This window comes from Mustela lutreola, chromosome 7 (assembly GCF_030435805.1).
Source record: "Mustela lutreola isolate mMusLut2 chromosome 7, mMusLut2.pri, whole genome shotgun sequence".
NCBI classification, from domain to species: Eukaryota; Metazoa; Chordata; class Mammalia; order Carnivora; family Mustelidae; genus Mustela; species Mustela lutreola.
The window spans coordinates 91,896,519-91,968,607 of record NC_081296.1 but is presented as its reverse complement, the minus strand read 5'-3'; the positions used below and the strand labels follow the sequence as shown (position 1 = coordinate 91,968,607).

The following is a 72,089-nucleotide window of genomic DNA, read 5'->3' as shown; positions in this document are numbered from 1 at the left end:
TAGCATTATTTTACTCCAGTGGACAGTGCTCTGGTTATGTTATCTATAAAGTTTTGGTAAGATTCTAATTCCAACATATAAATTGGGCAATAACAAAGAATTTCTCCAGCTATATAAAAACAAAAATTAATTTATTAAATACTGGAATCAATAGCTTAATTAAACTACCAGTATTAGGTTATAATGGAAGGAGTATAAGAACATGATGGTTTAGTAAAGAGGGGACATCCTTTTGCATAGGTAAGGATAATAGAAATGGAACCAACAGGCCGTTAATTCCACTTTCCAGAACATAGACAATGCACATGAAACTGGCCTGACAAAAAAAGTGGCCTATTCAGCCTTAGTCATACAGAGAAAATATCATGATAGAAAAGAAGCCATTCGGAGCATCTGGGTGGCTCAGTGGGTTAAAGCCTCTGCCTTGGGCTCAGGTCATGATCCCTGGATCCTGGGATGGAACCCTGAATGGGGCTCTCTGCTTAGCAGGAGCTTGCTTCCCTTCCTCTCTCTCTGCCTGCCTCTCTGCCTACTTGTGATCCCTGTCTGTCAAATAAATAAATAAAATCATAAAAAAAAAAAAAAAGAAAGAAAGAAAAGAAAAGAAGCCATTCAGCAGTAACAGTTTTGAGCATCGTGTACAACAGTATTATTGGCAGGAGCTTTACCTTCAAGTTACCAGCCTTACTGGAACTTCAAAATTATACAATTCACATGCCTGGGAACATGCTGGCCATCAGCAGGGGGAGGGAGGTAGTGTCTTTTTGTAAGAAAGCTTGAAATTTTTTTAAAGTTACATTATGAAATGGCTTGGCAGAAGCTTGGCATGTAAATACTAAGGTTAGCATATTCTTTGTTGTAGCTCTACAGAAAGTTAAGCACTGTATTTTAAAAATCTTAACATTTTAGAGTGCTTAAAATGAGTACTCTTCCCATTTAATTGGAGCCTTTTTTCCCCTCTGATGGGCAGACTATGAGGTTTCCTAAGAGCTTTCCCTAAGTCTTAGAATCAAAGAAGTTTGATTGGTTCTTTACTTCACCAGCTTATTTTATTGTGTTGGATGATGACTTGGCTTTTCATGTAACCCTGAGAGAAAGGGATTTGTTTACACTCCCCTTGAGCTTTGGGAGGAGACTCAGGCCCCTGGGGTCTGGCTAATATTGAGAAGCTAGGATTTGGTAGTGCAGTTGCAGAATGAGACCGAATTCTACCCAGGACTGAACACAGCTGGCAAAGTTAACCAACTCCAAGCACTGGATATAGAAGTCAAAGTTGGTTTAGTCTTCTTTGTGAATGAAATTGTATTCTTTTCCCCATGGTTCTAGATGCCCAGCTAGAATAAACCATTCATAACGACATAATTGATAATGGCAACTATGGAAGTTATACATCACCAATTTTCTCCAGAGTGCAAAGAAGGCAAGAGAACTAGCACAACAGAAGGAAATATAGCCTCTAGCTTCTTCCATTCTTTGTAATTTATTAGAAAATGATTAAGTTTTCAATGTAAAATATATTGGTGAAACCGTAAGAGGATTATTCATACTGCAAAGAGGAGAAAACTGTCAAAATAACTTTGCATTCAGCATCGCCGGATTTCAAACGGTTTTACTGAGGCACTTGTTCTAACCTGTAAGAGCTTAACCTCTCAGCCACAAAGCTAATCAACCATGAAACTCATCCCACACACAGAGAGAATATGATATATCCCTTACCAATCACCTTAAAATTTATAGCTAGAAGATATGTATTGCCTGGCCTAAGCCAATTTGTCAGTCACTATAAAGTTCAGATGGCATTTTCCCTAATGACGGCTCAATCAGGAGAATTACAATTTTAACCTTCTTGCACAGGCAAAAATGTTTCACATTTTTGTCTATATTAACTCTACAGCTTTTCAGTAGGACAGAAATTTAGAATGAAAACCACTAGAAAACGGGCAGTCCCTCTACAGTTGCCTTACAACATTCACTACTAGTCAAGATGAATATTATAGTCTCTCTTTCTACCTATTACATAAACAGGACTTTTAAACCAATGATAAAAGTACATTCCCTAGTAACCACAGAGACTGCAATGATGAAGGAATTATCTCCTGGATGTATTAAGTGCAAAAAGCTAGATGCAGAAAAATACATACAATGACAATCGGTTGACATAAAAACCATGAAAATGTATATATTTCCATCTACAAGGATACACACCAAACACTTGGGCTGGGAAACAGCACTTTTGCGTTGTCAGGAATATCTAAATTTTTTACAAATAAATGGATTAGTACATTACTTGCACTAAAACAAAAATGATTTATAATATTTAGCCCTAAACTTCAGACACAGCCAAGACTCAGTAATTCACACATATTCTGCCCTGCTTTGGAAGGATTATGTTTAGTCATTATATTCTCTGTGGCATATTTTATTGAAAAGGCATCAATAACTTAGTCTAAAATCAAAGGAAATTTGTGAGCATGTTGTTGATCTATAGTACCCGGAATATTCTAGTACATCACCCAGCATTACATCATGCACGCCACAGATACTAGATGGATAAATGGACAACAGATGAAGGAACAGATGGATGGACAAAGCAATAATAGTAAGACTTTTTGAATTTACCACTCATCTTGGATGACTAATAGGAGAAACATAAACATTTTGGGATGGTAGTTCTTTTGAGCAATTTTGATTGTGCAGTAAGTTCAGAATTGCTAGTTTTTACAGTACCTCTGCGTTTGAAAGAGAATTTCTCATTCTGTTCACTGATAGCTTTTTAATGTTTGATATGCTCCAGGAGTCACAAAACCACTGAGCAAATTTTCAAGAGCTTTTAGAAGCAGTAAGCCCTGTAAAAATTGTATTTGTCTCACCAAATGTGAAACTTCCTCCTGTGGGTTCTTCTACTGTCCCAAATCACTAGTTTCATTATCTTCCTGTAGCAGATGTTCAAAACTTCTATCAATTTCTACAAAAACCAAAAAGGAAAAATAAATAGATCAAGGCATACTTGTCTAATTGTTTCATTATAGTTAAGGGAGAGGTAAACAGTAAAATACCTACAACATTTCAAGTTTTCTTTAAATAATTGTGGTAACTATCTTTCTTTTTGACTCATTCTTAAATTTAAATGCTTTTTGAGATTAGAAGCAAGGGATTTATTTATTTATAATTTTATTGTCATAGGAACACTTAAGACCTTATGCTCTTAATCAGATTTTTTATTTTTTTAAATTTTATTTATTTGACAGAGAGAGACACAACGACACAGGGGTGTGGGGCTTCTGCTGAGCAGGGAGCCAGATGCGGGGCTCAATCCCAGGACCCTGGGATCATGACCTGCACTGAAGGCAGACGTTTAATGACTGAGCCACCCAGGAGCCACCAAGGCACCCCCCTTTTAAACAGATTCTTAGGTGTATCATACAGTATTGTAAATTATAAGCACAGAACTGTAGAATTCATTCATCTTGCCTGACTAAAACAATACCTATTGATTAGCAGTTCCCCATTTTCCCCACAGCCCAGTTCCTGGAAACCACCATTCAACTTCCTACTTCTATGAATTTGACTAATTTAGATTCCCTACATAAGTAGAATCATGTTTACATGATCCAATCAAATCAAAGAATATTTGTCTTCTGTGATTGGCTTATTTCACTTAAGCATAAAGTCCTCATGGTACTTCCAAGTTGTCATATATTGCAGGACCCCTCCCTCTTTTTTTTTTTTTCTTCTTTCTCTCTTTCTTTCCTTCCTTCCTTCCTTCCTTTCCTCCTTCCTTCCCTCCCTCCCTCTCTTTTTTCCTTTCATTCTTTCTTTTTCTTTCTTGTTAACTCTTAATCTGTTGTCATTATGGAGGTAAAATAAATGAGGGTAATGGTCAAAATGTAAATAATCACACACACACACACACACACACACACACACACACAAACAGACCCTGAGTCACTAGAGAAGTAGTAGACAGAAAGACCTCAGGACTTCAGACAAACATGTAGGCAGATTCACTGGGGCAGAACGCTGTGCATGGTGTGGTGGGGGCATGTACACAAAAAAGACACCACCCTTTGAATACCTTCTCTAAGCATCACATATTCTTGCTTTTTCACTGCTTCCTCTAATGTCCTTTCATCATAGTCTAAACATAGTCTTATGAACTGTTCCATCTACTTCTCACTCCCTCCACTTCCAGCTATGCTGCTTCTGCCTTGGGATCCCAGAGAATATTCCTTCACTAGCTGTGATATCTTGGAGTAGTTAATAAACCACTGTGACTCCTTACCTGTGAAGTAAGAGTATCAGCCTGAACAGACCAAGTTTACTTCTAGGAATAACATTTGATATTTTCATGTCTTTTACAGAATTAATTCAGATGTAAACATCAAGGCTTATTACCATTTAATGTCCCATCTCTTACTGCAGATCTCTCTTATTAGTAACTACCGGCAGAGCTGAGACTGTCCTCACAAACCCTGTCTCAACAATTCAGATGTTCTGGAATGTCTAATGATGACTGAATCCAATCAGGAAAATATTCCAATGACTCATGGTCACAAGATTAAAAGACAACACATACAAGCATGTTATAACACAGATTGATGTTACCGGTAAATGTTTATGCCAGTAATATCACCTCTGAAATGATAATAGTGGCAAAGTGTTGGTCAATATTATGTAGACTCAGGACTGGGTGAATTTATCTTTAAGAGAGCTTTAATTAATAAGCCATTAAGCATCTGAATCTATGACTACCAACACATTGTTCTAGTAATGGAATGAGATAACTGGGACTGGCTTCCACATTCTGGTCAAGGAAAGATGTGATGTTACCTAAAGAAAGAATGTGTCCTATGACATTAACTTTATCAACAGCAAATTACTAAAACTATGAAAATATTATCCTTCCAGTTACTTATATTATGAAAATACTGCCTGATGACTACTGGCAGCAATGCAGAACTACTGAGCAATTTAGTTAAAGGCATGGGGACATAAGGTACAGCAGAGAAATTTATAGACAGAGGTAACCAGTGTTTTTTAATTATCTGTCTAGATCTGAAAACTGAGAATCAATAAATCTACAAGTACCTAAGTATGGATAGTTGTTTTAAAAAATACTACTAATTTTAATCCATTTAAAGCCTTTTACTGACATTTTCTAATTTAGCATGGGGAAAAGAATGACTGGCTTTTAAAGTGCACTTAAATAGAAAATTCCCTTTGTAAGAAAATAGCACATGATGCAAGCCTAGTTCAAGACTGCAACTTATAAATTGTCTAAAATCTTTTCTACCAATGAACACTGAAATTCATTCATAACTATTTATATTCCTCTTTACAAACAAATGCTTTAACCTTAGTATTTTTATAGCTCTTTCTTTTACATCCTCACAAATGAAATCCCTTACTTTCAGACAGACATTTAATAAAAATATAATTCATCTGGCCTATCTCATTCTATCTATATGGCCTCTAAGTTTTATAAGTACAGGTGGAAATTGTCCACAGAAAATTGCTTCCGTCTATAGTTTTCCGAATATTTCAGTGTTCAATTAACCACAGTTTAAATTAATCAGAACATCCAGGAAATGAACACTGGTGAGACTGAATGAGGCAGAAAATTTGATTGTGTTATACATGAAATTCAGCTATTCAGTGAAATTCTCCAATTGTGGTAATTCCACTGTCCTGATTACAATTATTTCATCTATGTGGTGCATATATATTTTAATCTTCTCCTGACACTGTCTGTTGTTATAAATGAATTTGTCTTCCCAGCTATTCACAAATACATTTGCATTATTGAGGTCATGTCTGACTATAGGGCTTGGTTCTATGATTTCAACAATACTTAATCTTAGCTCCTGGGATTATTTTTGCATTAAATAATAATTGATTGGAATCCACTGACAAATAATAAAGATATCATTTTCTGTTAATGATTTTGACAAAGGAGGATTCACATCGTTGTATTTTTAAAAGAAACATTTCTTGACCTTGAATACATTAGTAAAACTCCCTTATAACATTAAACGCTCATAACAGAATGTTAAATTTCACAGTTTTTAGTCAAAGGTCCTTCTACACATGGGCAGAGTTCCTTTAAAATCACAGCCCAAATATGTTTTCAGCCTATGTGATCTTAACCTGTGGAAGTTAGTCCATTCTTGTGTTTAGATTTTCCTTTCTTCCTTCATTCCTTTCTTCTTGCTGCCCTCCCTCCCTTTTTTCCTTCCTTCTTTCTGTCCTCTTTTTTTTTTCTTTTTAAAGATTTTATTTATTTATTTCACACACACACACACACACACACACACAGAGCACAAGCTGGGGGTGCAGCAGGCAGAAGGAAGGGGAGAAGCAGGTTCCCCGCTGACCAGGGAGCCTGATGCAACCCTCGATCCCAGGACCCTGAGATCATGACCTGAGCCAAAGGCAGAGGCTTAACTGACTCAGTCACCCAGCCACCCCACTTCCTTTCTTAACACCTTTTTTTCTTTGTTCTTCCTTCCTTTCTTTCTCCACTGGGTGTCAAAATTGCTTTTTCCACTTTCCAATGTTGAGGCTGGCTTTCATAGGTAATGGTTTTTAAAAAGCAGAAAATTGCAACCTGATCAGAAAAGAAAAAAAAAAAAAAATATATATATATATATATATATATGTATGGGGGCAAGTGACACATCCTTTAGTGTCCCCTTTTAACTCCTCCTCACTTATGCTTTTATTTTATATTTCACTCAATTTATACAACAAAACCCAAGACAAGCATTCTTGCATTAGGTTTTAATCATTTCATTTTTCAATTCTTAAGCAGCTATTTATGTAAAGATAGTCAAATTTCTCTTCAAAAAGGAAAAAACTGCCATCATTCATATTTTACTGAAAATCTGGTAAGTTTAAAAACATTTTTGTTGGAGAACTGGCATGGTCTTGAATCAATATCCAGATGTTCCCAGTATCAGTCCAAACTCCATTACTGATTGACAGAAGTAGTGGTTTTAGAATCATGTAACTTCCTTATTACATTTTTTGCCCAAAGCAGGAACAGTGATAATATCCTAACAAAAAAAGTATAAAGTGATTTGTTATTAAATTGTCTACAAATACAAATTATTTTCCTTGATAATTTGGTCATACAACTTAATAACCAAGCCCTAAATGATACTGCCATCACCCCAGGCATCCAAGTATATGGATTACTTTGTGAAGTTGCATAGGGCACAGAGACAGAAAGAGATTTTCAATCAAACAAATCTAACAATAAGATACGGCAGACTCAACTGCAAGTTGGGTTGAAATTTGGACATCTTCCTTTTTTTTTTTTTTTTTTAAGATTTTATTCATTTATTTGACAGAGAGAGATCACAAGTAGGCAGAGAGGCAGGCAGAGAGAGGAGGAAGCAGGCTCCCTGTTGAGCAAAGAGCCCAAATCGGGGCTTGATCCCAGGACCCTGAGATCGTGACCTGAGCTGAAGGTAGAGGCCTAACCCACTGAGCCACCCAGGTGCCCCAACTTCTTCTATTATTAATATAGTCTTTATTCTTGTATCATCTAAGGACGATGGTCTATTCAGATTGTCTCTTATGCAGCAAATAATTATAATTTAAAGACTAATGATAGAGATGTTTAAGTGTATATAAAAAATAACGTGTAAGAGCCATTCATGAACTCCTGGGGAGTTGAGGTAGCAACCAGCTACTTTATATCTAAAGTAGTTTGTGTATCATCATCTGATCAGGTTTTCTTGATAAGGAAAGTTTTTACAGTGTAATCTCAAATTGTTATTAAGGCTTCCTTCTATCTCAATATATTTTCCTTTGATTCATGCTAGGTATGTAGATGAATAAGAAAGAAAAATATTTCTTAGTCATATAATTACTTTGGAACTCCAATAGTATAATTTTTAAACTCCAAAATCTTTAATAATATGTAATTACAGCCCTTGGCCATTTAATCTTCATCTCTATAGTTTTATAGTTCTTGTAAGAATTTGTGCCTTTTTTCTGAGGGGGAAATTTGTGCTATGAAAATTCACCTTAAGTGGGATAAAGCACTAGTGAAGAACATGATATTCATGAAGGCACTTGTTTCTTATTTATATAAATGAGATAAGAAACTCTTGTGTAAAGAAGGTGTTACAGGTGAAATGATTTCATTTGCTGACTCACTTTATTGAGTTAGATTGAGGAAACTACCAAATGACAACCATAAATATTGAAATTAGACATCTGAACTGTTTATGGACATCTCTACCAGGATATCCCAAAAGGCACTGAATCCCAACATGTTTCATCAACACCTTTTTGTTGCTGCTGTTATTGTTTTGGTTAGGGAGAGAGGATGAAAGAGAAACAGAGAGTGAGGCAGAGAGAATCTTAAGCAGGCTCCATGCCCAGCACAGAGTCTGATAAAGAGCTTGATGTCACAACCCTGAGATTATGACCTGAGCAGAAATCAAGAGTCTGATTCAGTGACTGGTTCAGAAGTGAATGAACCAGTGAATGAACCACCCAGGTGCCCTATGGACATGTTTCAGACTGAGCCCTGCCCCCAGCCCTCAGTCAAAATTGCTACTCCTCGTGCACTCCTGATTTCAGCTGACTGTGCCAACTTCTATAGCCACATTACCTGAGTTCAGGCCCTCTTCACTCCTCGCATGGCTATTGTTAATAACTCCTGATCCTTCATTCATACCTCTTCTCAACCCATCCTGCACACTGCCCCCATGGTAATCTTTATTGTGAGTAATATTTAATAATATTTCCCTTTCTTTTTCTTTCTTTCTTTAAATTTTTCCTTTTCTTTTTCTACTTCTTCTTCTTCTCCTTTTTTTTTTTTTTTTTTGGAAGTAACTGGTCAAGACTTCAGTCCATTTTAAAAATTGGGCTGTCTTTTTCTTTTTGACTTGTAGAAGTTCTCATATTCTGACTATAAGTTTTTGGTGTAGGAGTTCTTTATACTGGCTTTTAATTCTCATTTGTACTATAAACATCTTTTCCTACTCTGAAGTTGTATTTTCACCATCTCAATGATGTCTACTGATGAACAGAAGTTTTAAATTTTAATGAAGTCCAATTTATCCATCTTTTCCTTTATAATTAGTGCTTTTTTGGACCTGTTTAAGAATGCCTGTGTGTTTCAAGTCATGAAGATATAATTATATGTAATTACTACAGACGGTCTATTATTTTACTCTTCATATTTAGGTCTAAATTCCAACACAAGTCTTTTGGTCTTCACTCCAACATGTAAAGAGCTTAGAAGTCATCACTCCTGTCCTCACAACAAGAAATCTGAACAAATTAAAAATCAGTAACTCTTCTTAGATCCACAAGAATCTGGTTTGGTCTCAGAGCAAACCACTTCCTCAAAAACTGGAGACAGGCAAATACAGAGACTCATCACTTATCAGGAGCAGAATCTACTATCTGGAACCAGCACCCACAGGGATGCTTAAATTTTAATTGACAAATTGCTGGACACTCAGTGTGAACTGGCTTGAAAGTTAAAAACATCAGGGGGCTCAGCCTTAGGGAGATCTCAATACTTTCATGAGTTTTACCTTCAAGAGACCCATCAAGTTGTCATGGTGAACATCTGAGAAAAATCCCCTCTTGCTTCCAGCTCCAGAAGGAGGAAAAGTAATCATTTTGAAATATACACAAGGGGAAATTATATATTTTGAAATATGCCTAAAGCTTTCTATTTTTCTTTCTGTTCTCTTTAACAAAGACCAGCTCCCAAGGGAAATTACTTTGCAAAAGCTTTGTTTGACCAGGGCAAGGACAATGAACCAGTGCCAGCCTCTGTTAGTCTTTCAGTCTCACACAGGGTGGGGGGCGGGGCACAAAGCCCAAGAAACTCTTTTTAAGTCATAGTCCAGGGACTCTTGCCATAATACAAACACACACACACATACGTGTGTCCATGTGTGTATTATATATTTATGTAAGTTATATATCTGTATCTCTCTCTCTCTCTCTATATATATATACACATAATTATAACAGAACAATTTCCCTTCCCAATATCTTACCACCGTATCAACAGAGCTCCAGGATAATAAAGGATTAAAACTGAGACAACTGCAAGACACAGACTATTTAAAAAGTTCCTTGGAAAACCCAAATACACAGAGGGAGCAAAAACAAAGGTACAGAAGAACTGACACCTGAAGCCACAGCAAACAAAAACAGTCTAACTTCTAGCTAAACAAAATCTCATACCAAAGACCTATTTACCACAGTTCCTCTTACTCAATGCTTTGTCTGGCTTTCAACAAAAATTAAAAGACATATTAATGAGTGGAAAAAACAAAAACACAAACACAGCTCAAACAGACAAGGCAAGCTTTGCAACAGACTCAGATTTGATATGATTTTAGAATTACCAGGCCAGGATTTAAAATAACTATAAGTAGTTATGTTAAAAGCTCTAATAGGAAAAATGAACAACATGCAAGAACTTACAGATAATGTAAGCAGAGATATAAACTCCAATAAAAAAAATCAAAAGGAAATTCTAGAAACCAAAAACATTATAAAATACTTCATCTAATGGCACAGTAACATTCTTCTCAAGATCACAGTCATATTCATCAAGATGGACCACGTTCTGGGCTATAAATCACAGCTGTAAAAATGTAAAAGAACAGAAATTATACAAAGTATGCTCTCATACCACAGCTTCATTAAAATAAACTATTATTAAAAAGGTACCTGAAGAAAACCATATATTCAGATATATGGCAACATACTTCTAAGTAACATATGAGTCAAAGAAAAAGTTTAAAGAACATTTTTTTTAAAGATTTTATTTATTTATTGGACAGACAGAGATCACAAGTAGGCAGAGAGAGAGGAGGAAGCAAGCTCCCTGCTGACCAGAGAGCCTGATATGCAGGGCTCGATCCCAGGGCCCTGGGATCATGACCTGAGCTGAAGGCAGAGGCTTTAACCCACTGAGCCACCCAGGCTTCCCCCTCAAGAACATTTAAAAAATATTTTTAACTAGGGGTATCTGGGAGACTCAGTCAGTTAAGCATCTGTCTTCCACTCATGTCATGATCCCAGGGTCCTGGGATGGAACCCCACATTGGGCTTCCTGCTCAGTGGGAAGTCTGCTTCTCCCTTTGCCCCTCCCCTGTTCATGCCTGCATGTGTACTCTCTCTCTCTCTCAAATAAATAAAATCTTTCAAAATATATTTTAACTAAATGAAAATATATTTATATAAAATATGTCAAATGCAGTCAGAGCAGTACTTAAAAGGAAATTTATAGCATTGAATGCAATATTAGAGGAGAAATTCTAAAATTGGTTATCTAAGCTTCTATCTTAGAAAAGTAGAGAAAGAGAGCCATATAACCCTAAAACAGGCAGCAGAAAAGAACTACTAAATATCAGAGCAGAAATCAATGCAATGGAAAGTAGAGAAATAATAGAAAACATAAAAAAAAAAAACCCAAAGTAGTTTCTATGAAAAGATCAACAAAATTGATAAATTTTCATCCAGGCTAACTGAAAGAAAAAGAGAAAAGACACCAGTTACTTATATCACAAATGAAAGAGGAGATAGCACTACTGCTCTCATGGCTATTGAAAGCATAATAAGTAACTTATGAACAACTCTATGACTACAAATTTGATTACTTGGGTAAAATGGACTAATTCCTTGAAAGGTATAATCTATCAAAACTCATACAAGAAGTAATAGACCATCTGAATAGGCCTATATCTATTAGAGAAATTGAATCAATAATTTATTGCCTTCCAAAACAGAAAACATCTGGCCCAGATGGTTTCACTGGAATTCTTCCAAACATTTAAGGAAGAAATGATAGTAATTCTTTACTGTCTCTTCCAGAAAATGGAACCAGAGGGAATATCTTCCAACTCATTCTACTAGGCCAGCAGTACCCTAATACCAAAACCAGATAAAGACATTACAAGAAAGGAAAATTACAGGAGCAAAAGCAACCCAACGGAGAAAGGAGAATCTTTTCAACAAATGGTTCTGGACCAACTGGATGTCCAGAAGCATAAATGAATGAATGAATGAATGAATACATAAAAACTAATGATGTACTGTATGGTGCCTAACATAATAATAAATAAATAAAATCTAGATACTCCTTACCTTTCATACAGACCATATATACCTTTCACAAAAGTTAACTGAAAGTGAATCACAGACCGTACTGTAAAATGCAAAACTATAAAACTTCTAGAAGATAACATAGGAGAAAATCTAGGTGGCCTTGGGCTTGACAATGAGCTTTTAGATAAAATCCCAAAAGAATAATTTGTGAAAGAAAGAACTGGTAAGTTGGACTTAATTAAAATTAGAATTTTCTGCAGAGAGACACGGTTAAGAGAATGAAAAGACAAGCCACAAACTCAAAGAATATCTTTAAAAAACATATATCTGATAAAGGATTTGTACCCAAGATACACTAAGAACTCTTAGAAGTCAACAATAAGAAAACAAACAACCCAGTTAAAAAAATAAACTAACAGACACTTCACAAAAAAAGACATAAATATGGCAAGTAAGCATATGAGAAGATATTCAATGTCATGTCATTAAGGAATTACAAATTAAAACAACAGTAAGTATCATCATTCACCAATTACAACGGCCAAAATCCAAAACACTGACAAGACCAAATGTTGGTAAGGATGTAAAAAGAGGAGCTCTGGGGGCACCTGGGTGGCTCAGTCCTTAATCAGCTGCCTTCAGCTCAGGTCATGATCCCAACGTCCTGAAATTGAGCCCTGCATCCGACTCCCTGCTCAGCGGGAAACCTGCTTCTCCCTCTCCCACTTCCCTTGTTTGTGTTGTCTCTGGCTGTCCTTTTCTGTCAAATAAACAAATAGAATCTTTAAAAAAAAAAAAAAAAAGAGCTCTCATCATTACTGGTAGGAATGCAAAACCGTTCAGCCACTTTGGAAGATAATTTGACAGGTTTTTATAAAGCTAAAGATAGATTTACCATTCAAATACTAATGGGCTCCTAGTATTTACTCTAATGAGTTAAGAACTTAAGTCCACAAAACCATTTACAGTAGTTTTATTCGTAATTGCCCCAAACTGGAAGCAACCAAGATGTCCCTCAACAGATACATGGATAACCAACTATGGTACATTCAGACAGTGGAAGGTTATTCAACATTAAAAAGAAATGAGTTATCAAGTTATTAAAAAAAGAAAGAAATTTAAGTACATATTGCTAAGTAAAAAAGCCAGTCCTTTTTTAAAAGGTTACATACTATATATCATTCCAACTACAGAGCATACTAGAAAAGGTAAAACTACAGAGGCCATAAAAGGATCAGTGGTAGTTTTACTTCTTCCTTTCCAATTTGGGTGCCTTCTATCTTTTTCTTATCTGACTGCTGCAGCTAGGACTTCAGTACTGTGATAAATAAAGTGGTAACAGTGGACATGCTTGTCTTGTTTTTGATTGCAGAAGAAAAATTCCACTTTTCACTGAGTATGAAGTTAGTGATTTTCATATATGGCATTTATTATGTTGAGGTATATTCCCCTTAAACCTACATTGCTGAGGGTTTTTATCATGAATGGATGTCATATGTTGTCAAATGCTTCTTCCGTGTCTACTGAAATAATTATATGGTTCTTATCTTTTCTCTTGTTGATGTGATGTATCACATTGATTAATTTTTTTAATATTGAACCACCACTGCATCCCAGGAATAAACCTTACTTGATCATGGTGAATTTTTTTTTAGTATATTGTTGGATTTGGTTTGCTAATTTGTTGAGAATTTCTACATCTATGTTCATCAGAGGTAGTGACTTGTAGTTTTCTTTTTTTATAGAGTCATCATGTTTGTTTGTTTTTTTTAAATCAGGGTGATACTGGCCTCATAGAATGAATTTGGAAGATTTCCTTCCTCTTCTATTTTTTGGAATAGTTGAAAAGAATAGGTATTAATTCTTAATATTTCGTAGCATCTTCCTGTGAAGCCATCTGGTCCTGTACTTCTGTTTAAGTTTTTTGATTACTGATTCAATTTCATTGCTGATAATAGGTATATTCAAATTTTCTATTTCTTCCTGTTTCAGTTTTGGGAGGTATAGCTTCTAGGAATTTATCCGTTTCTTCTAGGTTGTCCAATTTGTTGGAATATACTTTTTCATAACATTATCTCATAATCCTTTGTATATCTGTGGTATTGGTTATTTCTCCTCTATTTCTGATCTTATTTGAGCCCCCCCCCCTGCTTTTTTTCTGAGTCTGGCTAAAGGTTTATCAATTTTGTTGATCTATTCAAAGAAACTGCTCCTGATTTCATTCATCTGTTCTACTGCAGTTTTTAAAAATTTACTTCATTTATTTCTGCTTTAATCCTTATTATCTCCTTCCTTCTACTGGCTTGGATTTCATTAGTTCTTCTTTTTCTAGCTCTTTTAGGTATAATGGTTAGGTTGTTTATTTGAGATTCTTCTTGCTTTTTTTTTTTTTTTAAGGTTTTATTCATTTATTTGACAGAGAGAGACAGCGACAGAAGGAACACAAGCAGGGGAAGTGTGAGAGGGAAAAGAGGCTCCCCGCTGAGCAGGGAGCCCAATGAGGGGCTCCATCCCAGGACCCTGGGATCATGACCTGAGCCAATGGCAGGCACTTAATGACTGAGTTTCCCAAGCACCCTGAGATTCTTCTTGCTTCTTGAGGTAGGTCTGTATTGTTCTTGATCTTCCATCATAGAGTAGCTCCTGCTTCCTCCCAAAAGATTTTGAACTCTTGTATTTTCATTTTCATTTGTCTCTATGTATTTTTTGATTTCCTCTTTGATTACTTGATCTATTCATTGTTCAGTAGCATGTAATTTAACCTCCATGTATTTGTGGTCTTTCCAGGTTTTTTCTTGTGATTGACTTCTTATAGTGCTGTAGTCAGAAAAGACGTGTGATATGATTTCAATCTTTTTTAATTGGCTGAGACTTGTAACCTAACATGTGATCTATTCTGGAGAATGTTACATGTATATTCTGTTTTTTGACAGCATGTTCAGAATATATCCATTAGGTTCATCTGGTCCAAAGAGTTATTCAAAACCAGTTTCCTTATTGATATTCTGTCTGGATGATATCCACTGAGGTAAATGGGGTGTTAAAGTCCCCAACTATTATTTTATCACTATCAATTTCTTCCTTTTTGCTTGCCAATAGTTGCTTTATGTATTTGGGTGCTCTCATGTTGTGTGCATAAATTTTTACAATTGTTATATCTTCTTGTTGGACTGTTCTGTTTATGATTTTATAGTGTCCTTCTGTCTCCTGTTACAGTCTTTAAGTCTATTTTGTTTTATATAAGTATTGCTACCCCAGTCTTCTTTTTGCTTCCATTTAACATGATAGATGTAATCTGCAGGTGTCTTTAGGTCTAAAATGCGTCTCTTCTAAGCACCATATAGTTGGGTTTGCTTTTTTATCCAATCACACTATGTCTTTTGATTAGAGTGTTTAGTCCATTTACATTCAAAATAATTATTGACGGGTATATACTTAATGACATTTTGGTCAATAATGTCAATAAGTTATTGACATTAACTTGTCAATAACAAATTATTATTAACTTGTTATAGCAACTTATTGTTAACTTGTTTTACAGTTGATTTTTTAGTTCTTCTTTGTTCCTTTCTGCTTCTCTTCTCTTACAGTTTGATGGCTTTCTTTAGTGATGTGACTGGATTTCTTTCTCTTTACATTTTTCATATCTATTATAGGTTTTTGAATTGTGGTTACCAATAGGTTTCTATATAATAGCCTAAGCATATAATAGCCTATGAAAACAACCCCATTTACAACTGCCCCAAAAAGAAAAAAATAAATAAATAAAAATAAACTTAACCAAGGAGGTCAAAGTCTGAACTCTGAAAACTATAAAACACTGATGAAAGAAATTGAAGATGACACAAACAAATGGAAAGACATTCCATGCTCATGGATTGGAAAAACCAATATAGTTATATCTATACTACACAAAGCAATCTATATATTTAATGCAATCCCTATTGAAACACCAACAGCACTTTTCACAGAACTAGAACAATCTTTTGTATAGAACCACAAAAGACCCCAGATAGCAAAGCAATCTTGAAAAAAAAAAAACTGACAGTATCACAATCCCAGATTTCAAGACATACTACAAAGCTATAGTAATCAAAACAACATAGTACTAATTCTACCTCTGAAACGAATAATACAGGATATGTGAATTAAATGGAATTCAAGGAAAATTTTTTTTAAAAAGGCACAATATGGTACTGGCACAAAAAGAGACACATAAATCAATAGAAGAGAATAGAGAGCCCAGAAATAAACCCAGAATGTATGGTCAGTTAATCTATGACAAAGGAGGAAAGAGTACAATGGGAAAGAGAGTCTTTTCAACAAATGGTGTTGGAAAAACTGTCAGCTACATGCAAAAGAATGAAACTGGACCACCTTCATAAACTATACACAAAAATAAACCTAAAATGGATTAAGGACCTAAATGAGAGACCTTAAACCATAAAATCTGTAGAAGAAAACATTGACAGTAATCTTTTTGACATCAGTCATAGAAGCATTTTTCGAGGTATGTCTCCTTTTGCAAAACAACAGCAAGATTAAACTATTGAGACTACATTAAAATAAAAAGCTTTTGCACAATAAAGGAAACCATCAACAGAAGAAAAAGACAACCCCAGAATGGAGAAGATATCCACATACGATATATCTGATAGGGAGTTAATATCCAAAATGTAGAAAGAACTCATACAATTCAGTACCAAAAATTGAAATAATCCACCTTAAAAATGGACAGAAGATATGGACAGACCTTTTTCCAAAGACATTCAGATAATCAACAGACACATAAAAAAGATGTTCACCATCACTCAACATCTGGGAAATGCAAATCAAAACCACAATGAGATATCACCTCATACCTCTCAAAATGGCTGAAATAAAAACATGAGAAATAAAAAGTGTTGGTGAGGATGTGGAGAAGAGGGAACCCTCATGTACTGCTGGTGGGAATGCTAACTGGTACAGTCGCTGTGGAGAATAGTATGGAGGTTCCTCAAAAAATTACAACTAGAGGGCGCCTGGGTAGTTTAGTGGGTTGAGCCTCTGCCTTAAGCTCAGGTCATGATCTCAGGGTCCTGAGATCAAGGCTCGCATTGGGCTCTCTGCTCAACGGGGAGTCTGCTTCCCCCTCTCTCTCTGCCTGCTTGTGATATCTCTCTCTCTCTCTCTCTGTCAAATAAATAAATAAATAAATAAAATATTTAAGAAAAAATTACAACTAGAATTACCATATGATCCAGTAATTCCACTAGTGGGTATTTATTCAAAGAAAATGAAAACACTGATTCAAAAAGACATATGCACTTCTATGTTTATTGTAGCACTACTCACAATAAATATGGAAGCAACCCAAATGTCTATTGGTAGATGAATGGATAAAGAAGATGTGGTGTGTATACACACACACACACACCATGGAATATTATTCAGTCACAAAAAGAGTGAAATCTTGCCATTTGCAACAACATGGATGGATCTAGAGGGTATAATGCTAAGTGAAATACTGTCAGAGAAAGACAAATATCATATGATTTTACTCATTATGTGGAAATTAAGAAAAAGAACAAATGAACAAAGAAAAAACAGACCAAAAAAACACCCACAAGATTCTTTTATATGGAGAACAATCTAGCGGTTGCCAGAGGAGAGGTGGAGAGAGGAATGCCTAAAATACATGAAGGGGACTAAGAGTACATTTATTGTGATGAACACTGAGTAATGTGCGGAATTGCTGAATCACTATATTGTATACCTGAAATGAACATAACACTGTTAATTATATTAAACTTTAAAAAATAAATAAAAATTTAAAAATCATTGGTTGCTATAGGTTCATGGAGTGGGATGGAAGAGATGAACAGGTAAAGCATGGGGTACTTTAGGGCAGTGAAACCAGTCTGTATGATATTGTAATGATAGATATACGACATTATGCACAAAACCCACAGAACTGTACAACATCAAAAGAACCCTAATGTAAATTGTGGACTTCAGTTTAAAATAATGTATCCATATTGGTTATCCAATTGTTAAAACTAAAAGAAGCTGTGAACAGAGAAGAGGAAGTATATGAGAATTCACTACACTATCTGTTCAATTTTTCTGTAAAATGTAAGAAACTAATCTAAAATATGAAAAACTACTCTAATGTTTTTCTAATGTTCTATTAATTTTTTTAAAAGATGTCATGGCCAGCACGACAAATTGACCAGGAACGTGAGGGTAAGAGGATGAAGAAAAGAACTCGAGAAGCAAAGAGATGGGGGCATGAGGAGCACTGAGGAGGATATCCTACAGTGCTAAGTTTATTCAAAGCACTAAGGCCATATATATACTGATAATAGGAGAAGCAATACACCTGTGTCTAGTTAAACAACCACGAGTTCCTCGTGACGCCAAATGGCTGATGCCAGTACAAATACTGCAATTCTGAAAGTAATTTATGGGCTACACAGAAAACTTGAAAGTAAATTATGGCAGCAAGGACCAGCAACGAACTTTTGACCCCAACCGAATTGTTCTCATTTGTTTAGCAAGCGTGTGGGAAGTCACCTAGGCAAGCGCACAACACATAGCACAGACCCTTTCTCAGTGCTACTCAACTTTTCCCGTCCTAACCTTTTGTTAAGTTATTCTGACTTTAAAGGAGGTACAAGGCAGGGCCTGGTTTGGTCCTCGTCTCAAGCTTTATTGCGGCCTCCCACAAAAAGATCCACATAGAATTGATTTGTGCGTGTATTCTGAACTAGGGACCATGATTCCATATATAATACAGGGAATATGATTCTATGTTGTTTCATGTATCACTAGTTTGATTTTTAAAATTGTTCCATAGTATTACATTACACTAATATTCCACATTTAATTTGTTCTGGGCTATTTCCAGGTTTTGGCTGTTATAATAAAGCTATAATCATTCATGTACATGTCTTTATATGAACATATACTCATTCCTTTTGGGCAAATACCTGTAAATTCATTTGCTGGGTTGTAAAGTAAAAGAATGTCTATATTAAACCATCAAACTATTTTTCACAGTGGTTATACAGTTTTACATTCCCAAGACCAACATATGAGAGTTTCATATTTGCGCCAAGACTTGCTCATGCCAGTCTTTTAAATTTTAGCCATTCCAGTAGGTGTGTGGTTATAGCTCATAATGATTTTAATTTGCATACTCTTAAGGACTAATGGTTCTGACCATCTTTTCATGTGTTTATTGGTGATCCACATGTCTAAAACTGTCTAAAATTTCACCTAATTTTTATTGCGTTATCTTCTAGTGAGTGATACAGTTTTTATACATTTTGAATAAAAGACCTCTGTTAGTTACATGCACAGCCAATAGCCTGACACTCTGTGGTTTGTCTTTTCTTTTCCTTAACATTATTGGTAAAAAATTTTGAAAATTTATTGAAGATTGAATTATCAATTTCTTCTTCTTATATATATTTTGTAATTTAAGAAATCTTTGGTTATCCCAAAACATGTTTTGTTCTAGAAGGTCTATTGTTTCAGATCTAATGCTTAGCTCCATTTTTAGTTAGTTTTGTATATGGAGTGAGTTAAAGGTCAAGATCTATTTTTTCTCCACCTGTATATTCTGTTTCCAGCCCCATTCACTGAGAAAACTGACCTATACCAAATTGAATTACCTTGCCACCTCTGTCAAACAGCAACAGACCAATTTCTAACTCTCTACTCTGTCCTTAATCTATATTCTATCTTTATACAAATTCCTCTTTGTCTTGATTACCGGTAGTAGCTTCAAGAAAGTATTTTTCTTTCTCTTTAATTTAACTTTTAGTTAACATACAGTGCAATATTTGTTTCTGGAGTAGAATTCAGTGATTCATCAAGAAAGTCTTGAAATCAGATATTGTAAGTCCTTCAACTTTGATCTTAATTTTCAAAATCCTTTAGCTATTCTAGAACCTTTACATTTCCATATAAATTGTAGAATCAGTCTACCAATTTGCACAGAAAAAAACTGCTGGAATTTTTGTTAAAATTGCATTGGAAATATAAATCTATCTGAGAAAGACTGACATCTTAAAAATGCTGATTTTTCCAAAAGAAGAAAATGGTATCTTTATTTACGTCTTAATCACTGTGTCTTTTCTGTGTACAGATCTTTCACATATTTTGTTAAATTTATTTCCAAGTCTTTCATATTGTTTGATGCTCTTGTAAATGATATATTTTTTAAAGATTTTATTTATTTATTTGACAGAGAGATATCACAAGTAGGCAGAGAGGCAGGCAGAGAGAGAGAAGGAGAACCAGGCTTCCTGCTGAGTAGAGAGCCTGATGCGGGTCTTGATCCCAGGACCCTGAGATCATGACCTGAGCTGAAGACAGAGGCTTAACGCACCGAGCCACTCAGGTGTCCCTGTAAATGATATTTTTTAAAATTTTATTTTTAATAAAATTATTAATAAGTTTTAATTAAAAGTTTAATAAATTTTTATTAAATAAATAAAATTAAGTAAAAATTTTTTACAAAATAAAACATTTTAATAAAATATAATATTTATAATATAATACTATATATAAAAATATAAAATATGAAATAAAAGATTATAAAATATTTTTATAAAATAAAAATTTAAAAATTTTAATAAGAAAACTGCAGGGTGTGCAGGGTGCATGCACACACATATGCACACATATATATGTATGTATTACATATGCCAATATATATATTTACAGACATATACAATTTTTATAGAATGACTTTGTATTCTGTACTTTGCTAAAGACAATCATTAGCTCTAGTAGCTTTTTTGTAATTCCTTAGAATTTGATCTGTACATCATCATGTCTATTGAGAATGCTTATCTCTAAGTTCATGAAAGTTATTGGTCTGTAGTTTTGTTTCCTTATAAGGTCTTTGTCTGGTTTTGGTATTAAGGTAATGCTAGCCTCATAAAATGAGTTAGGAAGTGTTCCCTCCTCTTCTATTTTCTAGAAGATATTGTCTAGATCAACATAACTTAATGTTTAAATTATTAATTAATGTTTAGTGTTTAGAATTCTCCAAAGAGCTATCTGAGTCAGTCAGAATTTGAACATGTACCAACCCCATGTGAGCAATGAAAACTGTTCAGTTTCAGTGGTCCATGCCACCTTCTTGAGGGTGCTAGCCAAACTTAACTCTTAAAAATTAAAGCCCCTGCCAGCTTGCAGTTTGGCACCTCACTAAAGGCTGGATGGGTCCAGACACAAGGATCAGAGCAATGTGGCACGCCTTGGCTTGCTGAGCCTTGTGTTTTCAGATCTTCTGTGCCATTTGGTTGAACCACATGGGTGCTACCAGCCTTATGTAAGTGGGGCTCACGATCAGGCCATTCCAGTTAGGCACCATGCCTCTGGCTACAGGCCTCTGAGTAAGAACAGTTAGCAAGAAAGGTATAAATAGTATATATTTCTAATTGCTTAACACTTTCATCAATGTATCTCTCCTTCTTTTATCAAATGGCAGGTAAGCTCCTAGCTGGATTTTCAAGGATGGCTTCAGTAACACAACTAACTGGTGGTTATTGGGCTGTTGGCCAGATCCTGATGGATTATTGGCTGAGGCATCTTGGGTCTCCTCAACACAGCCTCTCATCCTTCAGCATATGGGTGATCTAAGAGCTTCAAGTATAACAAGAGTGCAAACACCCTTGAAGTGTAGCAGGAGGGTAAACACATTTGTCAGAGTCCAACAGGCCAAATAAAGTTATGTGGACAACAAAACTTTAAGGTAGAGTAGATTCCAACTTTTGTTGAAGGATCTGAAAGATAACATTGCAAAGGGGCATATATACAGGAATGGGAAGAACCTGTGACCATTTCTGTAATGTATTACAATTCCTAACATTAAACATGATGAACATGTCTATACTATCTGACTCCATTCCTCTTCTCCTCTCCATTTCCTCTCCCTCTTCCTGTTTCTCTCTCTCTGTCAAACAGCAAATGAATTGGCTTTCTATTTTAGGAAGAGGTAGACTAGATAAATTATTGAATTCATATATTTTGTTTTATAAATACTACTGGATACAAACAAGGAAATTGTTCTTCTGTTAGAAAAATGTTTTGCATTCAGACATAACCTGAATATTCAAGTCATATCTATCATAGGAAACAAACTGAGAATTGCTGGAGGAGGGGGTAGATGGAGAAAAATGGGCGATGGGCATGTGATGTAATGAGCACTGGGTGTTACATACAATCAATGAATCACTGAACTCTATCTCTGAAATTAATAATATACTATATGTTAATTAAATGAATTGGAATAAAATTAAAAAGGAAAAAAAAAGAAAGAAGTCTTATTTGTCAAAAGCCAGAATATTTTCCACTTCATACTTTGTGTTTAGTTTTTTTTATTAATTAATTTATTTATTTTCAGCATAACAGTATTCATTATTTTTTCACCACACCCAGTGCTCCATGCAATCCGTGCCCTCTATAATACCCACCACCTGGTACCCCAACCTCCCACGCCCCCCCACCAACCACTTCAAACCCCTCAGATTATTTTTCAGAGTCCATAGTCTCTCATGATTCACCTCCCCTTCCAATTTACCCCAAAGTTTTTTTAAAGAAAGAAATAAACTAGCATATATATTTAAGAGTGGGAAAAGTGAGTGGCTATTTTTAATCATATCTTTCTTTGTAACAATAAAATCTGTATGTAACAAATGCTAATGCTTAAAAAATATTCCCAGCATTATGACATAGTTACCATTTTACAGAAGATATAAAGCATCCACTTACTAATGGAAACATTTTTATGACATTCTTACTTTATACCATGAATCCCCCTACCTATTTGGTCAGGGCAGATGAGCCCTGGAAGTAGAATACTCATATGTGGATTAACAAAACAAAATATAACACCCTCTTAGGTACTAAACAGATCTAAAGGAAAAATTTTTAATAATAATTCTGGAAGTCTTAAAATATAAAGCTTTACCCTAACTATCCTGTCAAATACTTGAAAGTCATTTGGGAAGAAGTACCAGTATTAGGTAATATTTCATAATAGAGCAGAACTAGACATCAAGCTCCTTGTGGGTAAGCAGATATTGTAGCACAATTTACTGTCACATACAATCCCTTAATCAGAGCCTAATTCTCTCCTTTCATTAAAAAAAAAGGTTTCTAATTTTTCATCTATTAGATTTCTAAGTCTGTTTTTCTAATGGTTCTTTTGCCATTAACCACCTCTTCATTCTGTATGCCAAATATCCTTTTGATATATTTCTGCATAAAGCATTTCAAAAATTTTGCTCAAGGAAACATTTAATAAATTTTTCTTTAAGGAAGACAATAGTAGAGTAGGAGGACCCTAGTCTCACCTTGTCCCACAAATACACTAGGTAACTATCAAATCATCCTAAATATCCCAGAAATTGACCTTAAGACTGGCAGAATAAACTCCACAACTAAAAGCAGAAAAGAGGCCATACTGAAGAAGACAGGAAGTATTGAGACACAATTTGGTAGAGAAACAGATAGTGCCACCGTGGTAGAAAGGAAACTTCAGTGATGGATAACAGTAAAACATAGACTAGAACACACAGGTGGAAATGAATCCCCATAGTAATTGACTAGGAAAGCTAGAGAGATCAAATTTCATGAGTTCTTGTAAACAGCAGGATTTAAAGCCTGGAGTTCTAAAAGTCAGCAGACTGGGCTTAAGAAGAGCCCGAAAATACTGGGGATCCTTTTGAAGAGAAGGCAGAGCAAAGAGCCCATGGACATAACATGAAAATAGTGATCTGGAGAAAATCTAAGGGACAAAGTGGGGAGGTTATTTGCTCATCTTGAAGTGTGTGCCAGAGAGGCAGCATTCCTGGAGGGATCTCCCTCCAGGAACAAAGGAACCAGCAGGCCCCATTTTCTCACCTTTTCCCTCCCTGCACCATCAGCACAAGCACAGGGCTACCTACAATTACTAACTTGCCTGCACTGAACCTCAAACTCCCATGCTCCAGTGGAACCTCCCAGTTCACAGACACGTTTGCCTTGGTCCCAACATGGTAGGCCCCTCCCCAAGAAGACAAGCCCAAATCCCTGACAACACTGTGTCTCCCTTCCCGGGAGTTTTGCGGAGCCTCAGTTCCCAAGCACGGCAACAGGTCTCATTTCAAAAGGAGACCAGAGCACGGCTGGTTAAAACACGCCACATTCAAACCAAGAACCAAACACCGCCCACAACAAGCAAGGAGAGACTCTGCAAATAACCAGCACGAAAGATAAGGCAGCCAGAAAACAAAAGGAGAGCACATGTGGCACATACTAGAGGCATTCCCGAAAGTGCCAGGCCCTGGGGAAGAGGAGACACTACACAGAAGGGCTCTACAGGACCTCTTATTCGTAAGGCCATTAGCCTCAAAAACAGGTAATGGGGCGCGTGGGTGACTCAGTGAGTTAAGCTCCAACTCTTGGTTTTGGCTCAGGTCATGATCTCAGGTTTGTGAGACTGAGTCCCCCGTCAGGCTCCAAGCTCAGAGCAGAGTCCACTTAAGGGTCTTTCTCCCTCTCCCTTTACCCCTCCCACACACAGTCTCTCTAAAATAAATAAGTATTTTTTAAAAAATAACAGGAGATACTGATGACTTTCCTAATGCAGAAAAACAGGCACAGAGACTTAGACAAAATGAGAATACAGAGAAATTTGTCCCAAATGAAAGAACAGGAGAAGGCCACAGCTGGAGAGCTAAGTGAAACAGATATAAGTAAAACATCTGACAGAGTATTTAAAGCAAAGATCATAAGGATATTCACTAGACTTGAGAGAACAGTGGAAGACATCAGTGAGACCTTTAACACAGAGGTAGACAAGAACCAATCAAATATGAACTGATGCAATGAACAGCATGCTGGAAGAAGGAGACCTTCCAAACTAATGACCTAGAAAACACAGTAATGAAAAGTACTCAAGCTATACAAAAGAAAGAAAAAATAATTATGCAAAATGAGAACAAACTTAGGGAACTCAGTGACCTCATCAAATGTAATAACATTCATATTATACGAGCCCCAGAAAAAGAGAAAGAAAAGGGGGAAGAAAATTTATTTGAAGAAATAATAGCAGACAACTTCCTTAATATGGGGAAGGAAACAGATATCCAGATCCAGGAGGCATGGAGAACCTCCAACAAAATCAACAAAAGCAGATCCACACCAAGACATATTGTAATTAAAAAGGTAAAATACAGTGATAAAGAAAAAAATGTTAGAGCAGCAAGACAAAAGAAGACAATAATATATAAGGAAAACCCCATAAGGCTTTCAGGGGATTTTTCAGCAGAAACTTTTCAAGTCAGAAGAAAGTAGCATGATGCATTCAAAACACTGAACAACAACAACAAAGCTGTAGACAAGAATACTCGATCCAGGAAAATTATCATTTAGAATAGAAGAAGATATAAAGAGTTTCCCAGATGAAAACTAAAGGACTTTATAACTGCTAAATCAGCCATGCAAGAAATTTTAAAGAGGACACCTTACATGGAAAGGAAAGTCCAAAAGTGACAGTATGAAGATAGGTAACAAAAAAACAGTAATAATGAATAATGAATATTTCTGTAAAAAAAATCAGTCAAGGAACTCACAAAATAAAAGGATGTAAAATATGACACCATATACCTAAAATGTGGGAAGGAGAAGAGTAAAGAACAGGTTCAAACTTAAATTACCATCAACTTAATATCTACTGCTATATACTGTTATATAAACCTACTGGTAGGGCGCCTGGGTGGCTCAGTCGGTTGAGCAGCTGCTTTCAGCTCAGGTCATGATCCCAGGTTCTGGCAACTGAGTCCCACATTGGGCTCCCTGCTCAGTGGGGAGCCTGCTTCTCCCTCTCGCTCTACCTGCTGCTCTGCCTACTTGTGCTCTCTCTCCAGGTCAAATAAATAAAAAACCTTAAAAAAAAAAAAAACTAATGGTAACCACAAATCAAAAACCACTACTAAATATGCAAAGAATAAAGAGAAAGAAATCCAAATATACCACTAAAGAAAACCATCAAACCATGAAAAAGAGAAAGATAAGACAGGATCTGGGAAAATCTCCAGAAACAACAATAAAATGGCAACAAATACATATCTATCAATAATTACTGTGAATGTTAAGTGGACTAGATGCTCCAAGCAAAATACACAGAGTGATAGAGTGGATAAAAGACAAGACCCATCTATATGCTACCTACAAGAGACTCATTTTAGACCTAAATACACCTGCAGATTCAAAGTGAAGGTACAGAGATACATCTATCATGCATGCAGATGTCAAAAAAAAGCTGGAGTAGCAGTAGTCATACTAGACACACTAGATTTTAAAACAATGATGTAACAAGAGACAAAGAAGGACACTATATAATAATAAAGGGGACATCCAACAAGAAAAAATAACAATTACAAATATTTATATTTATGCACCCAACATAGGAGCACCCAAATACATAAAGCAACTATTAACAAACATAAACTAGTCAATAATAATACAATAACAGTAGGAGATTTTAACACCCCATTTACCTCAATGGACAGATCACCTAACGTAAAAATCAACAAGGAACAATGGCTTTGAATGACACATTGGACCAGATGGATCAAACAGATACATTCAGAACATTGTACCCTAAAAAAGAAGAATACACATTATTTCAAGTGTATGTGAAACATTCTCCAGAACAGATCCCATATTAAGCCACCTGGTGATTCACAGACCTGTACCCCTGGGGATAAAAATATATGTTTATAAAAAATAAAAAATTAAAGTCTAAAAAAAAAAAAAAAAAGCCTCAGCAAATTAAAGAAGATCAAAGTCATACCATGCATCTTTCTGACCACAATGCTATGAAACTAGAACTCAACCACAAGAAAAAAATCTGGAAAAATCACAAATACATTGAGGTTAAATAACATGCTACTAAACAATGAATGGGTCAAAAAAGAAATAAAAGAATAAATTTTAAAAAGTACATGAAAACAAATGAAAATAAAAACATAACAGTGTAAAATCTCTGGGACGCAGGAAAAGCAGTTCCAAAGGGGAAGTTTATAGCAATACAGGCCTACCTCAAGAAATAAGAATAATCTCAAATGACTTAACCTTTCACCTAAAGGAGCAAGAAAAAGAACAATAAACAAAACCTAAAACCAGAAGAAGGAGGAAAATAATAAATATTAGAGCAGAAATAAATGATATAGTAACTAAAAAACCAATATAGAAAAGATCAGTAAAATCAGGAAATGGTTCTTTGAAAAAAAAAAATCACTAAAATTGATAAACCTCTAGGCAGACTCATCAAGAGAAAAAGAGAAAGAACCCAAAATCACAAAGGAGAGAGAAGTAACAACCAACACCACAGAAATACAAACAACTGTAAGAGAATATAGGAAAAATTATATGCCAACAAATTGGACAACCTAGAAGACATAGATAAATTCCTGGAAACATATAACCTCCCAAAACTGAAACAGGAAGAAATAGAGAACATGAACACTGGTTACCAACAAAGAAATTGAATCAGTAAATCAAAATTAACTTCCAATAGACAAAAGTCTAGGACCAGATGGTTTTCCAAGCAAACTCTCCCAAATTTAAAGAAGAGTTAATACCTATTCTTCTCAAACTATTCCAAAAAATAGAAGAGGAAGGAAATCTTCCAAATTCATTCTATGGGGCCAGCATCACCATGAGACCAAAACCAGATAAAGACACCACAAAATAAGAGGACTACAGGCCAATATCTCTGATGAATATAGACGCAAAAATCCTTAACAAAATACTAGCAAACTGAATCCAAAAATATGTTAAAAAGAACACACCACAATCAAGTGGGATTTATCCCCGGTTGCAAGGGTGGTTCACAAATCAATTAATATCATACATCCTATCAATAAAAGGTAAGAACATGGATCATTTCAATAAGAAAAACACTTGACAAAGTACAACATCCATTCATGATAAAAACCCTCAACAAAGTAGGTTTAGAGGGAACATACCTCTACGTAATAAATGTCATATATGAAAAACCCACAGCTAACATCATTCTAATGGGGGAAAAAACTAAGAGCCTTTCCCCGAAGATCAGGAAGAAGACAAGAATATTCATGCTCACCACTTTTATTCAACATAGTACTGAAAGTCCTAGCCACAGCAAACAGACAACAAAAAGAAATAAAAGGAATCCAAATCAATAAGGAAGAAGCACTATTTGCAGATGACATGATACTATTACAGAAAACGCAAAAGACTCTAACAAAAAAGTGCTAGAACTGATAAATGAATTCGATAAAGTTGTAGCATACAAAATCAATACAGAAATCTGTTGCATTTCTATACACCAATAATTAAACAGCAGAGAAAGAAATTAAGAAAACATTCCAACTTACAACTGCATGAAAAATAATAAAATACCTAGGAATAAACCTAACCAAAGAGATGGAAAGACCTGTACTCTGAAAATTATATAATGCTAATGAAAGAAACTGAAGATGACACAAAGAAATGGAAAGACATTCCATGTTCATGGATTGAAAGTACAAATATTGTTAAAATATCTATACTACCCAAAGCAATCCACACATTTAATGCAAACTCTATCAAAATACCAACAGCATTTTTCACGAGCTAGAACAAACAATCCTAAAATCTATATGGAACCACAAAAGAAGCAATCTTAGAAAAGCAAAGCAAAGCTGGAGACATCACAGTTTTTTATTTCATACTATAGTACATAGCTGTAGTAATCAAAACAGTATAGCACTGGCCCAAAAACAGACACATAGATCAATAGAGCAGAAGAGAAAACCCAGAAATGAACCCACAATTAACCTTCAACAAAGCAGAAAAGAATATCTAATGGGGAAAAGATGGTCTCTTCAACAAATGGTGTTGGGAAAACTAGACAGCTACATCCATAGGAATGAAACTGAACCACTTTCTTATAACATAAACAAAAATAAACTCAAAATGGATTAAAGACCTAAATGTGAGACCTAAAAGCAGAAAAATCCTAGAAGAGAGCAAAGGCAGTAACTTCTCAGACATCAGCTGTAGCAACTTTTTTCTAGATAAGTCTGAAACAAGGAAAACGAAGACAAAAATAAACTATTTGGACTTTGTTAACGTAAACAGCTTCTGCACAGCAATGGAAATAAACAAAAGTCCAATTAAAAATGGGCAGAAAACAAGAACAGATGTTTCTCCAAAGAAGACATCCACGTGGCCAAGAGACAAAGAAAAAGATACTCAATATCATGCATCATCAGGGAAATGCAATCAAAACTATAATGAGATATTACCTCAGACCTATCAGAATGGCTACAATCAAGAACACAAGTAACAACAGGTGTTGGTGAGGATGTGGAGAAAAGGAGCCCTTGTGCACTGTTGAAGGGAATGCAAACTGGTGCAGTAACTGTGGAAAACAGTATGGAGGTTCCTCAAAAAGTTAAAAATAGAACTACCCTATGATCCAGCAATTTCACTATTGGGAATTTACCCAAAGAATACAAAAACACTAATTCATAGCAATACAAGCTCTCATATACTTACAGCAACCAAATTATGGAAGAAGCTCAAGTGTCCACTGATTGGTAAGTGGATAAAGAAAATGTGGTGTGTGTATATATATAGTGGAATATTATTCAGTTGTAAAAAAGAATGAAGTCTTGCCATTTATACTGACATGGAGATACAGAGCATAATGCTAAGGGAAATAAGTCAGAGAAAGGCAAATACCACATATGATTTCACTCATATGTGGAATTTAAGAAACAAAACAAATAAGCAAAGAGAAAGAGAGAGAGAGAGAAATCAAGAAACAGACTCTTCCACCATACTAATGGTTACCAAAAGGGAGGTGGTGAGGGGATGGGTTACCAGAAGGGAGGTGGGTGAAGGGCTTTCCAGTCTCCAAAGTGATTCTACAGGAAACTACCTTTGTCCAAGAGCTGGAGTTGGAATTTATTGATCTCAAATTCATGGCCATTGACATGATGGCTACAAACATTTCCTACTCTCTCTTGAACCTATTCCAGATTGGCTTTTGTCCCCATAACTTCACTAAAACTACTCTCATAAAGGTCAACAATCCAATGGACAATCCTAAATGCTCATGTTGCTAGACCAATCTGCAGTATTTGACGTTGCAAATTCCCCTCCTCTTGTTTTTTTTTTTTTTTTTAAGATTTTATTTATTATTTGACAGATAGAGATCACAAGTAGGCAGAGAGGCAGGCAGAGAGAGAGGAGGAAGCAGGCTCCCTGCTGAGCAGAGAGCCTGATGTGGGGCTTGATCCCAGGACCCCGGGACTATGACCTGAGCCAAAGGCAGAGGCCTTAACCCACTGAGCCACCCAGGCGTCCCTCCCCTCTTCTTGAAATACTTTCTTCACCTGGCTTTTGGGACATCATTCATTCTTCGTATGTCTAAACCAACTGCTGCTCCTTCTTGGGCTACTATGTCTCCCTCATCATCCAGGGAGCTAGATGTCAGAGTAATCCAGGGTTCATACTAAAACTTCTCCTCTATCTTCACTTACTTCCTAGATCTCATCTAGTCCAGGACTTTAATGCCATTTCTGCATAAGCAACTCTCAAATTCATTTCCTTAGATCCAATTCGTCCCTTGAACTCCAGGCTCATATGGCCAACAAACTACTCAACATCTCCACCTGGATGTCTAATAAATAAACACTTAAAATTTAAAATATTAAGACATAATATTAATTTCCATATTCCCCCATTACACCTGTGCTTTTCTGCAGCTTTCACCATATCAGTTGCTCCATGTCATCTAAGATTAGTTGTCAACCTTGCAGTTACTCCATGTCAGAAACTTTGGAGTCATCCTTGACTACTCTCTTTTTCTTACTCTTATACCCAATTCAAGAGTGAATCCCCTGGGTTCTAATTTTAAAATATATCCAAAATCCAACTATTTCTCATTATGTTTGCTGTTACCACTCAGATCTGAACCACCACCACTCTTCAACTGGGTTGTCATGATAACCCACTAACAAGCCTCCCTGCTTCTACCATTACTTGCCCCCTCTCCAATTCACACAAGATCTGTTCTTTAGCCAACAGTGTAATCATCATATTGCTCAACTTAAAACTTTCCAGTGATTTCTCACCTTATTTAGAGTAAAATCCAAAGTTCTGAGATAGGCTACATGATCCTCCATAATATGGCCCCCTTGGTATTTCTATGATCTCATACTCTACTGCTCTCTCTCATGCTTGTTTTATTGTAGCCACACTGGCCTCCTTAATGTACTTAAAACATGTCTAGCATGCTTATCTCCCCAACTGCTATGCTCACCCCAGATATCCTCATCACTTGCACCCTCTTCCATCATGGTTCTGCTCAAGTCATCTTCTTAATGAATCCGTTCCTGCATATACCCTATATAAAATAGAACTACCCATTATTTTCAACTCTTGTTATTCTGCTTTATTTTTCTCTGTAACACTGAATACTAATCTTCTGTCTTTTCCTTCCAGAATGAAGGTTCCTCAAGAGCAAGGACTTCATGTTGTTTAATTCCATATCTCCAGCAGCAAGAAGAAATCCTGCCTCAATATAAACATTCATTAAATATTTGCCAGAGTGAAAAACTTCCACCATCCTTCAAGACCTCTTTTCTAGAGATCTCCCTGACCTGCTCAAGAATAACAAAGCACTTTCTTATCTCTCCAGACATCCAAAGAACTGTTTTGCATCTCTTCTGTAAACTATGATCTCTTCTCACTATTTGATGATATTCTATTTGTATTTGATTCCCACACCCCTTGCATAACATTATTTAACAACTATTCAACAAATTAATGAATGAATGACTTGTTATAAGGTATGTATTACCAACACAGCTTTTGGGTAAATAGAATAAATCCTCCCCTCTCTTCCACCCTCATACTTCCACTTTTATTTTTCTTCCGACCACCCTGACCTAAACTCTGAAACCCATTATTATCCTCTCCTTTACCCACGCCTTCCAGTACTCACATTTTCTTGCCTCTTATCACTCCTAGGTAAGTGATATCAGAAACTTAAAGCACAAATAGAAAATTTCTAAAGCACAAATAGAACATTTAAAGCAGTACCTAAGTTAAGAAGCTAAATACCTAATAGTTCATTTTCACCCTGTACTTTCTTTAGGGAGACATATCCCACAGGAAATAGATCATCAATAAAATATACCACCAATATATCACAATTTTTAAAAAAGTGAGTATAAGGGGTGGTTATGTTCCTATAGTGATATTTCTTAAGACATTCTTAGAAGGGTTCGTAATAAAAGAGATTAAAAGATTAAAAATACAACATTCAAATGTATGGACTTCCAACTTCATTATCAGCACTATCTTCATCGTGGAAAAATATTGTTAAGCCTATGATACATCATGAGCAGCAGACAGAAAATTTTGAGGTCAATGCCTCTGGGAAATCATACTTACAAAGGCAAATATCACAGTTGTCAAGTAGTTATCCACAAATGAGACACCTGTCAAATGGGTATTGATCACCCCTTCTTCATACAAAGAGAGATTATACAACTGTGGAATATTAGAGCAAGCAGCCCAGGAAACAAACTGATTTGCCTAAGGTCACTCACCAAATTGCCAGATCAGAACTTGACTCACACTTGAACTCAACTTCTGATTCCTCATAATGCATGCTCTCTCCTAATCAAGGTCTCTGTAGAGAGTATTACCCATGCAGGCACATGCACATAAATTCGATTCATATTAAGGTGTGTTTCCTTTTTTCCCTATCCATGATGGTAATAACAAGAATCAAAAGCTCTTTGATTATAAAGTAAACTTCCATTTTTCCTTCTTGATAGATTTTCAGATTTTCCTCTAAAAGTATTTAAAAGTACTACTCAAGTTGTTCTTAGTTGTCTAGAGTGGTTTATGCTGCCATTAGCTTCTATAGCACCATCATTAGAAAAATGGGCTGTACTTCATCTTAAACCTCCACATGCAGCCAAAATTGGGTTGCTTTAAAGGGCAAGATGTCAAAAGCAGATAAAGCCTTTGTACTATAATGAGCATAATGATGAATAATGGTACTTATGTGCAATAAATGATGCCCTGCCCATAAACAGCCTTTCCACCCAGATACTCTATTTAATTCAATAAAATATTCCAGGTAATTTGTGGAACTAGATGAGAAATTACCTTAGCCAAGAAGACTAACTGTGGAATTTACTAAAACATACCATGTTGAAAGTAATTAATGGAAGCAGAGTTTGCAGAAGTAAAATTATGGCATTAAAAAATCCCATTAATGAATTCTTCTTCCAAGTGCCCTGCCTCACAGCAGCTGAAGAAATAAGGGGAGGAATGATGCTGGTAAGAAAAGACATGCTAATAATACCCATGTGCCAGAGTATTCAGTGCTTTTGTTGATTTTGGGAACAGAGATGATAATCCATATAGTCATCATCATCTCCCACCTGGACTACTTCAAAAGCCAGCTGACCCCCTTACTATATTCCATAGAACAAAGAGAGTAACCTCTAAAAAACGTAATCATATCACATCATTCCTCTAATCAAACTATTTTATGGTTTCCCACCAAAATCTGAATAATCCAAGATTCTTAATATGCCCTACACAACTCCAACAGGATCTATTTTGGCCTTATTTCGTCTCTGACATTGTCTCCAATTATTCTCCCCCCTTGCTACATCATGCTAGTTACACTTGCTATACTGACAGTTCTTTCTTTCTTTCTTTTTCTTTTTTTTTTTTTTTCTTAAGTAGGCTCTAGAGGGTGTGGAGCCCAACATGGGGCTTGAACTCACCACCCTGAGATCAAGATCTGAGCTGAGATCAAGAGTCTGATGCTTAATGAATTAGTCACTCAGGCACCCTTGCACTGACAATTCTTGAACACTCTATAAACTATCCCTGTCCCAGAACTTTGTTTTCTCTCTGGAACTAATTTTTGCATAGATTGCTTCTTTATCACATTCAAGTATCTGCATATATACCGCCTCCAGCTTCTGTTTCTAGCAGACTAGATATCGTAAAATACCTACATATATAGCTAAAAATACCAGATAATACATTTTAAATTCTTTAATGCATGTTATTTCAAATTATTATTTTATAATTATTTATCATCTATTAATGTTTAACAATAAATATTATATTTATAATAGTTAACTGATAGTAAATTACTAGCTAGAATGCTAGATGATATATTTTAAATTATTTTTTTATGTATAGTTTTTTTTAAAGATTTTATTTATATATTTGACAGAGAGAGAGACCACAAGTAGGCAGAGGCAGGCAGAGGGGGAAGGGGAGAAGCAGGCTCCCTGCTGAGCAAAGAGCCCAATGACCTGAGGACTCCAGGACCCTGAGATCATGACCTGAGCCGAAAGCAGAGGCCTAACGCACTGAGCCACCCAAGCACCCTTTTTATGTATAGTTTAATGGAGAAGCTTTTTAAATCCCAGAAACCAGAACATTAAAGCAAAAACATTAATTACAAAATATTGTTTTCAGTGTTCTCTTACCTTTTGAAATAATGTTCTTGTTTTAACGTTTTGGTTTCTGGAATTGAAAACAACTTCTCCCATGGGGAGTTCTGTAGTATGAAAGCAACATGTGGATATCTTACATGAGGCAAAAGGCTCTGACTTTTTTAAAGATCAAACCCGTATTTATTAATTCTTTACATCAAGTATCTTCCTCATTAACAAATTTTTAACTAGTGTTTTAGAGCCATGTTAACACAAATAATTTAGGTATTGTTTAAAGATGTATGATTTTCATTGTTCATTTTAATTTTTTCTATATATTTTTAACGTGGTTTTTTTACATTGTTTTATTATATTTATGCCAAATAAAAAATTATAGGAAATGTATGAGATATTGATATACTTGTTACTAAGATTAAATCTCTATTAATATTTTGCTTTTATTTAACTATTCTCTTTAGATTATCTTTATTGTCAAAAAAACCCCCAAACCGCTGCAAATACAAGTATGATCCCACCTTCTATCCAGAAATAACCCCTGCCTAAAATAAATGTTAACAAACTCATACACACTTTGTTCTTCCTTTGAGTAAACGTCCTAAATGTTTGTACTATATCTATACTCAACCTTTTTTTAAACCTCCAATATTATGTTTTTAAGACTTTTTCATATTGAAATTTCACATTCAAATCTAGTTCATTCATTTTCATCCTTTTTTATTAATTATTTTTATTACCATATAATGTATTATTTGCCCCAGAGGTACAGGTCTGTGAATCCTCATGCTTAATATTTCACAGCACTCACCACAGCGCCCTCCCCAATGTCCATAACCCAACTTCACTGTGTCAAACTACCATGTATTTTTCCATTGCCCTATTGTCAGAAAGTTAGGTCGTCTTAGCCTTGTAAAATAAACAAATAATTCAGAAATAAAAGTCTTTGTACATGCTTCCTTGCATGAGTTTCTCCTGGATAAGCAGGCTCCAGAAATAGAATCATTGAGTTACAGAGTATACACACTGTCGGATTTTACTTGCTACTTCCAAATTGCCTTTCCAAAGTGATTAGATCCATTTTCTCTCCCTCCAGCTGTGTGTTAGAGTTCATATTTCTCCATGTCATCACTAACAGTTAATATTATCAAAATTAATAAATTTTAAAATATAAAATGTTGTACCTTTGTTTTAATTCACATTTCCTAATTACAAAGGAAGTTGGACATCTTCGCATATATTTACTGGACATCTGTTTTCCTCTACGAATTTATTATTATATCTTTTGACAATATTTCTTTTTGAGATTTTCAATTTCTCATAGCATTTTATATATTCTGGACAGATATTTCACTGGTAATATGAATTGTAGCTGTTTTCTCTATGACTTGTATTTTCATTTTTGTCACCTTTTATCACACAGAAGTTTTCTGTTTTAATGTAGGAAAGTTATCAAGATATTCCTTTTTACTTTTTGCATTTAAAAATACTAACAGCATAATTTAATAATTTAATAATAATAATATATTTAATAATATAATATTTAATTTAATATATTTAATAATATAATATTATTATTTGATAATAATAATAACTTAATAATACTAATAGCATAAAGAAATTCTCCCATGTTTTGGCTTTATAGTTTCGCTTTTGGAATTTAGAATTTTAACCTATCTGAAATGTATTTTTGTGAATGAGATGATATGGAAATCTTAATTTATCTTGTACTGTATCACAGCCAATATTCTCGGAATTATTTCTTAAATAGTTCAACCTTTTCCTACTGATTTTATCACCTCTCTCATATATAAAACTCCCAAATATACCCTGGTTTGATTTTAGTCTATTCTGTGTTATTCTATTTGTCTACCCAGGCAAGTACCTCAAGGTTTTAAATAATACAGATTCATATTACTGCCCAGTATCTGGTATGACTCATCACCTTCTGTTGTTTTTTTCTAGTCACCAAGGCTGAGTTTAGACTTTTGTATCCTGCCCCTTTACATCAGTCAGTCAGTCAAGGGCTGCAGGCTGCCCCCAGGATGGGAGAGCTGAACTTCTGGGGCATTTCTGAGTAAGGAGGCTCCCTGAGCCCAAGGGCAATTTTCTGAAGTGCACAGTTGTAAGCCATTAGCAGCAAACATTCACAGCAGCAGGAAGATGGGCAAACTGGCTTAGCAGAAAGGATATGGGTAGGTCTCAAAAGGAAATAGATGGCACACTACAATAATTTAAAGATTGTGTTATTTGCAAAGACTACTTATAAAGGTGTGCTTGGGGTTAGGTAAACTACAAGAGATGAAGCTTTACGTTGCTAGAGCTGGGGGTGGGGATGATGAGATAGAGCTATTACTTGAATCAAGAAAGGTTCAAGAAGAGAAAGTTGCCTTGACACAGGCAATGACCTTCATCAGGCTGGGATAACTACTGGGGGAAGAGGCAAGAGGTTTAGGGAAATAGATACCCTGATTTCTCCCCTTCCTCCCTCTGGCCTCTTGCTGGGTTCCCCATTTACTTTGGTCAAGGGGAAGCCAGGGGAAGTTTTTAATGTTGTTCATACAGAACAATCCGCTGAAGAGCTCAATGGGAAGGGTGAAGCTGAATCTGGACAATGTTTTGTACAAAAGCAAATAAAAGATGTTTCAGACAAACAAATGTCACCTTCTCTGAGTGGTCTTCAACCAAGCTATCTAAATTAATATGCCTCCAACCTCTGTCCTTTATCACAATTCTAACCACTTACTCAGTGACCTGCCTTCAAAGCACTTATATTTACACGAAATTATACTTAAAACTTCCAAAAATAATGACAAAAAAAGAAGGGAAAGTACAAATATAAGCAACTCACCAAAGTTTTAAATGTTTAACTATATTAATAATCAAATAAACTAGGTGTACTTTAAAACACATACATAATTTTTTACCTACTAAATTGACAAATATTTACTATAGCAATTTCCAATGACAGAGTTTAGGGAAAACACAATAAGGTGTTGTAAAGTTTTTTCCGGCGAGATAAACACAACACCAGGCAAAGTGGGTGCAAGGCAAGATTTATTAAAAACGCTCTCCGGTGAAGTTTCAGGGCTCAGGAGAAGGGGAGCCAGGAAAGTTGCGCCCGGAGGAGGTGGGCACCCTCGGGCGAGGTTCCGCCACTCTGGAAAGCAGAGTGGCGGAAGTCGCCCCCAAGGCAGGGAGGAGGGGGCTTTTAAGGGGTCTCGGAGGAAGCTCAGGGGTCTTTTGGAAGTTTCCCTTATTTGGATATCCCGCCTGCTCATCGGGATCCCATTGGTCCACGGGAGCCCGGGGCGGGGGTCTCAGATTCCTGCTTGGGCCTTTGTTCTCCTGTCCGAGCTCAGGTCTTGTGGAGGGAACTTTCGCCATCTTTAGTAGCCCTTCCTGCCAGCCCAACATTCCGACCTTTTGCTTAATATAATGTTGTCAGGGGCGTCGACTGGGTTCTGGCTACTTCCTGCTGACAGGGGGCGTCGTCATGGGGGTAGTCGAAAGTGGGCAGGCGAGAGTAGGGCTGGAGGAGGAGTTGATTGACAGATACTCAGGCAAGTTCTTGTAGGCGACCCTGCAAGTACCGGAAAAGACAGGGAGCAACTGAGATTAGGAGGAGGATTATGCTTACAGGTCCCGCCAGAGGGAGCAGCCAGGTTACCCAGTTGTAGGGGTCCAGGCCCCAGGAGGATGTGTCTCGCCACTGTGCTTGGATCCAATCCCTGAGTTCTTTGATCCTGGAGGTAACTATATGATTGGTTAACAAAGTAACAACATTCTTCATTTAATAATAGGCAGGTCCCCCCTTTTTCGGCGGTCAGAAGGTCTAAGGCCCGTCGGTTCTGTAGAGCTAAGGCTGCCAGGCTGGTGACTTGCATCTGTAGGGCTGTGAGGGAGTCAGCAACCCGTTCCGTGTCATCATTCAGGGCTTGGGAGAGTTTGTAAGAAAAAAGTCTATGGAGGTTCCTATCCCCGCTGTTCCAGTTGCCACCCCTGTGGCTATTCCTGCCCCTGTTATGAATGGGAGGTGGGCAGCCCTTCCTCCATGGTGTTGGGGAAATAGGATGGACAGCAGCTGGGATTCAGAGTAGATGGTGGTAGGAGATAGTAGAATGAATATACAGCCCAGGGAGTCATTAGTGGTCAGGCAGCGATAGATTCCCGGAGGGTACAAGAGAAATATTCCCGAGGGAGTACAGTACAGGAGGGAGGAATTAGTGATATGGCAGCTGCGGTGGTAAGGGAGGACACATTAATAATATGTATGTTTCCCCCGATGGGGCCCATATGGACCGTATTATTTGTGGCCCTGAAGTTAGGGAGTGGCCAGTCAATAGGGAGGGGTATCCCTAAGACATAGAGTGAGGTAAGGTAGATAGGATAAAAGAGGCGGGGAAATGGCTGGAGGGCTGTGATTTCTAAGAAAGGGCCGGCCGTATAGTAATTCAAATGGGCTTAAGCCTGAAGACCTGTGGGGGGCGTAGCCAGGAGTCTGGTGAGAGCCATAGGCAAAAGTGTAGGCCAGGAAAGATGGGTTTCTAGGGTAGATTTGGTGAGTTGGGCTTTGAGCAGCCTGTTGGCCTTTTCTACCTTACCGATGACTGTGGGTGGTATGGGATGTGAAGTTTCCAGGTTGAGGCTCTCAGCTACCTGTTGGGTTACACTGGAGATGAAGGCAGGTCCGTTGTCTGACTGGAGGGTCCGGGGCAATCCGAACCTCAGGATGATGCGCTCGATGAGTATTGTAGCCACTATGTCTGCTGTTTCCCGGGCCATGAGGTATGCTTCGATCCAGCCTGTGAATGTATTTTATGGCGAGGCATGGGAGTGAAGTCCAGGTGTCAGTCTTCCCCCGGCTGATGACCTCGGAGCTGTTGGTTAGGCCCTGGATTCCTCCTTGTGAATTCACGGCAGAACAGGTTTTGCAAGCCCTGTGGACAACTTCGATTACCTTAGATAAGGAAGGATGATAGAACAATGGCTGAAGAAATTAGTGGAGAGCCTATGGGCCACTATGGAGGGATTGGTGGATGTCAGTAATCAAGGTGTGCACCAGATTGCCTGGCAGGGCAATCCTGTCCTGGATGTAGATCCACCCCTTATCTGGCAAGGGTATAGGCAGTAAAGTTGTAGGGTTTAAGCGGGGAGAGGTAGAGAGAGAGAGATGTGGGTTCTCTAGGAATAGCAGATGGAATAGCTGGAGACGAGGAGTCAGATGGGCCAGGGATCGGCTAAGGAGCTCTGTGAGTCAGCAGGAGAGTAGACCGTGATGGGCTGCCCTAAGGTCATGTTGAGGGCCTTAGAGGGGGGTACTTGATATCCCTTGGCCCCCAGAAAGCTAAGTAGGGTGGAGGTGTCGTCTTGGGAGACCGAGAGGGAGGGGCTACAGAGGAGGAGGTCATCCACATATGTAGTAGAGTACTGGCCTTAAGGACGCACTGCTGTTAAGTCTGTAGGCCTGGCCGAAAATGTGAGGGCTGTCCCTGAACCCCTGGGGTAGAACAGTCCAAGTTAATTGTCCAGAAGCATGCGTGTCAGGATCCTCCCAGGTGAAGGCAAAAAGAAAATAGGAATCAGGGTGCAAGGGGACGGTGAAAAAAGCGTCCTTTAGCTCCAGTACAGTAAAGTGAGAGGTGTTTGGGGGAATGCGAGACAGTAGGGTTAGGAACGACTGGGTGGAGGGGGACCACGACCTCGTTGATAAGCCTAAGGTCTTGTACCAGTCGATAAGCCCCTGAGGGCCTGCGTACTGGGAGGATGGGGTGTTACGGGGGAAATGATGGGGATCAGGAGTCCCTGACGTTAAAGCCGTTCTATGATAGTTTCAGGCCCTGGCGGTGGGCTAAGGAAATAGGGAACTGAGCTTGAGGGAAACTTAGAGTTATCCTTAAGCTGTACTTTAACCGGGGTAAGGTGGGAAGCAATGATGGGTTCCGAGGTGTCCCACAGCTGAGGGTCTACAGTAGGTAGGTCATCTGGAGCGGGGGTCGAGGGAGTGGAGAGGTGTAGGATGAGACGGGTTGAGGTGGATAGAGGGGAGGAAGGGGAGAGGCAGATAGTTGCCCTCAGTTTCTGGAGAATGTCCCTACCCAGTAGAGGGACCAGGCAGGAAGGAATCATAGGAACGAGTGGGGGAAGGGAAACCCATCCAGGCTACAGGTAAGGGGAAGGGTCACCCTAGGATTGGAGGAGGTCCCATCGATCCCCATAACAGTAATTGGTGAGGTTCGAGTAAGTCCCGAGTAGGAAGGCAGAACAGAGTAGGTAGCCCTTGTGTCCAGCAAAAAAGAGATGGACTTACCCATTACCTGGAGCATAACCCTGGGCTCGGCCTGGGTGAGAGGGGTGGCTGAGTCTGGGCTTCGTCAGTCGTCCTCCAATCCAAGCAGTTGAAAGGCCAGACTTACTGTCTCGGGGGGTCCCCCACATTGAGGCGCCGAAGATACCCCGAGGTTAGGGCAGTCGGATTTCCAGTGGCCCATCAAATGGCATTGAGGGCAAGGCCGAGTTGGCAGCTTTGGATTGGGGCACTGGCGAGCCCAATGTCCCTCGGCCCTGCATTTGAAACAGGCCCCCCGGCGGGGTGCGATGGGTTTCCCCTCTCTGCTGGCTCCCGGAGCCGGCCGGCCGCAGGGCTGCTACCAAGGCTTGGGTCTGCAACTGAACCTTTTGCTGGAATATGGCTTGTCATTTAAGCTCAGCCACCTCCTCACGGGAATTAAAAACCTTAAATGCCATTTTCACCAAGTCAGAAATGGGGGTCTGAGGGTCCTCCTCAGCCTTCTTTAACTTTCTCTGTATATCCGGTGCCGATTGAGAGATAAAATAAGTAGCCAGTACCGTGGCCCCCGCAGGAGAGGCAGGGTCCAAGCGAGTGTACTGGGTTAAAGGTTAGGTCAACTGGTTAAGAAATATGGTGGGGTTGTCGTAGGGGCCTGGACAATATCCCTAATCTTGTCGTAATTAACGGCCTTATTAGAGGTTGGCCACATGCCTGCTATGAGACACTGGACCATGCGGTCACGGCACCAGTGGCCATCTTGGCCATCCTGATAATCCCAACCTGGTTCTACAGCTGGGACCGCCCGGGCTCCAGCATCAGTGAGCTGGACCTGATCCGCGTGCTCCCGGGCAGCAGCCTGGATGCGTTCCCTCTCCTCTATGGTGAGGGTGGTGGTCTGGACATGTAAATCATGCCAGGTGAGGTCATAGGCTTGGGCCAGATACTGGAATTCTTTAATATAGTTATCAGAACTGGCCGAAAAGGAGCCCAAACGTTTCTCAATTTGGGAAAGGTCCTGTAGAGAGAAGGGCGCATGAACTCAAACTTCCTCAACTCCAGCAACCTCCCTTGGGGGGCAGACTAACTCAGCGGGGGGCTTTCGAGCCCTAGTGCTGCTGGAGCCACACAGACACATTCACGCAGTCAGGCACTCTTCAGATTCAAACAGATTGGACACCCTCCCCTTTGGGTATCCCTGGCTAATCGGAGGTGATCAGTCTCCCCTTCCATTCTTTACGAAAGGATCTAGCTCAAACAGTAGCCCTGCGGCTGTTACAACAGAATTCAATTAAGCACAAAAGGTGTTTACCAACAGATTTCAAAAGCGTAAACCTAGTTCTGGGACCAGCGCTCTGGTATTTTATCCCATTCGGTTAACGGTTACCAAAGACTTTGAATGCTACCTTAAGAATGACCCATTAAAACTCCGAGACACACAATTAACCAGCAGTTCTAGCCATCTCTTTGCTAGCAGATTTTAACAAATAACAAGAGCCTACTTGACCTTCAGTAAACTTTGATTGGAGTTTCCGGTTTACTGCGGATAAATTTGTCAGGAGTTCGGATAGGAGTGGGGAGGGGGAGAAGGAGGGGTAGACGAGAGCGCCGGTTCAGAAATCCTGAATTTAAGGGACCTTGGGGTGAAGGATCGCGGTAAAGAGGAGGAGGAGGAGGAACCAGAGGCCCTCTTGTCAGTGGATGGGTGAAGCTCTCCGGGGGTTCAGAGAGAGGAGATGGGGAGGAGAGGTCCGAGTCTTTGGGAGCAGTGGGTGGCAGGGGACGGGGAGGGGAGCGGGCCAAGAGGACCTGAGAGGTGGAGCAGTGAGAGCAGAGGAAGGGGCGAGAGTGCAGAGTCCAGAAAGCTGGACATAAGGGACCTTGGCCCATCTGCCTTGGTGCCTGCCGAGGTTATTTAGGTCCATGAAAATCTGATAGTTAAACATGCCTTCCGAAGGCCATTGGGACTGATTGTCTAATCGGTATTGTGGCCAAGCGACAGTACAGTAACATCGTTTTCGCAGGTCCTGGTCCAGTTCCAGGGTTTTAAGATTGGCCAGCAGGCCTAAAACACCCCCGGGATGTTTTAGGGTCGAATTTGGATTGGGAGGTCCCCACGATTCGTTGCCGGGCAACCCAAGGGCTGGAGGAAGGCGTCCCCTCGTCCACCACTGGGTTGCGGAAAAACAGTGTCGACTGCCGTAGAGGTTAGGACGTCTCCCAGCCTCTCGGAGTCACGGAGGTCACCTGGTGACCGGCGGGGTCCACCCTGACGCAGCCGCGATTAGGGCAGGGCTTTCCGGAAGGAGGTGCGGAATCGGGGAAACTCACCACAGCTTCGGAAGTGGCATTCGGAAAGGCAGGTCCAGTTCGGCCAGGGAAAGGAGAGAGCCTCCCCACTGTGTGGGGGCTCAATCTCCTTCCCGGGTTTCGGCACCAAATGTAAAGTTTTTTCCGGCGAGATAAACACAACACCAGGCAAAGTGGGTGCAAGGCAAGATTTATTAAAAACGCTCTCCGGTGAAGTTTCAGGGCTCAGGAGAAGGGGAGCCAGGAAAGTTGCGCCCGGAGGAGGTGGGCACCCTCGGGCGAGGTTCCGCCACTCTGGAAAGCAGAGTGGCGGAAGTCGCCCCCAAGGCAGGGAGGAGGGGGCTTTTAAGGGGTCTCGGAGGAAGCTCAGGGGTCTTTTGGAAGTTTCCCTTATTTGGATATCCCGCCTGCTCATCGGGATCCCATTGGTCCACGGGAGCCCGGGGCGGGGGTCTCAGATTCCTGCTTGGGCCTTTGTTCTCCTGTCCGAGCTCAGGTCTTGTGGAGGGAACTTTCGCCATCTTTAGTAGCCCTTCCTGCCAGCCCAACAGGTGTAATATTCCTGAAGAGTAATTTGAGAATTTCTATCAAAATTTCCTACCATGTTATTTCACTCAGCCATTCCTCTCTTGGGGATGTGCTGTAGGAAACAATTCAAGATGTTCCCAAAGAAGTTATTTACAATGGCTAAAAACTGCCAACAATCCATAAACCCATTAACAGGAAACGCCTTATCAATGTTTCCCAAAGTGTGTTCCTTAAGAGCAGTAGTCTCACGAGATTCTGTTTAAGAAAGCGTTCCACAGTCAGTTAAATGTGGGAATTCCCTTGGAACGAAGGACAAAATTTACAAGCCAAGCTAACACGACAACGCGGGTTCATAAATGAGTCCAAAATTTGGACCTCATTGGCCCCATGTTCCAATCATAAAACTCACAAAAGTAAGTGCACTGCAAATGAAGTTAGCACCAGGTTCCCCACAAAAGTACCTTGTGGTGAGGCGATGGGTGACCCTTCTGCAGCCACAGGGACCTCCAAACTCAGGAAAGCGCCTCTCATCTCTGTGGCCTCCACAGCCCCATGAGGCCACGCAGGCGCAGGCGCAAGCACAGGTGCAGTAGCCAGGCCAAACCACGCCCCCTGCGTTGCCGTTTAGCTCCTCCTGGGTTGGCAGGGATACGTCAGATTTTCGGTCGGCGGTAATCCCCAGAGGGGAGCTTCACGCGCATCTCCCGCCCTTTGGCTCCTCAGCCAAGCATACACCCCGCAAGACTGGTGAGTTCTGATGTTGGCAATACAGGGCTAATTTAACTATTTGGTTAACCAAATTAACCAACTGATTATCCTCTTAACTGAAATTCATTTTTATGTTATAAATGAGAGGATTCATTGTTTATTATTCATTGTGTAATCTGTTCCCCACTTAGAGGTTTAAAACAGTGAACGTTTATTCAGTGACACACAGTTGCTGTGCGTCAGGAACCTGGGCACATCTGGCTCAGAGTTGCTCCCGAAATTGCGGGCAGACAGTCAACTATGCCTGGATTCACGCGGCCTAGGAAGGAGCGGCCTCCAAGCTGACTCTTGTCATTGGCGGGCTGTTGGTTGAAGGCCCCTTTCTGTTCCTGCCCATAAGACATATCCCATGTGGCAGGCAGCTTCTCTCAGAGCAAGCCAGGGGAGAGTGCAAGATCCTTTCCTAAGAAAAAAGCCACAGACTTTTTGCACCCTCATCTCAGAAGTGACATCTCATCATTTTTGCCACATTCTGTTAGACGTGAGACCCTAGGTCCAGCTCACACTCAAAGAGAGGGAGTTACACACAGGCAAAACTCTAGCAGGTGGGGATCCCTGGAGCCATTTAGCTGCTGCCTGTCACTCATATGAAAGTCCTTGAAAGCTTTAAGGGTCTAAGACTTGCAAAGTAACCCCTTCTCTAATCACAGTGGAGGTCAGACAGAAAGGGTGGAGGAAGGGGCCATAAAGAGACACCGATTTTGCAAAATAAATGGGTAACTAGCTAACGTCGGATTTGGGGTTTTTGTTTTTTGTTTTGTTTTGACTTAGTTTGGTGAAGATTTTCACTGACTAGGGGAGTTTCTTGGGCTCCAGTGGAGGGTAAAGGGGAGTGGATGGGTATTGACAGGAAAGGCAAAAGGTGGCAGAAAAGGATAGAAAATGTCTCAGAAACCAAGAGAAGGGCTGACCCGGGACTGCTTCACAATTTTGCCAAGGGCTAATTCAGCTTTATCACTGCAGTGTCACTTCAACCCTTGATGTCTGAGGGCTCATTTCTGGTGTGAATTACCTAGGCCTCTCCTGACTCATCTGCTTCTTCCTGCTTTTATGTACACTTTTGCTGTTTCTTGCTCCTTTGCACCTTGAGAAAGGAAAGAGGAGGTAGTAAAATTCAAAGCAATCCAGTGTTTTATTGCACTTTCTCTCCAGAAAGAAGAACATTCTCCACTCTGTTTCCAATGCCTATGTGCTTACACAGATAATTGGATAAGTTAACAGGGAAGCTCTAAATAATTGCACAATTCAGCACACTCAATTTGAGGAATTAAAAAAAGAATTGTTTTGACCTTAAATTCCTCAAATGTGGGACCTCAGTCAATTTATTTCTCAATAAATTGGTACCCCTCTTTCTCAACATCTGTGGGAATACTGTTTTTCTTCCTGAATTGACACAAACGATCTCATCCTTCCACCTACAATTTACTCAGTGAGACATGTGAAAAGTGGGATCTATTTTTGGCTCCCTAGCAAAGCTGCTAAAGGGTATAATCTTTTTCTCTGCCCTGCCTGGGATGGGCTAGGTGACAGGAGGTCTTTTTTATTTCTAATTTTTACAACGCCTTTCAGCAAACAGCAGGTAAACAGTTTTAATACAGGGCCATTTTCATTATGTGTCTACTAGAGAATGTGTCCCTGCATTAAAATAAACAGTAATAATACCAAAAAAGTTTGCTCATACAATAATAGCAACCTTCCTAAATTACAGTGATTGTGCCACCCAGCAGTATACTACAAAATGTGGTTTTTATCTCAAAAGACACAGAATTTATTATTTTCCACCTACCTGGCATTTTAGAGCAATTGGAACCAGGTTTCTGAAAGAACAATTCAGTACATTAGCTCTCAAATACAAAAAATATATTTTCAGCATTGAAATGACTCATTCAAAGCCGCACTTCAACAAAATGTTGTCCACCCTGCCCTGGTAATTATGTCACGTCTGGTGTATACTAATTTACACAGTGTATTGTTTTTTTGCATAATTAAGGCTATTAAGCTGAATTCTGAGGTGGTGGTTAATTAATTAAACAAGCAAGCAGAGAAGTTACTGACAAAGTCAGAGCCTTGTTTTCACTCTCCTGGTGAGCAAGAAGCTAAAGAAATAGGTGAGAAGGGCTGTCACCTGGAACACTCCTCAGTCACAATTTTCTATTCACAGGGAAAAGTACAAAAGTCATTTCCCAGAAAGTAGACACTTTAATTCATTGCCCCACAATCTCTCACCACTGAATCACCAAGCATGGGCATAGTATTTATAAATAAAACCATATAATGAGACCAACTACCCCTTCTCCATAGTTTCACCAAAGTAAAGGATTTTCCAATATATTGACTTTGAGTTACCTTTGGATACTACCTTTTCATGGATCAGCTAGATTAACTCAGGGAAAGGTGCTCTCTCCAGACTTTTCATTCTTTTCAAGGCCTATCCCAAACTCCAAATTCATCCAGAATAGTAGACCTAGCATTCACTGACACGTATGAAGAAATCCTAATTGGCTCGGGTTTCACAGTCCTTAAACAATTATAATATTTCTATAATATTTATTTTTTAAAAAATTATTTATTTGAAAGGGAATGAGAGAGAGAAAGAGCATGAACAGGGCAGATGGAGAAGCAGACTCTCCACTGAGCAGGGAGCCCAAGGCAGGACTCCATCCTGGGCAACAGGATCATGACCTTAGCCAACCAACTAAGATCAACCAACAAAGCCACTCAGGGACCCGCATTTCTACTTTTTTTAACACAACATCAATGCTGTGCTTTGCATCCAGTACACTAGAAAGTGGGATGCTCAAAAGCAATGATCCTAAGTATTTTTTCTTCACAGTTATGTAGCCTTTTCAAACATGTTCTCAAAAACGGGAAAATCTTTAGATATGTCTTTTATATATACTCTATGGGGTTTTGTTTTGTTTTGTTTTGTTTTTAAGCAGGCTACATGTCCAATGTGGAGCCCAATGCAGGGTCTGAACTCACAATCCTGAGATCAAGACTTGAGTTGAGATCAAGAGTCAGATACTCAAATGATTGAGGCACCCAAGTGATCTTGTAAAAAAAAAAAACTTTTTATAAATGTTAATTTGTACTACCATATAAAGATGTATTGGGTATTTCACAATGACTTAGTTTTTGGAAAATGTTACTTCTCTCTTTCACTACTCCTAGTGATTATTTGATTATTACTCCTATACTAATCACTATAGAAGTAGTAATCAACTTATACTAGTGTTACTATGTCCAAGAACCCATATCTGTGTCAGGAGAAAAGGGGAACTCACTGTAGAAGAGATGCTATAAATCAGGAAAATGCCAGTATATGGTACTATTCTGTGTATGTTCTTGCAACATAATTAGGAGACCAAGTATAAGAAAATTCAGAATTCTTTAATGCACTTAAAATCACTGTCATGAAGCAATGGATGGCAAATTTGCATGTGAAAGGAGTGTGAACAGCATGTAGGAAGAATTGTGAAATTACTATAGTATTTATTATTATAACTTGGTGTCATGCTAGTCTCATTTTAAAATGAACTATAAGAATAGATTAAATTAGTGCCATTTTCTTTCCTTGTTAACATCTTTGTCACAAGAGCAAGCTGTCAGAATTTTATCTAAAATAGTCCATGGATTATTCCTCATGATAGTTGGCCATTTCTAAACTCTGGGCTTTGATTGGTTGTTCTTACCCCTGTCCTTGCAGACATGTGGGTTGAACACAGGGAAATAATAATCTTTTAAGAAACTAATCAGGTTGCAGACACCCTGATAAAGGTAGGAAAGACAGTAAAATGTTACAATTTCAAAACAGCCTTTGATCATAAAACATTATCTCCTAAGAAAATGCTTTCAACTTTGCTAAAAAAAAAAATACTTTTTGACACATGACTTTAGAATAGAGACTACTCAGAGATGTGTAATCCTATTAGCATTTTTCTGAGTTTTGTAACTGTCATAAAATCATGTACAATGGACATTTCTCTGAAGGGTCAGAAGCACCATGGTCTAGTCAACCTTAAGACAAATGGTGTTCAAAATAATGGTTTGTTACTTTCTTCCTATGTCTTTATGTTACTTGTCTGTCCCCTGGGCTCAGTCTCTACAGCTAACATAGATGCTCTATTAGTAGGGGTTTTTCAGAGAAACCAAACCAATAGGATATGAAAGCAGGTTTATTATGAAGAATTGACTCACCCAGCTATGGAAGTTGAGAAGAGCCACCATCTGCCTTCTGCAAGCTGGAGGCTTAGGAAAATCAGTGGTGTAATTCAGTTCAAGTACGAAGGCCTGAGAAACAGGGAAGCAGATGTAAATCTCAGTTGAAGGGGAAGAAAGAGGTGATGAGAGCCTCCACTTTAGGGAGTAGATGGACTTCTTTACTGAGTCCACTGATTCAAATGCTAATCTCATTCAGCAACATCCTCACAGATGATACCTAGAAGTAATGCTTAACCAGATAAATGGGCATCCTCTGATCCAGTCAAGCTGACACAAAAAACTATCCCAAATATCCCTTTTCACTATGATTTTCCTCTCTCACAATTCCCCATAACAAGGATGACCGTAAGTCTTGGTTTGCCTGGATTGTCCCACTTTTTGCCTGTTGTCTCAATTTAATTATTCGCAGTGTCTTTTTTCACTCTCAAAAGTATCGAGTTTGAACAACACATTATATGATCACTGTACTCATAATAGTTTCCAAGAACCTCTGTGAGACACATCACTGTTTTTTATTCTATTGTACTACACAGATATGTCTTAGACTGATTTGAGGACAAAATCTGGCTTCACTCATCTTTTTTGGTTATCACAGGGTCTTGAACAGAGTATATACCTAATAAATACTTTTTCAATTAATAAAAACAGAGCACGGGATGCCTGGGTAGCTCAGTCAGTTAAGTGGCTGCCTTCAGCTCAGGTCATGATCCTAGTGTCCTGGGGTCGAGTCCCACATAGGGCTCCTTTCTCGACGGGAAGCCTGCTTCTGCCTCTGCCTGCCAGTGTACTCTCTCTCTGACAAATAAATAAAATATTTTTTAAAAAATAAAAATATAAACAGAACGCTAAATCACTTCAGGGCCAAAAACTGCCATCATTAACGCTTTTGAAAAACTAGTATCTAGAAGAAGATAGTCTAACTTTACACTGAGAAGATCAAACCCCACTTGAAACGTGTGTGTGTGTGTGTGTGTGTGTGTGTGTGTGTGTGTGCGGGTGTGTGTATAGAAACATCTGATAGCAGGTGATAGGGCTGTTGTGTAGAATTTTCAGTGTGTACCTTACATGAGGGCACCCAGCCAAGGAAGCAGGTTCAGCTAGAACTCAGCCTTACTTCATTTGTCATTATCTGTGCTATTTGGGCTACTAGAGACTCACTACCTAGTTTCCAGAGGTCAATGCAGATTTTATGAAGCTTTTACTATTTTGGGGATGGTAGGGAACACTTTCAGAGTAAATTTTAAAAAAATTATGAATACAAAATTAGGTATGAAAGTGAGTACTTATTTAGAATAAGAAATCAATTTGGAAAAGTTATCAAGGTATCACAAAATCCGTAAGAGTATTGTAATACTTGTGTTACTCAACTGCTTGACATACCTCTGTAATATACTTTTTCTCCTGCTTTTTGGGCTACAGAACAATTTCTTTTTAAAGATTTTATTTATTTATTTATTTATTTATGTAATCTCTACCTCCAACATGAGGCTTGAACCTACAATCCTGAGATCAAGAGTCACGAGGCAGCTAGGTGCCCCTGGCTACAGAATACTTAAGTGATTTTTTTGATATGTGATACCCAGTTTTCCAAGCATCATTTGTTGAAGAGACTGTTCTTTTCTTATTGAAAGGCCTTGATGTCCTTGTTGAAAATCAACCGACCATATATATAAGAGTTTATTTCTGGGCTCTCAATTCTGTTCCATCAGTCCATGTGTCTACCCTTAGGCCAGTAACATCCTGTTTTAATTACTATCCTTATAGAAAGTTCTGAAATCAAGAACTATGAGTCTTCCCATTTTGTTCTTCTTTTTCACAGTTGTTTTGACTATTCGGGGTCCCCTGAAATTCAGTATATTTCATTTCAATTTGCAAGTCAAGACTAGAGCAGCTAGAATAATTTAACTGTATGCAGAAGAGATTGCAGGCTACATAAATGATCCCACTGAATCCAAATAATATGTATTCCAAATCAATTTCCACTTGGTTGTATCTAAGAACTGCTCAAGGCCACTAATGCACTACCCTACCTGAGGGGAAGTGTGATGGATGGGAAGTTGAAGTACCAAGGCACAGACCACAGTGGTTAAAATATCTTCTTTTGTAAAGTTTTGCTAAGACATTTGGCCATATGAACTCATTTCTAGGGCCCCATGTGGGTGAGATACCCTGAAATTTAGCTTTACTGTAAATTTGCCTCTTGGATTTTATGGGCACATAAGAAACCCTCATATACCTAAATGGCATCGTATAGAAATTAGATCAGGGTTTAACTGAATGAGACTGTTCCGAAGATACTGAATGTACTTATTTCAATCTCTGAGCATGATTTAATAATCTGATTGTTTGATTTAATGATTTAATAATCTGTGTTTTGGGGTCGACTACACCAAAGCAGCTTTGTGGAAGGTAAGTAATAAATATATCAACTACACAAACTCAGATAACCAGATGTATAAACAAAGCTTTTGGCTTCTCAACATTATCAGTGAGAAAGCTACCCTTTTTGCATCTGTTTCTGCATCTGTCTCCCCCCACTGTTCTTAAATTTAAGAACAGAAATTTTTCATCTTTATATCCCCAACATCTAAGTCAGCATCTAGCCTATTCTGACTGCAGACAGTAGGTACAAATGTGTTTTTTTGAGCCAGGCAAGGAAGTAATAAAGGTTTAGAATATTAACTCACAGCTAATATTTTGTACACAAAGCATTAGGTGGGAAAATTTTTCTCTTAGACTTCAGAAATCACACTACATTTTAATAGAATAATTACAGGGAGACTAACACAGTTAAATCAAAGGAATTGAATGGCTCCAAGAACTAATAGACAATTAGAAGTTGCTTGTCCCCCAGTTTACAGTCAATGTCATGTTTGCTCAAGTTTGTCTAAAGCCTTCAGAGTGCAGATGCTCCAGGACTCTTTTTGTTAAAGAAGAATCTTTCCTTCAGTGACAACTTTATACTGCATGGCAACACCATGTCATTCCCTTAGGAACACAGTAAGACTGACACATTCTGTCCATGGGGAGCAAATAGTCTGGCAGAAATAAATACACACAATCACAGCCACCAGATGACACTGGGATCAGCCATAGCATCTAATGTTCTTTCATTATTAAGGGTGTTCTGACCCCGGTTTCTAACCTGTGAGGGTGGAGGGGAATGTGTTTCCCCAACAGCTACTGCTGTCTACCCAAGATAACGTCAGATTCCTTAGGTAAAAGGGTCAGCCCTACAAGATTGCTCTTACCCGCCCCACCCCCTCCCACACACACTTCCGATGCCAGTGGCAAGTCCAGGTTATCATCTGAACTTCAGACAAAATTGCTACAGATCAGAGATTCCAACGACCCTCTCCTCAGGTCCGATTAATTTGTTAAAGCAGCTCACAAAACTTAGAGGAATATTTTACTAACTAGATTACTGGTTTCTTATGAAAGGCTATATATAACTCAGGAACAGCCAGATAGACATGCCTAGGGCAAGGTGTGTGAGAAAGGACCCAGGGCTTCCTTGCCCTCTCCAGGGTGCCAGTACTCCAGCATCTCCACATGTCCACCAATCCAGAAGCTCTCTGAACTTTCCCCTTTTGGATTTTTATAGAAGCTTCATTACAAAGGCAGGACTGATGGAATCATCAACCATTGATGACTGAACTCAACCTCCAGTTCTTCTCCCCTCTCTGGAAGTCAAGGGGTGGGACCAAAGGTTCTGTCCCTCTAAGCACACGGTTGGATCCACCAGCAACCAGCCCCCATCCTTAGGTGCGGTCTAAAAGTCACCTAAGTAACATCAAAAGACAACTTTAAAGTTCTCATCACTTAGGAAATCCCAGGGACTTTAGGAGCTCTGTGCCAGAAAAGGGAATGAAGACCAAATACATACGGATTATCAATCATAATATCACAGTTGTTAAACTGCTTGGGTCACTGTCTCACACAGTTAGTTGGCAGGTAGCAGGAGCTGTCCAAGTGAGGTAATCCAAGACCCCACCCATGAATGAGCTTCAGACAGTGGTCAGACTGTTAGTCTAGTTGCAGCACTTAGGTGCTGACCTGGGACATCAAAACAGAGAGAAATCTAGGATTGTAACAAAAGGTGCTTTAGTTGAATAGTTATGGATTGAATGTTTCTATCTTCCCTAAATTCATATGCCAAAACTCTAATCTTTACGTGACAATATTTGGAGATGAGACCTTTGGTAGATCATTAGGTAAAAAGGATGGGGCCCTTTCAAATGAAATTAGTGTCCTTATAAGAAAACAACAACAACAAAAATGAAATGAGAGCTAACTAATTTTCTTTCTCCTTGTAAGGACACAGTGAAAAGGCAGCCTTTGGCAACCATAAAGAAGGCCCTCACCAGGAACCAATGATGCTGGCACCCCAATTTCAGATTTTCAGCCTCTAGAATGGTGAGAAATAAATTTATGTTGCAAATAAGTCATCCAATTTATGATATTTTTGTTACACACCCAAACTGCCCAAGACAACTGTTCTTAAATTTCTTTAATTTTACCTTTTTTGTGTGTGACAAATTTTGACCTTCAGATAGTAACCATGCTTTGTCAGTACACATGCAGGTTATGAATGAGGACAAATAAAATATTAAAAACCAGAACTGGCTGACACGACCCCAATCTAAATCTCAGATAACTAAGAGTGTGACTAAGAAAGGTGAATATAAGGCAGCATATGAAAGGACATTGATCAGTTGGGTTAGGCAGAAAAGAGACAGACAGGTTTTAATCCCTACAATAAATGTGATGCATTTGGCAAAACAGAAGTTTAACTGCTTTGGCATTACAAATTTCAGTATTTTAAAGATTTATTTATTTATTTGACAGAGAGAGATTACAAGTAGGCAGAGAGGCAGGCAGAGAGAGAGGAGGAAGCAGGCTCCCTGCTGAGCAGAGAGCCCGATGCGGGACTCGATCCCAGGACCCTGAGATCATGACCCGAGCCGAAGGCAGCGGCTTAACCCACTGAGCCACCTAGGCGCCCCCAAATTTCAGTATTTTAAAGAGAAATTTTAACCTGTACCATCAAAAAAATTGATGTTTGTTAAATCTAATAGAAGCAAGAAGAGGAACTTGTTCTGGGAGTTTAAAACAAAAGGTGCCCCCACCTGAGTGGTATGTTGAGATGATGTGTATGGGTCTTTGCAACACATGGACTGGGCTGGAATCCCAGCTCTGCTTCTTTCTCACTTTGGGCACGTAATTCTACCTCCCTTCACCTTGGGTTCCTCAACCGCATCATGGGGAAGAAGGAAGATCCTATTATTGTACTTGATATTACTACGCTCAATCTCCTATTCCTACTTTAATTATACTAACCCGGTGTTGTGAGGAGTAACTTAGTTAAGTCATTTAATCGGCTTGGCACAGTACCTGGCACTTCATAAACACTCACTAAACCCTCCAAAGAAAACCTATCCAATTTTGCTGACATTTTCACCTGGTTCTATAAACTCAATATTTGACTTTTTTCTAAAATGAGTTTTAAAAGACCACTATTATTGCCAGAAGTACTGAGTGCCTTTTACTACATCATAAAATGGGTGAGAGAATCAGTACAGTATATGACAACTTTCAGCATTTAATCCAAAAGGGCAGCCCTGGACCCTCGTGTATTTTTTTCCATATAGTAATTTGTCATTCGGTTCCTCTGGAGGTGCCATTTGTGAGACCCCACACAAACCAAACCATTAATCAGAATTAATCATGGAAGCAAGCTAAAACCCTATGGCCAGCCCTCGGCCCTAGCAGCCTATTACACAGAGTGCATTAAAACCACGAACATCGCAATTTCTTACACAGGCTGTGGGAGGGGAGAGGAAACAAGCAAACGTGTTTTAGAGATTATAGACAATATGATCTTTAAATGAACCTAACTTAATGCTGCTTACAGGGTCAGATCAGGGGTGAAGCAATGAGAATTGGCCAAACACAAGAGCAATTTCCAGCTATAGAAAACGTCACATCTTCTTTTCTTCCCTGACAACAGAAAATACACTAAGAGACAAGAAGGGTTGATCATGGATGCCAAAAATGTACTTTCCATTCTTCGAGGCTTCTAAAGTCTCCTCCTTTATCCATTTTCTATTTTTCCTCCTATTGCCATTCTCTGGTTTTGTCACTGACCCTTCTTCACTCCAACTCAGCCTCCGTCTAATGGCCTGAAGAGGACTTCTTCACATGATGGAAAGCTTTAGATTTAAGATCCCCCCCCCCCCACACTTCATTAGAGAGAAAAGTGAACAGCCTCTATGTGCTGGGTGTTAATGAATGTGAAGAAAGATTTTTTTTTGTATGTGTTTTACACATTATGTTCTTGACTCCTAGAGGTGCTACAATAAATTGCCGCGCTTCATTTACAAGGAGCCATAACAGAAGCAAAATGAGAATCTGGCGACAAATTGCTTCTCAGTCACCCTGGGTCAGGCTGTTGGGGCTAATGAGAAGAGGGGCTCTAATTTTAAACTCCTCCTCAACCAAGCTATTCCTGCATTAATGTTCACTGTTGTAAATTGTAAAGTCAAATGAAGGAGCGCTGTTGAAAATTAACCAGTATTTTTATCCTTCGAGTACCCAATAGAGCATATTTTGGCTTCTGTAGCTGGTGGTTATCGAAGGCAGCTCAGCTTACACCAGGGGTGCCGGCCTCCTCCACGGAGTTCCCCCTCCTCAACACAACACTGCTCTCTTAATTCCTTCTCTTTTTCCACCCGAGCCTTCCTTCCACCTTCACAAAGAAAATTCTACTGGCGGAAGTAAGTAGTATAGATTTTCAACAACTCTAAGATGGCCTGCAGGAGCTGTGTTTGAAACCAGCCTTTTTGTGGGTCCATTTAGCAAGATACCGAACACAGGCATTAGAAGTCAGAGAATGGTCCTATCCATTTAGGCCTGCTGCATGTTTAATAATCTGTAATTCTGTATATGGAGGAAGAGCTGGTAAATCGCGGACCCTATGAGGGCTGGAAACACTTTGTCATTGGAGGTCTAAAGCAGGATTTGAACAAATAATGAGAAACCAATGCAGCACCTGCCTCTCACAAAATACTTTCCTAATCGCACATTTTGCCAGTTTATAAAAGTAAACAGCAGGCAAAAAGAGATGCAGGAGAGAGTAAGAGGTTTTATCAAACTATGTAGGATTTTGATCCCATGTGGATGAACAGGCAACAACTCAAAATTCAAGGTTTGTATTTTGGGTGTTTTTGGTCATGTGTTTTAAGTGAGTATTAATGAAATGAAGTTCCTCTTGTGTGTAATGTGTCTGTCCGGGTGCATTCTTCCATGGAATCACTACATAAAATACAAATTAACCACACTACCCTAGTCTAATCATTGTAATCAGTTATGTTTTCATGTGTACATTACTGATATATAAGGCTGTTGTAGTTCTTGTGTGTGGTTTAATTGCTTGTTTTTGCATATCTTGTGTGATTGATGATGTTCTAGAAATCTTTTCCCCTAAAGGAGACTTTGTAAATTACTTTGTTTAGATGCTAATGATTGTATTTCATTAGTGGCCCTCTCATCCAGAATCATCTTTAAATGAATGAATATGCCATAATTAAAAATCTGAATTATGAATTACTTTGAAAGGAGACAACATTGTCCCGATTTCCCACTGCGACACAGTGTTATTTCAATTATGTAAATATGTTTAATCATTCCCCTTTTGTTTTTCTAATTATTTAATATTAATGTTGCTTTACCCCTTTATTGCTACAAGAAGGGATATGGCATCTTAAATGAGAGTACTTAGACAAGTGATACACAGATGACTAGATTAAAGCAGACATTTATCAGAATGCATAACCCATTTCCAAAACAAACATGCTATTAACATTCATACTAATATAGCAACACTGGCTATAATTGCACTTCATGAATGTTTTGTCTGTACAAATCTAATGTATTCACAATGAACAATTTCCAATTATTGTTTTTTTCTTATAGAAAGTCCAAAACCCCTGGTGAAAGTTTCAATTATCTTGAGGTATACATCTGAACCAACCATAAGATCACCATTTTTTCTATGGTAGGAAATCTGCAGCTGCTCAAGTACTACTAGACTTGACATGCAACTTTCACCCATCCACCTTTGAACCTTCGAAAAATGTTTGCATAAAAGAATGTGTCTTTAAGCCCCCCCCTTTTTCCACTTACTCCCTGAAGTAGGAGAAATATTAGGAAATTTACTCTTCCACTCAAAAGCTCTCACACTAGCCTTCAAGAAGCTACACTTATGATAGAAGCATGAACCCAGCAGAGGAGAGCCCCAGAGGGGTCACAGTGTATGACAGTCAACTGTATATGTTCACACTTCAGACATCTTATTCAAACCAACTGCAGAAGCCTGATTTGTTCTTGAGAAAACATTATGCTGACTTCAATTCTGACATTTCTATTTTGGTGCAGCTAGACTACACGGGAGTATGTTCCTCTACCATTTAGTAATTTAGATACTTTCAATATTATTGCTAACTGACTCTTGAGGTATAAGAGCCTTAATTATGTTGGTTTAATATTTTGTGCTTAAATATTGTTATTTGTAAACTAACAGTGGGAAACACTACAACTTCTCCACATTTCTTTCTTTCTTATTTCAGTGTTATGCTAAAATATGCTATTGTTGATTGACTGTTAAGTTTTATTAATAATATTTATAATGTTAAAATTATGATTAAGATATTTGGATTTTCTGTACCTATTAAAAGAATAAGCCATCTTTTTTTTTTTTTTTTTTTTTTTTTAAAGATTTTATTTATTTATTTGACAGAGAGAAATTACAAGTACACTGAGAGGCAGGCAGAGAGAGAGAGAGAAGGAAGCAGGCTCCCTGCTGAGCAGAGAGCCCGATGCGGGACTCGATCCCAGGACCCTGAGATCATGACCTGAGCCGAAGGCAGCGGCTTAACCCACTGAGCCACCCAGGCGCCCAGAATAAGCCATCTTTAAAAACCTCCTTTCTCAACCACACTTTTTTCTAATTTGAAGTTTTTAGGAACCACAGAGACAAGAATTAGGGTTTAATATTGTATCTGGGTACAACATGAACACAAATTGCTTTGCTTCATCATCAACGATGCCTACAAAACACTCAGTGATATCACAGTGTCTATACATAGACAAAGATAAAATATTTATTTGTAAGCTATAAAGAAAATCATGTAAACTATATTCCACCTAATAAATTTTACTTCTCATACTTCTTTTCTAAATAAGAGAGAGAAATTTGTCATTGAGAAAAAATTTATCATACTCAGGGAACTACTGATCCTCCCCTAATTAAGGGATACCTTTCCATTAAAATATTTCATGATTCAAGTTCAAGACGAAAGAAAGAAAATCCCAAAGTTCTGTGAGGATGAGAAATGAAGTCTTTTTATTGTCAACACATTGATTTTAATAACTTTTCAAATAATAATGCCTGTTGAATTTTTCAGGCAGAAATAATTTTCTAATTACTATTAATTAGAAACTAATTTTTAAATACTTGTTTATACACATCTAACTAGAAATCCTGAAAACTCATAATTCCACTATAGAGAACATCCCAAGAATACCTTGAAACTAGTGTCTGATATCTAAAGACATTTTGCTTTTGATCAGCTCAGTATTCTTTGAATGACCTTAGAATCTACAGGAGGGAAGTTCATGAGAAGAGAGTGGGAGATGGGAGTTCACAGAAATCTGCAGTTCAGTTTTCAAATCATGACTCTACTGGATTTTTTTAAAGTCAGTGATCAGAATTTGATCTAGAATTAGAAATATGCCTTATCTGAAGGAAGAAACGAGAACTATTGGGAAATCCGTACCTACATGACCATCTAAATTACTTAGATGAAGTAATCAATGAAGGTACCAATGAAGACTAATGAAGGACCTGGAAAACCTATTCTCTGGGAAGCCTCGGCTGCTGCTTCCCAAGATAGAAGACAGGATTGAACAGACCACAGAATTATGTGGTAACATGTTTGGAATTCAGTCAAGGCTGGCAAATGATGTCCCACCTAAAAGCATTCCTGTGTGTCCAACACAGGAGAAAAACCATAATACTCTCCAATGTTTGAGGAAGACTTAGATATACAAATATTTTTTCCACTCAAATCTTCCTCAGACCAAAGTACCCTAACAGGTTGATTTCAGTAGCTGGATGGAAACAGACAGTTAAAAACAGAAGTACACTTGTACTTATCCAAGCCTGGCATTTTAGGAAGATGAGGCTCACTCATGTGCCCTTACCAAACAAGCACTGAATATAAAACAGAGCCAAAGAAAGGGTCCTACCTCAGATCCCTAGGCAATTCCTCCGTTGGGAGTGCTAAAACCAGGGGAAATGATTTAGGAAGGTCCAAGTTCAAGCATCCATTCTCTCCATCCCACTTCTATTCCAAAAGGTCAACATGGGACAGTTCCACCCTAATTAATCACCACCATTATGGGAAGGCAAGGTAGAGGGAAGTCATTTTTCTTCCCTGAGTTTTCCTTCATTCATTCAATAAATACTAAGTGCTTACAATGAACAAAGCCCTTTTCCAGGGACTTCAGAAGCTACATAAATTAAAAACAAAAACTAAAACTAAACAAAAACCCTGTCATTCCATTTCCTCAACTTGGTTAAGGCCTGAATCTAACTCTGAGAAAGCTACCTTGTCCATGTTTCTCAATCTCTTGCCTAACTTCTGCTTTGACTAAGTACATTCTGCAACATCAACAGATGGGTTTAAACCCACCAGCATACCAATGCGAGAAAATAAGTAGTAGTATGTACATTCTTAGTTTTATCAGCTAATCTGAAATATGACTTTGGAAAAGGAAAGAAACCTTTATTCTCTGATAATGCATTTATCTCAACAATTCACAGCAAAAGGCATAGTGGAGTTGGAAAAAGGAATCCTTTATAGAAGGAAATCCTAACATGAGTCCAGATCCTTTTAGAGTGTGTGTGTGTGTGTGTGTGTGTGTGTGTGTGTGTGTCTTCAAAAGAAGAAATGCATTTGGTTTGAAAAACTTTCAAAAACAGTTTTGAGCCTATAGTTTTACATCATCATTGAAGCATTTAATTTGTTGAAACAAACATTTAAGTCTTCTCCTTTAAATCCAGCACATAAATATTTCTGCTTGAAAACTATTTTATACTAAAAAATTCTCAAATGCTTTGGTTCAGCTTCATGGAGAGTATTCATATTTTTAAATTTTTTTCTTTTCTAAGTAGATGAAACTATTCCAAATATGAGCATAAAATAAAAATATATGGCTTATCCACTTACCTTCATTTATTTTAATGAGCATTTGGAATAAATGCTTTGTATTCTAGAGCATTTGGAATAAATGCTTTGTATTCTATGAACCATTTTTCTTGCATTTTACATCTTTGGCACTGTTTACTATATGCCACTTCATATTAGAGCTAAATGTTAGTGAATGACTGACATGCTTTCACAAAATCTATCCCAAATGCAAAAGCAAAGTGTAGCATTATGGAAATGGTGCATCTCATATTTTTTTTACTATCTTTATGCAAAAACTAGAGCCTTATGTCCTTCATTTCTTCCCACATGAATACAGTTTTGACTTTATAGGCTACAATCAGGCAAAGCCACATATTCTGAAAAAAACCAAAGTAAGCAGATTCTGTGAACTTTGAACCCTCCCATACACTGACGAGTTGCTTTGCTGTATAGGAAGGAATGTTGATTTGTCTGCTTATTACTCTCTTACATCAGGAACTTGGGTACAGTAAGGAAGGGCATCAATAAAGAGGGTAAAGGAAAAAGCCAATGACATTTTTGCAACTGGCTAAAGTTTTCCTGGATATATTTTAAAACTCATGGACAAGTTGCTTATTAATATCCATTAGCTGACTAAGCTTCCAACAATTTTCTTAAACAACCCACCCAACAATCAAAATGTAGTTTTTTTGTGCTAATTAAAAATAAAATTAATAAAAATGTCTATGTAATTGTGTAGGTAAAAATGGGAAAAAATATTATGGCCTGATAAAAGTATTCCTATAATCAAGGTTTAGTCCCATAGTAGAAATAGTATGATTTTATTCTCTATTGATATTTTTTTAAAAAGTCACATTTTGAATAGATGATAATAGTATCTTATATTTTCACAGTTTTTAGGACATTTTCTAGTATTTTCACACAGCCTCAAAATAATCTTGTGAGATCAGAAAGAAGACTCTTATGGCATACCTTCTAGAATATAAAATCTAAGGCTTGGAGAGGCTAAGTGGCATGCCCAGTAACAAACCTTCCAAAGAGGTTCCTGACTCCTATTTGGTGTTATTTCCCCACACCCTTCTAAAAGCAACTTTATTCTTCTACTATAAATGACAAGCTTTATTTCTAAATAAATTCTAGGATAAAAGTATGAAATAAATTAATTTCTACTTCATTAACTCTATAGTACTGTTCAAATTCTCTTTTTTAGATAAAGTTTCTTTAAGTATGTTCAAAATTATTCATGGCTCAATTATTTTCTTTTTATGAAAAAATCAGCGTGTTTAGACTATTTTCAGAAATTGAAAATCTCTCTCATTTTTCAGCCCATACACTTGATCTGTGTGGTGTTGGACCAGCCATCTAGCTGCTGTAAACCTCAGTTTTCTCACCTGTAAAATCAAGGTCATACTAATAATGCCCCTTATAAAGCCGCCTTAGGATATAAATATGACATGGATTTATTGCTAGGCACTCAGCCCAGTACTTGGGAGCAAGTGGTACAGCCAGAATTTGACCTGAGTTTTTCTTGCTTTCAACCACATCTTTAACTGCCCCCCCTGAAGCAGCTTTGTTGGGACATATTGAGAAAAAAAGAACAGAAAAGTAAATTAGGGAGAATATAGCATACTAAGATAAAATACTTGGGCTTTAAATTGTAGGCAATTGAAGCCCTTGCAAATTTTTGAGCAGAAACTAAAATGTTAAAATAAGGAATCTGGAAAATTATTTTGGAGATATGCATATATAGAATACACTGAAGAAATAGTGTAAGAAATTTGATTTGTTAGAAACCATTTCACTTTCTTAATTACCACTAGTATAGTCAAATTGGTAATTACATGAACAAATAAAATTTTTCATAGCATGACAATATTTTCCTGATTTTGTAAGAAGTCAAATTAATTTATATTCTCCCTTAATTATCAATTCTTGCCTTTAGTAACTGGTCTGTGAGTACTCTGTGTACTAGAAGCTAAGGAGAGAGTGAGTAACCAACCAGCCAAAGAGAGATCTCACAAAAAGAAAAATCAAACACAATTTGGAGATGGCCTTGATTTAAGAAACCGATTTTCATGAGGAATGTAAAAATACAATGTAAAACTAGAACATTAGTACATAACAGATCATTTGTTTCAATAACATCTTAAAACTAGGTTCATAATAGGGTTAGAAGATTTAGCTCTCTTTAACCTAGAAGTTTTTACCACTTAGGAATGAGGGCCATTTATTTTTAATATTAAGAAGTGAAAATACTTAAATCTGCTAATTGAGGAAAATACGTAATTGTAAAAAGTTACTGTGGATTTGTTAATGCTTGTAAATACACTGCATTAGTTATAATAGCATCTATATTTATCTTTTAAATAGAAGGCATGTCATTTAATCAATCTACATACAATGCTCAATATTTTTATAACCTTAAGAATCCTTCGTAATAAATTCAGAGTCACTCAGAAGATTAAAAACCCCAAGTTTTCTTATAGAAATAATACTACCTTCAAAAACTAATAAGAAAAAAACTAATAAGAGTACCACTCACTGCAAAACTGTGAAAAGAATAAAAAAAGAAAACAAAATTCTCTTTTCAACACAATGAAACTGTTAAGAATACATGTTAAGTGATGAGGTTCTCATAGTTCTTTTCAAACAGCAATATTCTTTACCTGCTCTCCTGCTCTCATCCCATCTTCTATCAATATTTATTCTAGAGACCAATTTAAAACCTAAGGGTCATTCATTTTCTTCATTCTCTTAACAAACATTTACTGTGAGCTTTGTATGTGCCAGGCAGAGATAATGAGCTAAGCACCCTTAGTCCTTGCCTCACAGTGAGTACATTCTAGAAAAGACAGACAGTACTCCAAGTGTAATACAGATAAATGTTTCTGATAGTGCCACGATAGAAGAGTACAAGGTGCTAGGAGTGTGGAGAGCAGGGGAACTTGATGGAATTTCAGACTTTCGAAGTTGGTCAGGGAAGAATTCCCCCAGTGGGGCAACTGGGTGACTCAGTGGGTTAAACCTCTGCCTTCGGCTCAGGTCACGATCTCGGGATCCTGGGATCAAGCCCCGCATCAGGCTCTCTGCTCGGTGGGGAGCCTGCTTCCCCCTCTCTCTCTCTGCCTGCCTCTCTGCCTACTTGTGATCTCTCTCTCTCTGTCAAATGGATAAATAAAATCTTAAAAAAAAACGAGTTCCCCGAGTAAGTGACTTCTCAGCTGAGATTTGAAGGATGAGTAAATGATACCAGTTTAAAAGCAAGCAAGTAAAAGGAAAAAGTTTATAGACAAGAACCAGCTCATATAGGATTTTGTAAGGCACATGGAGATATTTAATCTTTACGTTAAGAGCAATGGGAAACTGCTGTGGTGTCTTTCATTTACTAGCTGTGGGATCAGGACAATTTATTTAACGCTCTCTATGCCTTGGTTTTTATTAAATAAAAAAAAAATAGTAACTTCTCACAAGGGATGGATTAAATGAGATGACATGGGTCTAGCCTTGGACACAGTGCCAGACATATATTAAACATCATTTCATGTTGGTAATTTTTATAACGATGTTATATTTTTTCTCACTCACCTGCTTTGGGGCACTCTTTATAGCTTTTACTCCATTTCACCATCCCCCTATTGGATATTTAGGGACCATCTTCAGGCGATGTGTTTCACAAAACTCCAGGAACTTGATGTATATGGGGAAGGAGAGAAGTAGAGGAGGAGTCAACCTGTTTAAGCTCTACAGTAAAAAAAGTCTTGAAATACAGATGAGTTTCAAGCCCAGTAAATAGGGGATTTACTAGCTTTCTTTCCTCTCTTTCCTGGGGTAATAGGACCAACAGTAAACATAGCTCTCAGTGATGGTAAGGGGAAGTTCTACAGGTAGAAGCTAGGCTGATTCTGGACACTGGCTCTCCTGCTCTTCACATGATATCTTCATGCCCAGTCCTCCTCTTCCAAGCCCACCAACACTTCTCTCTCATTTTTTTCCCCTCTTTCATCCCTCATCTCTCCCCAGGTCTAGGAAATCTCTTACAGATATAAGGAGGTATATTAATCAGAATGATTAATGCTGGCTACTACAACAACAACTGCAAAAATCTCAGTGGCTTAACACAGTCAAGGTTTATTTCTTATCCTCAGCGCAATCCAATACAGGTCATGTGGCTCTCCTGGGCAACTATCCTCCAAGCTCAGAGACACAGGTGCTTTCATCTTGCAGCTGCACAATCTGGCATTTGTGATTTCCAAGGCCACCAAAGAACAGCAGGAGAAGACAAAGAGTTCATGCGGAAGGTTTCTAAGGATGAGGTCTAGAAAGAGTGTACTTCATTTTGACTGATACTGCCTTTTCCAAAATTTAACCCTGTGGTCTCAGATAGCTACAAGAGAGGCTAGAAAATCTAACCTTTTTGTGTGGTGGGGAAAAAAGAAAAAACACTGAGCATTGTCTCAGCCAGTGGGCAAGGGAGTCTTGCTCTTTCTCAGGATGTTTTTATATTCCCTGAGTCCCTTTATGTCCAGCAAAACAGACTGTTAGAATCACTGAACACTCAAACCTACAGCTTACTCTTACCATTTTTCACTAATGAAAAATGTTTTATCTCCATTTTATAAGTAGGGAAAACGAAGATTCAGAGAACAACATGGGATCACTGGCTTGTCTGAAGTATCTCAAGTCCTAAGAAGAGAAAGTACCCTAGGCTTTTCCCAAGAACAGTCATTATCATTTTTAGAGACCTTATTATATTAGAATCTTCGTGTCCACTGGATAATTGAATTTAATTTGTCCACTATTTATGATATGCCAACTCTCTCTAAAACCTCTATTGGCAATTACACTTACATGAAAATGAAACATACATAGACCCTGCCCTCAAAGGATTTATAGACTAATGGGAGGGCCAACACATAAACAACTAAATGTAAGAAATTTTAATCATTTTATCCCTACTTAATTTAGATAATTATTTATTTATGTGTTATAATCAGCCAAAAGTATGAAGAGGGACTCTCATGTTCTAGTCAAATTATTGAATATTCTTCAGAGAGTTAGGTAAAAAAGTCATTGATGAGGAAATATTTTGAAATAGGAGTACATTTTTTAAAAACACCCATCTTTAATTGATATCTAGAATGGAAAATATAATCCCACATGACTAAGAGACACAGGAGAAGATCTAGAGCACTATTAGACAACCACAGAAGGGATCTGAGGGTCTCAGGAATGAACACCACCTGAGAATCCCACTTGTCTTCCTTTGAAAAGAGGGAACTACTCTTAACTATAGAAAACAAACTGAGGGTGGCTGGAGAAGTGGGTGGGAGGACAGGGTAACTGGATGATGGCCATTAAAGGAGGGCGCAGGATATAATGAGCCCTGGGTGTTATAAGCAACTGATGAATTATTGAACTCTACATCTGAAACTAATGATGTACTGTATGTTAGCTAATTGAATTTTTAAAAAATTAAAAATATAAAATTTGTTTTAAAAAAAGGAGCTTGATAATTGTCAACTCAGTGCCAAAGTTGCAAATTTTGTAACTTAATCATGCTTAGTAAAGCCAACTTTGAGTTACACCAACCAATGAATCATATGACTGGAACCAAAGAGAGTAAAATGCAAATGTGTATAGATGCTTGCTCTCCAGTGTGGAATGTGTTCCAGAATATCAGCAGCACCTGAGAGATTGTCAGAAATGCATAATCTTGGGTCCTGCCCAAGACTTACTGAATTAGAATTGCATTTTAACAAGATCCCCAGGTGATCTGTATGAACATTGAATTTGGAGAAGCACTGGTATTAAAAAAAAAAAAAAAGAAGTCTGTAAATTTGGCATTTACTTCCAAGAACCTACAGATTTATAATCCTTAGACATGTATATTTTACATCAATATAGTATTTCCTCTCTATGACAAAACAGATGAGAATTTCTTACACCAATAGGCAATCTGATTCGATTAAAATTGTATAAATTTAAAAATAAATAAAGTTGTCTAAATTTTATCACTTCTACAAACAGGTGGCAAAATATTTTAATTCACACAAATGGGATCAAACAAAAGCAAGGATATAAACATTGGTGAAAAGGGGGAATAGGACGTCTAGGTAGACACAGAGGTTTATGATCTCGAAATTTATGTGTATTTCAACAAATCTTATTTTTTTCCTTTTGGTAGTGCTCTTTCAATATGAAGGGCACAGAATTTTTTACAAATGCACAAATTAATAAATCTCCAAGTCTTCCAAAGTTTATAGGAATTTGTGGGTGATGGGTAAAACAGACATAAGTTGAAAAAAAATATTGTCTTCAGCCATCTCTCCCTAATGCAGTCAAATATTCAGACAGAAGATGGGAAGGAAAATGGAAGAGAAATTTTTTTCAAGGTCTCTATTCTTGGGAAAGGAGAGTGAAAGGAGTAGGGAATGGCCAGAAGTGTTAGAGACCACTAGCTATCAATTTCCAATCCCTTTCATCACAACCCAAAACAGCAAATTACAGATCAGTAGACCAGATATTTCTACAGAGGCTTTTTACAACTTGTTCCCACCGTCACATTACCAATTGAGCTACTCTTGCTAACATGACACTTCTTTTTTTTTAATTAGAGCAATTTGTTTCATAGAATGAGTGATATCTTTCTTAAGATCCCATTCCTGCTGTCTCTGAGCCTCTTCGCCTTGAGGACCCTTCTGCACCCAGTGAGCCTAAAGCAAGTCTTGCTTCGAAAAGAAGCAGAGTGCTGCATTTCAATATTATAGACTACTTCAAAATTATGTTTTCATTTCCCAGAAAGAGTTTTTAAAATGTACTACACTTCAGCGGCTGTATCCTGCCTGAGCCCAGCACCAAGGAGCATCTCAACAAGCTCTGGAAGGAACTCACTTTCCTCCTTTTGTTGAAAGATAAAGGTGGGTCAAGAGGTGGGTCCAAGTGCTCTCTTGGAGAACCCACCGAGTGAGCCACATCCTGTTGCTTGTGTCTGATTCTTTCCCAGGTCCATGCCCTGGCTAAGGGGTAACTGCAGGAAAAGGCTAGCCACCACCTTGACTTTCCCAGACAAGAGCAAGGACAATTGCTCTGAGAATGCCCATGCACAACATCTGAAAGAAACCCCCAAACTTGAGCCATTTTCCCCCACTGCCTTCACCTCTGCCCCAAGGAGAAAGCATTAAAATTTTTACCTCAGAGGGGTGCCTGGGTGGTTCAGTCCATTAAGTGTCCAACTCCTCATTTTAGGTCAGGCCATGATCTCAAGATTGTGAGCTCCAGCCCCCCATTGGGCTCCATGTTGGGTGTGGAGCCTGCTTAAGATTTTCTCTGTTCCTCTCCCTCCCTCTCTCTAATAATAATAATAATAATAATTTCAAAAAAAAAATCTTTACCTCAGAGCATAAGCTCCACAAGGAATTAAACAATACACCTTCAAATAATAATAGAATAGTGAAATACAACACTTATATTCTGAAGCATCTATAATGCTTTCGTAGCTGCCTTTTCAATTGCTCATAGAGATGTTTTAATTTAACATTTGGTGGCAGGCATCCTCTGAAAGAACGAAGTGCTAAGTAGACAGATCTATATTTTAAATTGAAGAAGGGATGACTTCAGTTCTCCAGGCACCAGCAACATCTAAATAAAATGAAATCTAACACAAAATTATAAAGAAGTATTTTTTACTTTGAGGTATTTGTTTAATAAGCCACTTTGAAATGCTAACCGTATGCCAGTGTTGGATGCAGGAGAAACAAAGTCTAATGAGATAAGCTTCCTGCCTTTGAAGCATTCACAGGACCACTTGGATTTCCAGCACTGTGGGCCACCGGTAGGGGCTTCTAAGAGTGATGTCTGGAGTTTGTCTCATCATCCATATTGTGTCTGCCTCAGGTGCTTTGTGGGGGCAGCCACACACAGCTGTTCCCTGCACCCTCATTAGCTCTCAGGCCTCTCTGTCAAAACTATGAATGACCAGTTGGGGACACTAGGAGAATCCTCAAATGTTGTTTGGGAGAAGAAATTAATCATTACGGTGCCAGTTTTCTTCACTCATGATGCCAGTTGTCTACCATCTGTTTACTTCATTAAGAGGCTAAATAGGAGAAAAGAAAAAATAAAATACCCAAATTTATTCATTGGAATCTATCATAACAAATCTGGGGGCACTTGGGTGGCTCAGTCAGTTAAGCGTCTGACCCTTGATTTCAGCTCAGGTCATGATCTCAAGGTTATGAGATTGAGCCCTTCACTGGGCTCTGTGTCCAAGGGGGAGTCTGCTCGAGATTCTCTTTACCCCTCTCCCTCTCTTCCTCCCCCTGCTCACTCTCTCAAATAAATAAATAAATCTTTAAAAATATGTTGTAACAATTCTGAAGGTAGGTGTTATTACTAAGCTCTTAACAGAAAGTCAGAAAGTTGGATTCCCAGTTTGGGGTTTTTTTCTTTCACTTATTCATGATATTGCACCCTGGACCACCACCTACAATTGAGAACCCACTTTAAAAACCACAAAGTAGGGGCGCCTGGGTGGCTCAGTGGGTTAAAGCCTCTGCCTTCAGCTCGGGTCATGATCCCAGGGTCCTGGGATGGAGCCCCATGTTGGGCTCTCTGCTCCCCAGGGAGCCTGTTTCCTCCCCTCTCTCTCTCTCTGCCTGCCTCTCTGCCTACTTGTGATTTCTCTCTGTCAAATAAATAAAAAAGAAAAATTAAAAAAAAAAAAAAACCACAAAGTACTGGAAAGAACTGCTCTTAAAATGGGGAAATCAACAGTGTTCAAAGTGGCCAATCTAGATACCCAAAACCTATTCATTTTACTGAAAACAAACAAAACTAATCACCTTACGCTTTGAAATTAATAATATGTAATATTTGTTGAGTATTTATCATGTGCCAAACATTGGCCTAAGTACTTTATATACCTTTTAGTCTTCCCCAAAACCCTGTGACATTGGTGCTATTCAAATCTCCATTTTACAAATGAGAAAACCCAGGCACAGAAAGGTTAACCAACTCACCACCAAGGGTACACAGCTAGAGATTGGTGGAGCTAGGAATTTTTAGCTCAGCCACTAAGTTATACTGCCATTTCTATGACACCACAGTGAAGGTGAGGTTTGAAATCACCAGCAGAAAAGATGACAACTGCTGCCCTTCCCAGAATATCCCAGCAAATAGGAAAAGCAAAAAGCCAGACTAACATTGAGTATTTCCCATATTTTAAAGATTTAAAAAAAAAATTATTTGACAGAGAGAGACAGTGAGAGAAGAGACACAAGCAGGGGGAGTGGAAGAGGGAGAAGCAGGCTTTCCCCCGAGCAGGGAACCCGATGCAGGCCTCGAAGTCAGGCTCAATCCCAGGACCATGGGGTCACAACCCGAGCCAAAGGCAGATGCTCAACTGACTGAACTATTCAGGCACCCCAGAGTATCTCCCATATTTTAGATACTAAGGCAAGTATTTCGCATGCATGATCTCATTTAATTCTCACAATACTATTAAGCAGGTACTATTATTATTCTAATATCCATTTAAGCTGTGAAGAAACTGAGGTATGGAGAAGAAAGATCCTGTGGTGGCCCAAGATGACCAGATAGATCCAAACTCAACTCTGACTGAGTCCAGAGCCTGGGATGTCACCACTTTGCTAAATAATACTTTATTTTTTGTTTCATTTTGTTTTTTGAGCCCCATGTGAGAAGAGAAATAATATTTTAGGATTAATATGTTTTAAAAGATTTTATTTTTAAGTAATCCTTACACCCAATATGGGGCTCAAACTCCTATAATTAATTAGCCAACTGCTCCTATAATTAATATTTTAAATCAAAGCATGCATGGGCACTGACAGTGTTGAGCTTGGGGATATCTCAAACATTTGGATGTTTACAGTTCAAAGTATCTAACTTCTTTTAAAACTGCTGATATAAAACTGCAATATAATCCATTTTTTCTTTCCCTTAACATTCAAATCACCACATTTTTGCCTTTGGTAAGGTTCCCTGTATTTAATAAATATTTAAAGAATTGGCTTTGTTGGTTTTAGTTGCTTTTTTGCTCTTGTTGCTGACATATTTAAAGATATGTGTTTTTAAAAAAACAAGGAAGTTCCCTAACCCAAAGCTCTCACTCTAACAAGAGTTCACTACTGATTCGCAGTCCTTACTCGTGTGTATGGTCAACACACAGATTCTGGGGCACTGGGTCCGATCAGAGAGAGACTCCAGGAACTAAAGGTACAAAGCAAGGCAGTCTGAGAAGAAGGTCACTGTTTTTGTTAGGCAGTGTCCTTCCTTTATATGAATTTAATAAAGGCAGCACAATCCTTACTTTTAAAATAATATTTAAAGACGATAAAATTCTCACGGAAGCATCAAAACATTGAGTGGGTAGAACAGACTCTTGTTTCCCTTGAGTGGATAGAACAGTCTCTCATGTGAGTGTCTAAACACCTATTTAGATCATTCAAATGCCACACACGTCAAAACACTCCAACTTAACACTTCCTTTGAAGTCACGACAATCAGTTTTTTATTAGTGTCATTATTTAGCATTTCTATAGCACTTCACTTTTGACAGGTGCTTTATAATTATTTCTACTCTTATTTAACTCCTACTCACTCATTAGCATGCAGTTTCTTTCCCAATAAAATATATATAGATTTCTTGACTGAATCTACCCAAACCCAAGGGGTTCAAACTTCTATCAGAATTTGAGGCAAACAGGACAAATAAAACAGATGAGATAGATAGGTAGATAGATAAGAAGTATAGTGACATATAAGAAACTAATTCCTGGGGTGCCTGGGTGGCTCAGTGTGTTAAAGCCTCTGCCTTCGGCTCAGGTCATTATCCCAGGGTCCTGGGATCAAGCCCCGCATCGGGCTCCCCGCTCGGTGGGGAGCCTGCTTCCCCCCCTCTCTCTCTGCCTGCCTCTCTGCCTACTTGTGATCTCTGTCTGCCAAATAAATAAATAAAATCTTTAAAAAGAAGAAGAAGAAGCTAACTCCAAGGATCAGCAACATTCTTGTATTCTTGTTCTGGTCCAGCTGTAGCTTGCAGGGACTATTAGTCACATGCTTATATCGCCGGTGAAAGCAGGAATGAAACAGAGACCAGTGGTCACATATGAATTAAAATTGATGGAGGAATGGAGCGCCTGGGTTGCTCAGTGGGTTAAAGCCTCTGCCTTCAGCTCGGTTCCTGGGATCGGGTCCCACATCGAGTTCTGCTCAGCGGGAAGACTGCTTCCCCTTCTCTCTCTGCCTGCCTCTCTGCCTACTTGTGATCTCTCTGTCAAAATAAATAAATAAAATTTAAAAAAAAATTGATGGAGGAATAAGTGAATATGGCAAAGACTGCTAGTTATTGGCCAGTATGCATTCTCTCTTTCTTCCTTTAAATAATAGAATCTCAGGGGACACCTGGCTAGCTCAGTCACAAGAGCATGCGATCATGAGTTCAAGCCCCATATTGGATATAGACATTACCAAAAAAAAAAAATTTTTTTAAGATTTTATTTCTTAGAGAGAGCGCGTGCGCGAGCACAAGCTAAGGGAGCAGCAGCAGGATAGGGAGAAGCAGACTCCCTGCTGAGCAGAAAGCCTGATGTGGGGCTTGATCCCAGGACTGTGGAATCATGACCAGAGCTGAAGGCAGATGCTTAATGGGTTGAGTCACCCAGGTGCCCCTACCAAAAAATTTTTAATAAATTTATTTAACAAATAAATAAATAATGGAATCTCCTGCCACCCAGGAGACAGTACATTTAGACAGTACATTTCCTAGCCTCACTTACAACTAGAAGAAGATAGTACATTTCCCAGCCTCACTTACAACTAGAAGTAGCAACATAACTAAGTTCAGGCCAATGAGAGGGATAAGAAGTGATATAGGCACTTCTGATTCACATCCGTAATGATAAAGCTACCTGCCATGGACCTCTTTTGTTCCTGTTCCCCTGACTAAAAAATGACACTAATTGAGGTAGTGACCTTGGATGCTTAACATGGAAGCCACATGTTCTATATGACAGAGCTGACTCCGTAGCCCAGATCTTTGAATGTCCTCTTGGGAAGGGCTAGTGCATTTCTGGGTTTCTTTGTTAAGAG

The 72,089-nt window shown here is 38.2% G+C and overlaps 1 long non-coding RNA gene across 1 annotated transcript; it reads left to right on the top strand.

Moving 5' to 3' along the window:
• Positions 1–44,397: 44,397 nt before the first annotated feature.
• LOC131835344 (uncharacterized) lies at positions 44,398–66,890 on the top strand. Its single transcript, XR_009355141.1, has 3 exons — positions 44,398–44,484; positions 53,044–53,142; positions 66,777–66,890. It is a non-coding gene; the product is annotated as an uncharacterized LOC131835344 (long non-coding RNA).
• The last annotated feature ends 5,199 nt before the right edge of the window (positions 66,891–72,089 follow it).